At 40.3% G+C, this 72,089-nt stretch overlaps 2 protein-coding genes across 2 annotated transcripts; both read right to left on the reverse strand.

The window, feature by feature from the left end:
• Positions 1–33,073: 33,073 nt before the first annotated feature.
• Positions 33,074–38,201, reverse strand: RDH14 (retinol dehydrogenase 14). Its single transcript, XM_064707758.1, has 2 exons — positions 37,744–38,201; positions 33,074–34,562 (listed from the first exon to the last, which is right to left on the reverse strand). Exons 1-2 carry the CDS (start codon positions 38,089–38,091, stop codon positions 33,945–33,947), a joined length of 966 nt encoding a protein of 321 aa, XP_064563828.1. The 5' UTR covers positions 38,092–38,201; the 3' UTR covers positions 33,074–33,944.
• A 4,512-nt stretch (positions 38,202–42,713) lies between these two features.
• NT5C1B (5'-nucleotidase, cytosolic IB) lies at positions 42,714–49,355 on the reverse strand. The gene is made up of 6 exons (XM_064707760.1): positions 49,021–49,355; positions 48,747–48,914; positions 46,086–46,215; positions 45,485–45,607; positions 44,638–44,822; positions 42,714–43,624 (listed from the first exon to the last, which is right to left on the reverse strand). Exons 1-6 carry the CDS (start codon positions 49,150–49,152, stop codon positions 43,286–43,288), a joined length of 1,077 nt encoding a protein of 358 aa, XP_064563830.1. The 5' UTR covers positions 49,153–49,355; the 3' UTR covers positions 42,714–43,285.
• Positions 49,356–72,089: the final 22,734 nt, after the last annotated feature.

Here is a 72,089-nt window from a genome sequence, read left to right on the forward strand (position 1 = left end):
GAACATGCAAGGAGAGGGCTGAGGATGACAAAAGAGTAAACTCAAGATGTAATGGTGGGAGTTCAGCAGCTGTGTAAAGGTTTATAGGGCCAATAACTCTGAACTCTGAAGGGTCTGCTGTGCATGTTTTGGGCACAAACCCCTCTGGAATGAAAATCCTCATCAGAGTTCCCAGAGCAATGGGGCTCTGCCCTGGGATGGGTATGAAGCTGTGTGTCTGGAAAGAAAACCACAGCAAAGGAGTCAGTGTACACCACATTTTGTGCTTCATTGAAACACAGAGCAAAACTTGGCAGGCATTTGTCTTGGAGGACCATCATTTACCTCCAAACTGCAGGAGTGAGAGAACAGCAATGCACTGCCAAGGCCAGAAGAAAGAGATGGAGTTTCACTGAGCTGTGAAAAGAGATGGTCAGTCCACAGCAGGAAACCTGTGCTTCCTCACAGTCTGTGTGATTTCACTGTCTCGGTTCCTCGGTTCCCTGGAAGAACATTTGTGTACCTTGATGTAGCCTGATGCTTACATGACACCAGTTTTGGCTGCACTGTGAAACACCGACACAAAATCATGTTTCAGTATCCTCACATTCCTGTAATTTACAGACAGCAAAATTTTAAGAAAGAATAAGTGGAAAATAAACTGGGACTGGTAGTTCTTCCAAAAATAATCATGCAGGACCCAGATGGGACACGGCCAGGACATTCAGGATGAGTGACCACAACTACTAAGCTGATTCCCTGGCCTTTGTAGTCTTACTAGAGGCAGTCCTAGCAGGAGCAGTCTAATCCCCAGTTCCTCTGAAGGATGGGCATGTCAACCAGAAGCCAGAGGTTTTCCATGGGAAACGCTGAAATTGTATCTGTCTTATGCCCCAGGTCTAATGAGATGATCATAATGGCCCCCTTTACCCAGAAGATTATGGCTCAGTGGTACTTTGGAACAGACAAATACAGTAGCCAAGAGATTTAGAAGAGATAATTTTGACCAAAGTGATTTCAGACAAACAGTGAAAAAGGATTCCCCTCTACAAGCAGATACATCAAATTAAAAGACAGAGTTACTTACAGGAAACAGAAAGATTCTTTCAAGACTGAAAGCTTAGGAAAAGCATCAGCTACAGACAGATTTCCTGCAGCTTTTAAAAATACATTTTTGCAACAGCTGTCTCAAGTTCTGTGGAAATATTCCAGAAGGGAATCCTGTCCCATAGCAGAAGGACTGCTTTGATCACACTGATTACAAAAGCAGATACAGAAGGTCACAGTGACAGAAACTTCCTAATTTTTTTTTTTTTTCTGAATGTGGAACCTAACATATTAACTGAGACTTTAGCTACTTGGTTATGTGAAATTGTTCCTATTCTCACCCAAAAGAGTTCAACAACTTTGATGAAATGCAACTTGCAGCCATCAGTACTCAGAACAGGCTTTCCTTTAGTGCATCAAGTTCAGCTAACAGTGAGATCAGCCTGCCTTTACTTTGCTGAGAAGGCAGAAGGTGTTGGTGGAGTATTCTAGGTTGAAAATCTTTTGAGGAAAGTTAAAAAATTTGCCTTGATATTTCTGAATTGTTTTATACTTCCCCACTCTTGATAATAAACACTGATTACTAAGATATTTCTTTCTAAATTATGAGAATCCACATTTTCCCCTTTATGTTACATCCTTTCTTATGTTTTATATGGAACTTTTGCTTATGCCAAAACAACTGACAACAAAATATCTGCTTTTAAAAGAGATTGTCTGCAGGAATATTTTTGAGTCTCAGAAATCTAAAATTTTTCACCTTAATGCTCTATCCCACACCTTAAGCTTCACATACTTCCACTCAGAACAAAACAAACCATGGCAAAAGGAGATATCCAAGGGACTGAAGCAGAAAGTATTTTATTTACTTTCAACTGACTTTACACAGACACAGCAGTTTGTGAATCCTGTCCAAAGCAGTTTCTGAGTTATGACCACGCTGCATATTAAGGCAGAGAAAGAGATGTCTGAAAGATTCTTTTATCATTGCTACAGCATATGGAAAGCCAGAGTGAATATCCATCCTTGGCTCTCCTACTTACATTACAGGTTTATTACTGCTTGCATTCCTGTTTTGTGTGAGAGTTGTGAGACTATGTACAGCATGGACTAATATAGGATGAGGGAGACAAAGAATACCCTGTTATTGCTATTTGTACAAGCTGGCAACAGCAAAAAGGGTCCATTTTTCAAAGCTGTCAGAAATCTGGAGGCAACAACATTTAGGTGCTTCATGTTTATATGCTTGCTTGGTTGCTATGTGAGTTTTCTTAGGAAGCTAAATCCTGCACTGGCAAACAAATAAACACTTTGTTCCTAGCCCTGATAAGAAAACCCAAGGGTCAAAGGAAGAAAAAGGGGAGCACTGTGTCTTGGTTGCAGTTCTGCTTCACAGACTGGGAGCAAGAGGGCAAACTGCTCCTCTTTCAAATCGCTTCTCTTGGGTTTTTGGAAGTAGGTTTCAGTGCAGAGTATGAGGGGTGTGGGTGGGCAGTGAACCAAGTGAAAGGTTTCCCACACTGAAACCAGTTGCCCTTGAGACAGATGGTTTTTCTTGGTTCTTTCTTTTTTTGACCCAAGCAGGATGCAAACAGCCAGGAGTCTCTGTTTCCTTCAGAGTAAAGCAAGTGACCATGTCAATCCTGGCATCTTCTCTCTGCACAGATTCAGGCATCACATCTAAGCCTTCTACAGATATGAGCCTTCAGTGAAAACTGAGCAGAAGCTGGAAACCATGAGAGGGAGCAATTCCCAAGACTGTCTGCTCCAACAGAGCCCAGATGAGGTCAGAGGCAGCTGATCCCTCCCTCCCATGCCACCTCCTGCTCATTTTCCGTGACCATTCAGAAGGCAGCCATTCTCCTAGAGCCAGAGGCCTCTTGGCACTCAGAACTGGCAAGTGATGTGGTAGAACACGGTCACATTGGGGATAGCCTTGGCTATGGTCAGCATTGCCATATGCTTTTCCCTTTGTGAATCTGCTGCTATGCCCCTTTTGCTAAGGGGACTCGGATTCATAAGTCATTGAGGAGCTTTAACGTGTTTCTCCCAAAGTAACTGGCCCAAGGTCGCAGAGGAAATCTGTAGCAGAACTGGGAAATAAATCAAGATCTGAGTCCCAGTCCGGAACCTCAGACACAAAACTACCATTTTTCATAGGAGGCTTAAATATGTGATGAGTTCTTTTATAATCATATAGTTTCCTTTCCAATGCCTAAGTTCTCTTGCTACAATCATTAAACTACTAGCTGTCCACTTTTAACAGTTCTTCAGGAATTCTTTCATGTCAGTAGTGTTTGATAATAGGCCACATATGAGATTCCAAACTTACTTTTTCCATTATTAACCTTTCCTTTACTGATATTTCCCTCAGTATGTTTTGTTCTTATACCCTTCTGCACCATATGTTTATAATCATCTGAAACTTCTGAGTAATCCCATTATTTTTCTATTCTCTCACACATCATAAATGTGGGCTGAGTTCCAGAATAATTTATGCAGGATTAAAACATGGAATTGGCTTCAATGCTTCATCAATGATGTCTTTTGAGTTTATCTCCCAGATTCGTGTCCTTTTCAGGGCTAAAAATCTGGGAGATGGAGATCACAAACACACAGTCACACACACTCACACACATCTTGAATACCAAAGTAAGTGAAAGAAGATGAAAAACCAGGATTTTTCAAGGAAAAATACCTCATTCAAAACATATTGAAATTCATAAGAGGACTTCCTTCCACTTCACTGTGCATCACACTAGGTCTCTATGTCTAGCAGGGAAGCCTGAAATAATTATTGTACTGATGAAGTGTAGGATTGTAGAAAAGTTTTTCTAAAGGCCAGACACAAGCAGTGGGTGTACGACAAGAATCAGTTGAGTATGTGACAGAAGAAATAGTAACTGAGAAAAATCTGGAAGCCTAAAGAGAACAAGATTCAGTCTATAAACCCAATGTGTGAGGCAGCAGCTAACACCTCTCTGAGCCCATTGGTTTTAATTAGCCTGTTTTCCTTTGCCCCAAAGGAGAAAAAACATCAAAAGTCCTTCCTTCAGAGAGGCCAGCGCCTGCAACTCCTAGTGAATGAGCTGGTTTGACTGCTTCATTCTTCAAATTCAGGGGCAGGCCAAAGGAGTCCCAAAGGCTGTGTGATCAAAGTCTCTGAAGGCTTAGAGGTGATGGGAACACTACAAGTGCAGGTGGGGCCACAGGGTGCAACAGGGACCCCAAAGCAAAGCACAGACAAGTGGCAACAGAGGGAGGAGCAAGCTCTGAAGATAATGAGGGATGACAGGAATCACGAGGAGCAGCACTTGCTAGAGGCAGCTTCTGGCAGCTGTCTCAGGAGTTACAGTCAATTTTAGCAACCAACCTACCAAACCTACTGAACCATCTCCAGCTATAGAGCTGTGGCTTCAGCTGATGGGCCAAACATCCATCATGAAGACAGATGTGTTCCCCTCAGCATGCAGCCTTTGTTCCAGTAGATGAGGTAGGCTTTTGGTAAGACAGAGGACATAAATGCAGCATGAAAACCCTGGGTTCCTTCAGACAAGTGCATGCTCCTGCTTATAAAGAGAAAACCAGATGTTGCCTAGAAACTACCTCTATTCTGACTTATTTATTATTTTTCTTAACTCCCACAACTAGCATTGTAAGTTTTGATAGTAGGTGTTAGCTTGAAACAAAAATAATTTTAGGAGATATTGGGTGAACAGAAAATTTATTTGTTTGAATTATAAAAACCCATTTATTAACCTATTCCAAAAAGCTGATTTGTTCACTGAACCCCAGTGACTTTCCTACGCTTTTGTATACAGGAGAAGAACTGACAACTGTGTCAAGGATAGGTGAAGGAGCATGTTTGAAGGGTAAAGGAAGACCAGGATCTCTCTTTGGTGCAAATAGACTTACATTTATGTTAAATTGTGGCAATGACTTTCTGGGATAGGACTGAGAAACTGAAATGAAGGAAAAAACCCAAAGATTGTCACATAGAAAAAAGTGAAACAAGCGGAAAAAACAAGAGTGGGAAGAATAGTAAAAACTAGTTCTACTGGAGAGAAAGGACAGAAGCAGCTTTGGCCACACGGTCAAAATCTTCTCCACAGGCCAGGCCGCATCTTTACAGTGGGACATGCTGTGTCTTGTATTTTGAGAGGATTCCAGCAAGAGAGAAAGTGAGTTTGGAAAGGAAAGCCCTTCAGGAAAATATTTCAGTAATTTGGAGCAGGCTAAAAGGTGTGATGCAAACAGAAAAAGAAGGTGCATACAGCTTGAGATAACTGGAATCAGTTTAGCATTTGTCCTAAACTCATCCCAGATGAGAGAGGTATCTTATGAGAAAGAAGGGGTTTATTTTGCAACTAAAGAATACATAGTAGTGACTTCATATGACAGCTGTAAATGTCACTTTGCTTCATTTTGTAACTTCTGAGTCCAGGACATCAAAACCAAAAACCTTTTAACCCAGTCTTCATCTGTATATTTTTTGTATCTGATGGGAAATAGTCTGCCCATACATTTATTACACACTACTTACAGGCCTTTCCAGGCTGGACTGAAAACTTTCACAGCACACTCCTGAAGACACTTCACCCCTTGTGGTGCCCTTCTGGGCAGTGGATCTGAGTGTTACCTGATGGGAAGGGGTTGTGCTGCAGCATAAACACAAATCTAGTGTCTTAGCTTAGCTTAGTGACAGGGTGCCGGCAGAAAGTCTGGATAACAAGGATTAATCAGGCGGTTCCAGAAGGATTCATAATGATCTGGTGCACAGTGCTAGGGCTGCAGCAGCTCATTCCTCTATTTTTAAAGAAAATGAGGTCTCCAGTCCTCTGCAGGGTGAGGAACAACATCTCTATGAGGAAATTAAATGAGCCAAGGACTGTGATTTGTCCCTGAGGCCATCTGGCATGGCATGGCTCACAGTCACACCCTTCCAAAACAAAGAGAGGGCTGGTCCTCAGCCTGTGTCACCTGAATTGTACCCAGGAATTATCCTGGATGGTGTTTGATGCCAAAACAGTACCAGAGAGCCAATTTAGGCAATCTTGACTCTATGGATAATAGCGTGACAGTAGTGAGTCATCCAGGCCTTGGTTAGTCTGCTGAAAAAGTCACTGCCAATTAATCTTATCTTCTCTTTGATTACTGCTTGATACTAAACCTTCCTTGGCAAAATATTTACTGAATAAGAACCAGAAAAACAACCATAACAATAAAGAACTAGTACCTAAATATTTATTTGAAGAAGGTCAAGAGGGTACTGGAGCACACACTTAGACAAAGCAGATAGGATGACACTGTCTGGATGGTGTCAGTACTCTGATTTGGAGAACTGGCACAGTTTTGAACAATTTACCACCCATAAGCTCATTTTAAATGAGTGATTTTCTTGAGGTTGAGTTAGATGGCATTTAAAGGGTAAACAGTACCCTTGTTTCCCAGAGTGCATCAAAAACTTGCTAATTCTGGAAAATACAGTTTTTAAAATTATATTTTTAATAGCCTCAAACAATCATTATTATATGCAAACTAAAATTACAGCAATGAATCAAAGTAGTAATTTTTTTTGGAAAGCCAAAAGTGCAAAGTTGCAAAAATGGAATACACACTGTGAGCACTCTAAATTAAAAGAAAGAAAAGGGGGCAAATACTATGATTCAAACTTATCAGTGACAGAGCAATGCAGACAGCTCCCACAGCTCTGAGCATTACAGACTGCAGCTGTTGGTGGCTGTGGGTTTTCTGCCTGATGACCTTTGAGGGATCTGAAGAGCTGGAAGCAATTTGTTGCAGCAATAAAATCATATTTGGGTTAAGGGGTCTGAAGTGGGCACTGCTGTGGTCAGTGCCTTGTGAGAAGCTGTGATTTGGGTTCTTGAGGACTTTGCATTTCCAGTCTGATAGTTCTTTGGAGGTCTGGGGATCCAGACACAGAGCCACTTGAGACTGCAGGATTAGAGGGAGTGGGAGGGAAGCTTCAGTACAGCATGTTTTCCATAAGACCTCCTTGTCTGTTCAGAATCTCATTAATCTCCCCGTCCTTTCCCACTGATTCCTGGGTCATTGCAAGGTTTCTTTGTTGACTTCTCACTCATGGAAAGACAGTTCTCTGCCAGTTCCTGGGCTGCATTTTCACATGTTTATCTGCAGTTCTGAAAACCTGTGATTTCTCCAACCATTTCATCACCCTCAGATTTTGCAAGACATTTTGATAAGAGAAATATACCCGAGACCTGCTCTGTTAAATCCATCTCATAGTTCAAAAAATAACTGAGAGTTTGTTTATCCTCCAGTTTCTATCACAGATAGACAATTCCCATATTAAAATGTCATCCTGATAATCTCTCATCAGCCTCAAGGGGACTGAAGGCAATAAGTCCTTTCCAAACTATGTTTGTATGCCTGAAAGTCCTGTTGCAATGAACGATATTTTTTCATTCCAAAGGTCTTTGCAGCCAACTGCTTCAAGTTGCAGGCTTGATATTTTTCATGTAGGTTTCTGTCACAGAAACATTGGGTTTACAAGCTAAGACACTAGATTTGTGTTTATGTGTAAGAAATGTTGAGATAGGATGAGGGCAGGACTATTTCACAAAGTAGGGAATCAGGCACTAGATATTCTGGGCATGTAAGTGTGGCACTGACATCTCTGCAGCTATAATTCAGTTATAATACTGGAGAATTTTTCACTGATCCAGGGACTCAGGGAGCAGGGAAAATGATTGCTTAGGAGGTCTAAGGGGAGCACAGCAAGATATTTTCTGCTGTTAGTCACCTGTTGTTTTGAGACAGTGGGAAAATTCAGCCATTTATCCTAGAATAAGTGAAAAAATATATAATACACTGTTAACTGACCTTATATGTTCATTTTCTACGCTTTTCAGGCACAAGGTTTGCGATTAAATACAAGAAGTTTGGAAATTGCTCCTAGATCCATTGCCAATTAATATGACTTGAATCCACTGTGAGCCGGTCCCTGTGGTACAAGGAAAACACATTCCATGGCCTTGCACTAGTGGGTAGCACAGGATGGACTTTTAAAGTTCCTCCAAGGTAGCTTAAAAGTGGTTCAGGATATGACCAATGGAATGATTTAAAATGTTCTCCATAAACTCTTTTATTCCTAGTTTCCATCTCACTTAATGAAGAACACCAGCAAAGTGACCTGTGTTGGCTCTGGAGCTTTGGTGGGAAACAGGGGATTGAAAGCAGAAGATCCTGCAGCAGGAGGACCATGAGGGGTCAAATTTTGGGTGTGTAGCAGGAGAGTTGTGAAAGCCACTGGGTATTGCAGGCTACTTAGAACACTCCCCAAACAGATTACACAAAAGAAGAGAGAGATGGGGATGGTTGTAAGTAGGGTGAGAGGGAAGGGATGGAAATAGTAGGGCTGAAATACTTGAGTCTATGGGATAAAAAAATGACAAAATTTCTGATATTGTAGTCAAGAAGTTGTAAGATTTCCCTGAGTATACACAGAGAGCATGGTGGGTGTGACTGGTCCCAGCCACAGTCCTGCCATTCATGAGTCTGTAACTGGTTTTCTGGGAAGTCGTGGTGTTAATTCTGGCTTTCTGGACTAATTCCAGCAAGAAACATCTGTGTTTCAACCTATCTACAGCTAATATTTAACAGTGAATTTTACAGGAATTTGAATTTATAATCAAATATTTACAAGTCACAGACATTACGTAATAGTTATCGCACAGTAGTAATTAATGAAGACAGCAGGAACAGGCTCGGACAACCTGGGCTGGCTATTTGAAAGCTGTAGTGACACAGTCTGTGAAATCAGACTTGTTCTTAACCTCATACCATGGAAACAACTATAGAGATGCTGCTGGCATTTCTGTGCTGTCACCAGGGTGCCTTCTTGCCAAAATGCCCCCTGTTGCCTGTTGGAGCAGCCCGTGCCCTGAGATTCTAGGACAAAATCAGGCAATGCCATTCTTCACCGGGATTTTGGACCATGCTAGAATGTGACTCAGAACTGCACTGTTTGAGCTTCAGCTGACAGAAGAAAACAACAGAGCACAGAAACTATGTATGGAAGAAGCACACCTCACAGTTTCGACATTACACAGTTACATTGCAAAAAACCCTGCTCGTAATAAGGTTTTGTTTAGAAAAACCAGGACGTGTTTTCTCTTCAGTACCATGACTATATAAAAACTATCTGGATGCAACATTCTTCCCAATCTTGTTTTGAATAATATGTGATGAATGTTGTGTATCTTTCCCCTGTTCTCTAACTGTTTGCCTTATCTGACAGGCTTTCCATACAATGGCAAGATACATTTCATTGAAATAAAAGGTTTTTTTCCATTTTGGGTCGTAGACTAACCTCAGTATAGTGACAGAGAATATATATGAACATGTATTCAGACCCTATACACTGAAGTCTTTTAAAGCCAGAGATTACCTCTTCCTGTCTAGCAGACAGATGCTTTGTGAAAATAGAAAACAGAGGAAAATAATTTTCATCTTTCTTTGCACTGTGTAATACCCAGAATCATGTTCTGCTTTCTGGGACTGCGGCACTCTCCCCAGTCTGACATTTCCCCATCTCTCTTCTGAAGCAACTTGTCTCTTCAGCTTACCCTCCATCACTGCCTTCTCCAACCCTTCCAGCCATGGGAGCATGTCTTTGTGATTGCAGAGCTAGTATTTCAGACCTAGTAAACGACCATCGATGGTTTTCAGTGAGAGAAGAGGATCATATTTATTCAATCACCATTTTGCAGCGTTTTGGCTTCTGAGCTTCCTCTGGTAGCACATGATAAGAAAGGTTTGATGAATTTTAAAAGAGATTCCTGTGGAAAACTGGGATCAGAGATTACTATCTTACTATGGACAAAGGTGTTGTGCTTGAAACCTAGAAAAGGGGTTGTGGAAAAAATTTTCTCCTAAATATTTTAGGATTGCTTCAGTTCCTTACTGGGGCTTCTTCAATGGATCAGAATGACATGAGGCCATTTTTTCCTGGTGTATTTCTTAGGATGACTATGGTTATGTCTGCACCAGCAGGGGAACCTGAACATCTGCTCAATTTTAATTTTTAGTGTAGGCCCTCATCTTACCAAAGAAACCTCAGCCACTGTTCAAAGTCTAGCAAGGACTAAAAGCTGTTCTTGGTAGACAGTTTGGATGTACCTGCCATGCTTTAGAGGCTATGGGAATTCAGTACAACAGACACGGCCAGGCAGGGACTCAGAAACAGAGGATGTGCGGTAGCCCTGCTTAGTCCAAAGACATCTGACCTCTAGTAGTGAATCTTAACAGGATTAACTACTAAAAGTGAATGGTAACGTGCACAGCACTGCAAACCTGAGCTGTTCTTCTTCATCCAGTGGTCAGGAAAGATGTGGCCCACAGGATCATGTAGAAAAAATTGCAGGAGTGTAAAACCAGAACAATCCCAGTGATGCCCTGGACAGCAGATGCTCCTCAGAGCTGGGTGGTTTGAGCTTTCTTTTCCTGTTTTCTGTTCTTCACCTCTGACCACAGTCTCACTTGGTTGTCTGGACTCTTACCAGGTACTGAAAGTTAATTTGGTCCTGGATTAAAAAAGGAATTTAAATTATGGAATACCACTACACCTGTTACATCACCAAAGTATTATGATACTGATCAAAGATAATGACCTGTACATTTTATGACCTATGACTAGAGTTTCTTAGAGGCCAGTTTATAAACAAAACCATTTAAAAATAATTTTGGAATTTGGTCTATGTAAATGTTAATATAATTTTGGAACTAGATCATAAATTTTGTCCTTGCATAAATGAGTTTTTGGTGCAGGGTGTTACTAGGACTCTTCTGTGCAATCATAATGAAAACAATAGCAGTCCAGGGTATTCCTGCAGACAACAGGAAATTTTTTTAACAAAGGAAGACAGTCAAGGAAAAGGTGGACATGTGCTCTATTATGAAATAGAAAAGTTTCTTACCTCAAAAGCCTCGTGGCAGCAATTTAAAAAAAAAATAGCCCTAAAAGGAGCACCCCACCAAAATCAGCCCAAAACCTCAAGCCAAACTGGGAAGCCTGGGGAGCATTGAGAACTAAAATATGCAGTAGGCTGAGGAATAAAATACCATTATCCAAAGCATCCATTTGTAGCACTGCAGCACCTCTGAGGTGTGGGGGAAGGAAACGAAAGTAAACCAGTCGTGTTTTTCAATGAGATTTTTAGTATTGTATTTTAGTTCAGAATTTCAGGAAAAAAAATTAATTTGTGGAATTCTTTTGATTGCTATGTCATTTGCACATACTTTATTTAGTATTAGAAAGGAGCAAGACATCAGTAGCAATTATAATAAATATATTAATCCAGTCAATGCCTAGATGAAAGTTATCAGAGGAAATAATATAGTAATGTTTTTCATCATAATAACAAGAGGACTACAGAGAGATATAAATTTTTCCCTGGAGTAATGATACTCCTGCGTGGAGATGTGTGAGCAGGTGGGTGGGACCTCACAGGCAAACCAGAGTGCTGCTGGCTGGTGTGCAGCAGGGGCAGGGCAGAAGGATGAGGATGAGTCAGAGCGAAGGACAGCAGTGTACACATCCATCCACAGCTGCTTTTCTTTTCTTCACTGCTGGCCAGAGCACATTTCCATATCTGGGGAGATATGGCCTTGAAATTATTATGTATTTCATAATCTATCTACAGTACAAGGCTGAGGACTAATGGTGGGGGAAACCATGTACCCATGGAAAAGTCTCTTTTGGAAAGCTTTCAGGATTCTCTGCTTACTCTGTTCTAGACAACAATCTCTTGGAAACTGTGGACTGGCAGTTTGCATCACTTGGATGTGAGAACATTGGGCATTCTTGGCAATGAAGATGACAGAGCTGCTTTATGAGGTGTTGTCACAATAAGATTAGTAAGAGAGATGATAATAAAATTATTGTGACTCTATAAAACAATCCTTTCTTTATATCATGCACACAGGAAGGCTCTGTGGGTGCGTAACTTTTATCATCTCAGGGTTAAAATGGAAGACAGGTCAAGCCACAGGTATCCTAGTTTATCCAATATCACAAATGGAGAGAAAATTCCTAAAATAAAAACTTAAACCAGCTAGATTAATCCTGAATTTCATCTCAGCACTTTTAAATGCTTCCCCTTTGTGTTAATACAAGTCTGTATTAATGCACTCATTCATTTGGTGCTCAGCTCCCAGCTGCCTCAGTTTTGGCAGCACCCAGACACCCAGTGGTTCAGTCACCCTTGTGCCCTGAAAGAAGGCACAAATTAAACACTCTTCCTCTCAGCCCCCTCACAGCCTACACCCTACAGAATGGACTCCAGGCAGAGCATTACAATTCCCTGTCTTTTATCCCTCACCACTGCCTGTCCTGCTTGCAGAGCACCTGAGAGGGGCCTCCCATCCTTAGCTCACCCGTGGGTTTGCGCAGGACCTGCGTGGGAGGGTGGATGGAGGGGCTGGAAGGACGGCTCCCTCTACTCAGACAACACACAGGCAAAACCAGCCACACCAGCTGAAAAGTGAGCACAAAGGGGTTGCTCTGGCAGGGCTATTTTTACCTTCATCTGGATCATATTAAGTATTCAGTGGTGTCCAGGATGACCTTTCTCCCATTCAGCGATGCTACAGGGCCAGATTTGATCCTTCCAAAGGACCTATGAAGAAGAAAGAGCAGTGACAGCCTTGATCCAAAACAATTGCTGTAACTAATGTGTTGTCAGTAGTGACAAATGAGGAGGAAATATTATTTTTTCAGCTGTGAAAAAAAGGAAGGGTGCAGATTCATTACTGAGCTGAGCCCTGGCTCCTGAGCTCCACAGCAGCATTGAGAAATGTGAATCCTAAGAAGGAGGGATGCTTTGGTCCCAGAGGAGCAGGATTTTAGCCACATGCTTCCTTGTTCACCCATTGTCTATCATCTGCATTGGTCAGTTTTCTACTAATAACTTGGATTTGACAAATCTTCAGAATTGGAACAGAACTGCCTTTTCCAGTAGTGCAGGTCACTGTTTTCTGCTAATCCATTTTCTTTCACTGAGCAGGAATCTTTCATGTCTCTCTCTAAATACCTTTTGCCACCATACTAGATTATATTCATTAAGAATTTTGTATGATCCTGGTTGGAGCTTGGGAGGATGAACATGGATTTAGCAGACAGAATGACTACTGAGTATATCAGAGAGAAAACAACTTTTTCTAGTATTGTCAGACATTTCTTGTTTCCCCATGACAGGGTAAAATGTTACTACCACTAATGCAGGAGAAAAAAAGGAGCATAAAGAAAGCACTGAACAGAAGAAATTGTTTAATAAAGTTCCAAACTAAACCCAAAACCTCTTGCTCGTTGGGCACTGGCAGGTCACACATTGCTGCTCTGATATCTGATAAAGTGCAAATGGATTGAAGCACAGGAAGGTGTTCCATACTATAAATATTTTCTGAAGCAGGAACTCTAGATGCTGCTAACAGATTGAGACTTGTATAACTCTCCTGCAAGTTTCTAGAAACTTGGATACTCTATAACTTTTTTGTAATGCACCATCTTTCCATAATGCAAAGTGCTCAAAAATAGCAATTAATGCTGTGATTTGTATTTACATAGCAGAAAGTATTAGGAATATGAGTGAGGTCGACAAAGATTGGTAGATGAAATGCTTTTCCAGTATCTATAAAGCTGGGGTATTTGGCACTTGGAAGGAATGAATATTCCATATTGAGGATTTAGAACTTTCCGTAATTCTCCCATATATAATTTGCAATTTTGACACCTGCCCTGTAAAGTGCAAGTGTGAGGAATGGACTCACAGGCATAATCATCTTCCATATACTTTTTTAAACATTCATATGACTTTTCCAAATAATTACTCTTTGAATTTTATACATTGTTACACCAGGTGGCAAACTGCAGTGGAATAAACTGCACAGTACCTTGTTATGTAATGGGAAATCACGCAATACCAGGCGACATATCCAATAAAATCTGCACCTATCACCACCTCCAGATGAGTGGCTTGTTTACTACACTTCGTGGGTTGGATCTGTGTTTTCTGTCTGCAGGTTCATGGGCTCTGTCTTCATTGTGCAAACCAATTTGCAGCATTCCTTCATGCCAAGACACTTGTATATGGTTTTATCAGAGGTGACAGTGATTTATTCAAAGAAAAATTTCTGTCACATTTCATGGTGAGTTTGGCAATCATTTTATTTCCAAACTTGCCATATCCTTCAAGAAAGAGGAATTAGGTTTAAGAGACTCTGCAGCTGTTTGGCATCTGATATTCAGAGCTTATTATTATTAGTGATTTGTAATCTCTAACCAGTCAGATCATTGCTTTCTCTAAACATTTTTTACTTTATTTTTTTCACAGGGAATGTAAAACTTTCCTTCTTTAAAGTCCAATGAAGGGAGGTGAAGACATTTACTTTTCAAATGTAATAAAATGAATTTTATATTATTATTTCAATGACTGATTAAAAATATTATTTATACCATTCCAGTGCTTCCACGCATATTATAGGGTGTTTCATTTGTGATCCAGCTGAGATAGAACAGTTCCCTTTCACTTAAGAGTCCTAGAGAATGACCCTAAATTATTCACAACCTTGTGCAATGTAAACAGAAGTACCTCTGAATAACTTATATGTTTATGGTTATATACATTCATTCTGTGGAAAAAAGAGATCTGTGTTTGCAAAGATTTTGAGAAGTCCTGTGGCTTAAGTGGGAGGTCAAATAACTGAGCACAGTGATCTCGTTTGTGTTACACCCTATGAATCTATAATGAGCTACACTAGGCACAGCAATCCCAGACTTCATTCCAATGGCTTTGAATGGCTTCCAGTGGCTTCCAATGGCAGCAAACCCACTGGAAGTGGTGGGGGGGATTTAGCTCAACATCCCCTCTTTCTATCCTTTCACCATATCTTGCTAATTGAATTGTCCTGGGCAGGTTCAGAACAAGACTCCCCATGGTTTTTGTGAAAGCAAATCCATGAGTTTGTCCTGGTTCTGCAGAACAATCCCTGTGTTCTGAGCTGAGCCAGGCTCAGCACTGGCTGTGAACCACGATGGGAAACGTGGTCAGGGCTAAAGGCCAACCAAAGTCAGCAAGCTCTGCTTTCTAAGGAAACCTTTGCACACCTCTCTAGCACCAGTGGTCAGTGCCATTAACTGTGTTGCCTGAAATTACATCTCATTCAAAAATTATTTTTTCCTTAGCATGGATCTGAAGTAATGTTTCCTTTGCCATGTGTTTCCTTGAAACTTGCTTACACTGGAGCCTTGAGTTGGTACTAGGGCCAACAGTTTGCCACAATCTGCATATAAGTGATAATAATTGCTGCAGAAAATAGCTTATTCTGCCCTTTAATGCACCCATCATCTGGAAATCCTTCAAGAACTATAGCATTGTTACTGAAGTATGAAAACATTCCTGAAGGAGCATTAATTCAATTATTCTGCAGGAGAATGAATGTGACAGACTCTAGGGTTATGAAGCAGTCTCAACTCCTAGTTGCCTGCCATAGCTACTAGAAAATATTATGTAAAAGACACTATGTTAAACTTTAAAAATCTTATTTAAAAGTATTTTAGTTGCATTTACAGCATTCTCCTGAGTACAGTAAGCTTTTACTGGAGACTTTTGTTTTGTTGTTTCAGGATGTCCAAAACAAATTGTGTGATTGTTGTGTTAAAAATCCTCATGGAAATCCGTGCTAAAAATGTGATTTTTCTACCTCATTCTTTGGCTTTTTCCCTTCTTTTCCAGGACTCTGTTCTGTAAAATGCAGAGGTGCTTCCAAGATGACTCTTGCGCTCAGAGATACTCACGGTACTCCCGGGTTGCCGCCAGTGGGCCTTTGGCCAGCTATCCCAGCCCACAGAACTGGCAGAGTACACTCAGAACTCTTGGCCAGGAACCAGGAGCCATTCCCAAAGCAGAAAACTGGTCCTTAAAAATACTGGTCTGGCCACTACAGCCGAGGAACAGTTTCAGTGCTATACTTGTAAGATGCAATTCTCATCTCCATCAAAAAGTTTTCTGGCTAAAACTTATTAGATTACAGCAGGAATAGGGTTTATATCAAGTGTTCAAAGACAGCCTAGAGTGACTATTAGATATGGTGTGGGAATCCAGCAAACTGATTTCTCCTACTGGCATGTGAGTGTTCATAAAAAATAATCTGGGTTTTCTGTTCTTCAGTTCCTGTGTTTGTCCAAAGTGAATGATTACATGGATGACATTTATAAAGCACCTTGAGACCTGCAGAGTACTAGTCTAACAGCTGGGTGTTATTATTACTCTGTTCAGTTGATGTTTTATACTATAACCATAGCAATGCTATATCTGAATGACTTCCAAAGGTAAAAATAAACAATGTGGTTATTTAACATAATTTCTCCCCTAAAGGGAGATATGTATTTCTTTTTAGCTCAGGCCTAAAAAATATCAGCAAAATCCAGATTGGAAGGATAAGCAGAAAGGAAAGTACAAGCAAAAAGTTGGAATTGGACTGAAAAGTGAGATTTGCATACCTCCCATTGGAATTAATTTTAGCGTTCTAACTTATAAATATTAACTTATGTAAATGAGTTTCACTGATTGAAAGGTTTCCAGAGAGAGGAGCTCCTAACAGTGGTTAATATCTTGATGGGGGGAGAGTCCTTTACATACAGTAATCTCTGTAGGCAAAAAGAAACACCAGGGTTTATCCTTTATGCATCATGGGTAAATGTTTAACACTGTGGGGAAGATTTCAAAGGCTAAAAGGAGCTGTTGATAGGAAGGCGTAACATTTGACCAAGGACAGCTGCAAATTTTTTTCCTCCTGTATGCTGAAAAAGAGTTAGAAAGATCTACTTGAGACTACAAACCAGTGCTTTTGCAGGTTTTTGACATAATTTCAGAGAAAGTTATAGTTCTATGTTTATTCTATGGTCTTGTATTTCCTTGGTGTCAGTTTTAAAGATTCTTAGAATTATGGTATAGAGTCATCCCCACTTGTAGATCCATCAGGCTTAAAAAAAAGTAATGATGTCCCCAGTGATTTGTCTCACTCTTGTACCTTCATAGCTCCCTTGCCCACTGTATCCTTTGAGAATTCATGATATTACAAGCACAGCTCTGCAAAAAGAAGAATGAGGAGCTAAGCCAGAAGCTACTGGCTACTTCAATTACTCTTCTATATGCTAAAAATATTTTCCCTGGGGAGTGATTTGAGCTTAGGGGTGCAGCATGGTCACACCCAGGCTGTCCAGAGCACACTAACCATACACATACAGACAGCACATCCCTGTAGCTCTCCTTTGTCCCTGTGGGCCATGAGACTTGATTATTTTATTACTTTTATCAGTTTATGGTGTTAAAAATAATTTCAGTGCTGTGCTGCAGCCCACTAGAATAGCATTTTTGTGGCACGAGACAGACATTATTGTCTGCGTAACTTGGCACATCACAGTGTCAGGGAATCTCCAAGCACCCTGCCTGGAGAGGGTCACAGGGCTGCACAGAGATCCAAGCCAGGTACATTTATCTGTTCTGCCTACTGGGAGCAGTCTGGAAGTGAAATTTCCCCAATAAACACACCTGATATTTTCTAATGGACCTAACTAACCCATTCCTGAAAGAAGCCTGGAAGGGAACTGCACTGCATCTGTGCAGGGTAGATTGCCATGGGACCACGATGGTTGAAGAAGTGGGGACAGTCATTTGAGAGTACAGATACATCCAGATGAAAAAAGATATGTACTCATGAGCTGAGTGAAGTCACAAATGCATTTAATAGTCTGAGTTCTGCAGAGAAGTCCATAGAGGCAGAACAAAGACAGTGCCCTAAAGCAGCCAGTGAGACTGTCCCAAAGAGTCTGTGGAAACACAGAAACTTCAGCTAAAAGAGAGAATGATGCCAAGCACCCATTCCTTTGTTTCTTTTATACACATGTGACTGTTTTTTGCTTATTATCACTGGTGTCTTAAGCATCAAACACCAAGAACTGGGTCTCCACAAACAGCTGTTTTAGAAGATGAAATATATGTGGTCAGTTCTGTCTATGAAGTTCTTTTGATGTGCAGCTACAGCAGTGAGCAGGAATCTGCAGCTGCAAGCAGAGGAGCAGAAAAGGAAAATCCAGATTGCATAGATTTATTTATTTAAAGCAAATCCCTTGATTAAGCATTGCCATCAACTCTGTCAGATGTGCAAGTCACACTATGTGAGTGAAGACTGAAGTGCTGATTCTTGCTTAGAGTTATTCTAAAGCCAATTTTCCCTTCCATCACTTTAGTACACTAGCTTCTCTCAGCTGTCCTACATGGGCAGTGAGGTAAATCCAACAAGATTCATCCAGCCCAGGGCAAAATGAATGGGTCAGTGGGCTGAGGCCAAGTGCATGTGGTTTAACAAGTTGAGTCCCGATCTTGGGTCACAAAAACCCCTGCAGCGCTACAGGCTTGGGAAGAGTGGCTGGAAAGCAGCCCAGAGGAGAAGGACCTGGGGGTGCTGGTCAGCAGCAGCTGAACATGAGCCAGCAGTGCCCAGGTGGCCAAGAAGGCCAATGGCACCCGCCCTGTATCAGCAATAGTGTGATACAGCAGCAGGAGCAGTGACAATGTCCTGCCTGTAAATCTCATCTTCACAGTAGATAGAGCCTCCATCTGAGTGGACTATTTGTTTGGGCATCATAAGGGGTTGTCTTTTACAGGTTTTGATGGCCAAGGCTGTCCTGGTTAAGACACCTAATTCCAAAAAATATTTAATAGTCATTAAAACAGCACACATGATGGACTGGGTTCTCGAGGGTCAGCAGAAATTCAGCTCAGCCTCTTCAGCATTTCCTCCTGAAAGAGCTAGTGTTTTACCACTCTGGGAGCTCACTCTTCCATGCCCAGGTTTTATGATTGATTGTGTGGAGAACAGATAATTATTGTCTTCTGATTCTTGTAGCTTGGGATGTATCTGAATGTAAAGATTTGCAACATTGGAGTTTGTCCATGCAGCTGAGAATAGCAGCCTGATATGCACTCCAGTCAGTCCAGGGGGCATCTAGTGTGAAGTTGTGGTGGGCTGGCTTGGCTGGCCACCAGCTGTCCAGCAACTCACTCAATAAATCAAAGACAATTTAAGGAAGAACCAACTTCTGGCTCTAGCAATATTTTTAGTCTTAGCAGACAGCATCAGACTGAATGTGGCAAGACAGAAATGAAAGTGCAAGTGAGCTGGTGCTGGGATATGTACACCTTGCCTGGTTATTCTACAGGACTGATGCCCAAATATCTCTTGAGATGTAGCCCTGATGACTGTTTTGTTGTGTTGTATTAATTTTTTTCACTATATCAAACATGCAGCCTGTATGATGTATGTGACTATCAGGACAAATCAGTCACCCAGAGACATTGCCTTGCTCACCTTTTTTTTTTTGACATTAAGAAATCTGGAACAGGCATTTGACTATAAATGTATTTTATATTCCTAGTGTTACAACATACACGCAGCTAAACTTTCTTTACTCTAATGAATAAGAAAAACAATATTTCCCAATGTGGCCTACTTAGCAGGAAGGTCTGCTCAGCCAGTGCAGTGGAATTGTACTTGATGAGTAACATTGTAAAGCAGCAATCTGAGCAGCAGCTTCTTCCAAATAGTAATGCCACAATTAACAGAAGTATTTCTCCATTCCCCTACAACATAGCTGCTTCTGAAGCCCACTTATAATAATGACATCTGATGACTTGCAGGCCAAACACAAACCAGTTATTCCATACTTTTACATGAAGTAGAAGATAATTATTTTTTGGAAATTTTATTAAAGACACCCAGAAGCTGCAGTAGTTTATGCTTCTACTGACGCAGATATATCTGAGGTATCAAAACTGGTGGATAAAGGACCAGTTCAGTTTACATTTTCTTTCCACTCTGCTACTGCACAGAGCTGGAGAGAGCTGAGTCCCACTGTTCCTACAAAGTGATATTATCCTTACAGCTACTTGTGTCAGCCAAGCCATATGGACCATGAATTTGAAGAATGACCTTGGTTTGGGTTATATTTTCACAAAATTTTAAAAACAACAGGATCATTTCCTTTTGTTTATCTATTCCCTTGTTCAAATAAAAGAAGTTGAAATAATATGAAACATTATGAAACATCGAGTTTTGTTATCAGTTGGACTAACTTACATAGGCATAGAACTATTCTAAGTATTTAGAGCCTTTAATTAGTATGTTTTCAGGAACGGACATTCGTAATCTCCTTGGACTTTCAAGCAGATGTTTCTGAATTAAAATCATTCTATTTCAAAAGACATCATTGAGCTTATTATAATATTTAAATAATACAATCCTTTTGATCATGGTATTGTGACATACCTCAGACATCTTCATTGTTTGTGCTATTTCTTCAGAGCCCCAATGAAATATGATATTTTGTTGGCACTGAATCAAGTGGTTGTGCTAGGCACTGCTCTGTGTTATGCAGTGTTTATTAAAATCTACCCTATAAACAATTTAAATCTATTATTATTACATGGAAGGCCTTTAAATTAATTTGTGCTGACAGAAAAATTACAAACTCTGACCTGCTTCAGCAGTTTGCCCATGAAAACAAGAGCAATTTTTCCAATATTATATATAAAAGATAAAAATCTGCACTTTATACCACCTATTCCAGAAATTACATTTGACTGGGGAAAATATTCAACCAGAATAGCATGTGTGACCAGAAAAAGGCTACCAGATACATGGCAAAGGGACTGGCCACTTCACCTTGGTTTTACTTCAGCTCACATCTAACCTATACATGCAATATTACAAACTATTACAGATCTGAGATTCCCCCTCACTGCTGCCATCAATCTTTAAAAGAACTATTGCCACAACTCTGCTAAAAAGGAAGTGCCCATCTTGAGCTGCCATTTGGGCGTCTCTATTTTCCAGAAGAAGCAAATCCATTTTCTGAATAAGAGGAGAAGCAAAACTTTTAAAAAGAAAAATGTTTATGGTTATTAGCTGCTACCTTTTGATATGAATCAAAATTCTTATGTGATAACAAATACATGAGAGGATAAGTTTCATCTGAAATAGGCTTAATTCTGTCCCAAGTAGTCTGAGTCCTAATTCAATAAATACTTATGTTTTGGGTAGCCGCAGAGGAATTTAGACATATGTGTCAGTACCCTGCTGGTATAAGTTGCTATCCCAAATCACTAGGATACTTTTTATTCTGTCATATTTAGCAGCATTACCAAAGATGTACAATTCAGATCTCGAGGCTAGAATGGGCAGAATGTACACATATTAAATTTAGTCAAAGGAGGAATTTCACTGCAATAGTCTAGACACCAGCTTGAAAATAGAAAAATGTCTCCTAGGATATGAAGGCATCAGTAATATCTGTCCTCTATCACATGTATTTGTTTGCCAACGTATTTTATACCAAATGCATAATTAGCCCTTCAAAGCACATGGAACATTACATTTATAATTTCTCCCTGCCTTCTTAAGATGCAAAAAAATAAAAAAAAAGGAACATATTCTTTCTGCTACTTCTTTAAAATTTAGAAATACAAGGGGCAATTTTACTGGAAAATGAATTAGGTATATCTGTCTACCAAGAAGTTAAACAGAAAACTTTCTTTACTCAAAATGCTCATTGGTTAAGTCTTTAATAACAACATATTTTCAGAAGTCTGATAAACATCCTTTACTTTGAAAATCTCCCAGCCACCAGTTATTCTTCCAGACAATTCATTTATCAATTTTTCTAGGCAACAGAAGATCCACATTTCTTGTCAGTGAAAAGGGTAAAAACATATCCTGAGCCACATTTACAAAAATTCCAAAACCACAGACAATTTTACAGGCTGGGGTTTTTAGCTGGTTACCATCAGAGGCTGATTATCATTATCAATAAACTTGGCAAAATGATCTGAAATTATTTAATTTCTTCCTTGAAATCTCACTGGGTCCTTTGCTAACATGAAACTCAGGGTGAATTCGTAGGGAGTAATGAAAAGGAATTTTTAAATTTATGAACAGAGAGCAGATGCATCCTTGAAACATATGTACAAACACATGGCCATGCCCCAGTGCGAATTTCAAGCAAACAGTATGTTTCATAAGAAACAGCCAGTTTGCTCATTTCTAGAGAACTGGCAGCCACTTTGACTTGCTGAAAGATCCAAAAAACATAATTTAAGTACTGTATTTAAAGTTAATCCAGCTAACAAAAAACAGGGACAAACTTTCCTAGACTAAAATTGTAAATTAGATGCAAATTGACAATAGGAGTGGAACTTTAATGAAGTACGGTATTCCTCACTGCTGAGGAAGTCAAGTTGATGGTTAATGACATTCATTTACACATGGGTTCATTTGTTGACTTCCTCCAGTGCAATGGCACTAGCTACCCTGTTGGCAGTTAGCAATCAGGAAGGAGTTTTTTAAAAAAAACTCATCTAAGACAATTAGGAACAAACAAAAGGGGGGAAAAGAAGGAAAATCAATGAGACTGATGTTTCTGAATCTGCCCCAGTGAGCAGTGGAAAGTTTTAAGCAGAAGGACTGACACTTGAATAAGTATTTCCCTGATTCTCTAAAGGATGGTTTCTCGGATGCTCTAAGGGTACCCAGCAGCCTGCTTGGTGGGATGCCAGTGGGCACATGGGGTCTGATGGTGAAGCACCCTCAACCCTTTGGAGAAGGCTCAGCAGCTTGTAGGAGTGGAGGAACACAGAGAGGAATCCAGCTTTTAGAGTCAAAAATTCCCAGGCTTTTCCAAGTTAGCCGAGTCATGTCCTGCTCACTACAATTTTCTTCCAGCCATTCTATATAAGCCCTAAATGAAATCAACAAAGCTGTGACCAAGCCCTTAGTCTCTCTTGGCAGAGACCAAATCAATAGCACACCAAATAAAATAATGAATCAACAATGCAAATGGATTTCTCACTGTATTATTGGCTTCACTATTGACTGTGCCCTACTTTGTTCTGTTTCAATCATCTTCAGCAGTGGAGCTCCAATTTGCTCAGCTGCTTGGCATCCCTACCAGAAAAGAAACATAGAATTTATTAATATCTCTGTGAATTACACTGGATTTCGGACTATTTTCCATGCCATATTATTTATTGTACATAGGGTGAACAGGAACCTACTGGAACAGCGTTCACAGCTGAGGAGAATTTAGTTTTTTACAGATGGTAACATCCATGTTTTGTAATTTTTTTATTTGAAGAAAACAAAGGGGAGATTGAGAGAGAAAAAAACCCCTGAAAATGAGAAAGAGTAATACTTTTATTAGAGTATTATGAAAACATTTGCCATGCATATTTTGTTTCAAAATATATTAACTGTCTACCAAGATCAGATAAACTACAGCATAAAAAGAGACCATTTGTTTTCTCTGTACTCAGCAGGATTATTCACATTTGTTGTTTCATCAGATATTATTAATATAATAAATTGCACATGTTACATGTTTGCCAACTTTCCTAAATTAGTCTTCAAAGAAACATCTACATGATCTTCCACTATAAAGGGAAGAAAATCCTGAATGTACAGTGCATTAAAAATAACAAAGTGGCATCATAAATATCTGCATGCACATTCATTTTTGCTAACCCAATCTGCCCAGAGGTTTCACTGCCAGGGATCTCTAAATCCAAATTAGACCAATGGTGATATATTTGTTCAGGAAGCCCTTGTTTTAAGTAATCTCATCTCTTTGATCAGCTGTAAAAGTGGAAATCTAAAATCAACGGTGGTAGAACAAACTTCAGCAAACAAAGACTTGCCAGATGGGCAGGTGTTGAGAAATATTAGACTGCAGTTGTAGTGTTTAACTCCCTTACAGGGTGATGAAAGAAACACTGCATGTGTCACTGAAGGTGATGATAATAAATGGAATGAAAGTAATAATGAATCCCCACTCTATGTCTGCAACAGGCTTTGCACTGTTTCATGCCATATCAGCTATTCAAATTACTCTTGAACACAGGTGTTTCTGAGGTAAGAAGAGCAATTTGTACTTTTTCAGTACGCACACAAACGAATATTAAAGATGGTTTATAAGTGAGAAGAAAGTCTAGACTGCTATTCATGTTTGTCAACAGATCTGCCTCAAGTGGCTGGGACTTATCATATCTGCCATCCCTTTCCCTCTCCACAAAGAGTAATTGTCCTCTATCAAGTATGACTGAACAGGGCAGTATTTTGGTCCCAAGCTACCACAATCCACAGCACACTCTACAGCCCAAACTGGTGACAGCCTCTAAATATGAGAGTCTCATATTCACAATTTGAATATGCTGTGCTCAGCACTCCACGCTTCAGTGAAACCAGTTGCAAGGACCTTCCATGGCTGTCACCCAACCAGGCGCATGCACAAACACACTACTCTTTGAATTTTGAAAACTCAGGAGAGAAGGCTCTATTTAATGTACAATTCTTACTGTAAGAGTCAGAGAAAATTAATTGAAAGTCTGTCTATTGCATCCGTGCAAATATATTATATTCATGGGTAATTTGAGCAAAAAACCCTTTCCATGATTTACACGCATAGCTATCACCATAGGAGTCATCTCCATAGGATTAGGAGTTGTGCACAAAAGTGAAGCTGAGCAGGAGTTCTTTCATCTAAGTGTTGTCATGAGAAGTTGAACTTGGGCTTTTAATTGTTCAGGTACCCTTACTGTCAGCTGTGAAAGGGAGAGGCAAATCCTACCAAACAAAGAAACTGTTCAAAAACAGGCATCTGAGGAAAATGGGGTGAATGAAAATCAGGACATCTCTAACTTGACAATATCTCCATCTAGCTGAGATGACCAGTTGAGTCTATACATCTGTCTTCTAGATTCTTAAAGCAAAAATGAAAAATGTGTCTTTTTTAAATACTTTCACTGAAGCTAAAAATATCTGATGCCTTGAGGGTAACTTGACCATTTTAGGATACCATATTGAACAAAAAAATCCCAGGAAATATTCCTAGAGGTGAGCCCTTGAGCATACATACCATGAGATGTTTTTTTTCATCCCTGGCATGGTTTTGGCCTCTGCCAGCATTTTCCCAGATTTAAACGCCAACTCAGTGCTAGAAATTGACAGGAAGCAATACCAAAAAGTAGTCTGGATGTCGACATCCTGTTGTGAAAGATTAAAAGCATTCAAGAGTAGTGATGCAAACTATGATATTCCAGCTGGCCTCAGTGCCAGGGGGCTGCCCAAGGCATTATTATTATTATATCTAAAGCTATCAAATTAGTGATAACTTTAGAGTAACTGAGGGAAAGCACTGAGAAGCACTAGGATTGCCTACAAATGGACACACACTGGAGTATTACATCCAGTTCTTGCTTCCTTGTGTCACAAAAGAGGTGAAACTTTGGCTGGGATGTGGAGGAGATCCATAGATATTATTGGAAATCTTGGAAAAGGGCCTTGCAATAAGAAAATAAAGGGGTTCAGTCTGTTGAATTTAATAAAAACATCCAGTGGTGATTTCAGTGATTGCAGTGTGCAAGTATCAGCACGGGGAGAAAATACTGAGCAGTAACAACAGCACCCTCATCTCACACAGAACAGCATAATGAGAGGTGATGGCTGGAAGTGAAAGCCAGACAAATTCAGGCAAAACTCAAACCACACATTTTTAAGAGGGTGGGCAGCAGTCCCAAAGGAAGTGATGGATTCTCCCAACTACTGATGGCTTTAGATCCTGAATGCACATTGTCCTAGAAGATAAGCCTTAGCCAAACCCAGATTGCTGGACTAACTGGGTTAAATTAAATGTCTTGTATCATTCAGGAAGTCAGACTAAATAATCTAAGGGCCTTTTCTGGCTTTAAAAAATCTATGGATCTATAAAATGTAACAGCATAACTCTGAATTCTAGTCCAAGAATAACACATTTGATAAAATAGCTTTCCATAGTCCAGTGCTGTGATAGCACATACAATTCCAAGAGATCAGACTATCGTTATAAAATTGGAAATGAATAAAGCATGATGACATGGTGATGTTAATAATACCAATTTCCCATCTGTTTACAGGGTCAGTCCATAGAAATTGCAGCAAAGTCAGTGGAATTTTCACACTATGAAGTTATGAAGAGAAAATACGGTTCAGCTTTTTAGACCAGTCTCTGAATGTCATGGATATAGACTGGAAAATTACTTTTATCTATTGACATTTGAAGGAAGAAGGGCATTTTTTGGCTATGCTTATTGCACTCCACTAAGGAGTTACAGGGCACCTGCCCAAGCACTGAAATTCAATCATCAGTGCTGTTCAAGAGTTCTGGCAGTTCCTGGCACAATTCTGGCTCTGGCCAACTAATACTTTTCTAAATAGCTCCTTGCATCATTCAGGAGTCAGAATGGGCCAAGGACACTCCCAGAAAACAGCCTGGATGCACCTACACATTTTTGGGGAGAGAACAGGATATGGTAACATGAACATTGCCCAACTACCCCTGTCAACCTGTGATTAAGGACACAATTTATTCTGGCAATAAATGCCCAGTAATACAGATACAGCCAGTGAGTTCAAAGTGTCAACTACTTTGCAAGAAAAGAGCTGAGCTCTCAATTCTTTCCCTATCTTCTACAAAAATATTTACACTATATGTATTTTAATTTCACATATGAGTTATAGTGATCGATCTCTAAGGAAAATCAGCAATTAACAAATTGTTCAACTGCAAATGGAACCACAGAATGAACTATTTGAAGTGGCCTATCAAGGCCATATCCAATTAAAAGCCAGAAGTGACTAAAATTAAGGTACACTGAATACTTATATTTTAGAACTTTAGAACAGAGAGTGGAATTTGAATACAAAATAAGAAATTTATGCACATAGAGTTAAGCACTGTGGAAAACTCAGTCAGAATACATTGAAAAGGGAGACATTACATTACATTAAATTATCTTGAGTATAGAAGAGAATCAGATACCCACCTCTCCTTAGAATTTAAACAAAAGATATTTATTTACTTCTATTTACTCACAGCCTGGGATTTGCTTCTCAAGGCATAATCCTCTGGTTATTTTACTTCCAGATATAGCCATTTGAGGCTCTTTAGTTTGCATTACAGCAAGAGGAAGAGGACTAATATTAATATAATAATGGAGTAGTTGGATCTGTTGCCTGATAAATAGAAATATCCTGATCTAGAGACAATTTTGGCTCTGATTAAGAACTGGGAGAACTCCTTAACGACAAAAGTACTGGTTACATCATACAGCTATCCTGCTAAAAGAAAAAAAAGCTTTATTTCCCAGCAGAAATAAAAGTTTCATGAAGGACCTTACAGGAGAAAATACAATTACCATCAGGGCAAGGATACCATCCCAGGGCTGGGTGCTCACCACTCTGGTCCCATCTGAGCTACATGTAAGTGCTGAAATAAATGGGCTATAGCCCAAGTAGATCTGGAGTGAATAAAACCATGAAGAGAATGAAAAGGAAACATCAAACTCAAGGCAAATGCTTAATATAGGTAAAGGCACAATGAATTTGGCACATCCTTTTCCATAATACTGTTCTAATTTTAAACAACCTATTGTACTGTGCTGTTGATAGCCTTGTGTGAGCCATGGAGGGTTCAGCCAAGTCAGCTGCATGATCAGTAAAGAGACAATGCTACCACACACGGGGTTATTTGGATTAGTGAATACCATATGCAAGTAAATCATCTGCCAGATGGCATTGGAAGAAAGCTGCAACTCTCTCACTTTCATTTCCACAGCAGCAAACAATGTTCCGTGTTTAAAATAAACTCTTCCAGATGAGTAAAAGATAAACTTTGTGGTGCTTTTTTCTTGGTCTTCTCTTTGACTTCAGCTTTTTTCCTAAAAAAAAAATTAACAAAAAACCAGGAAAAAAAAATCCCATCTACTCTGATTGAGTTACATTAATGAAAAATCCCAGTTTAGACCACCGTAGTACAAAGCCGTCCCTCTAGGCAGCATCAAAATTCCATGCTATTTACTGAACAAAAGGCAAAAATGAAATACAATATTTTCATCCATCAACTTCTGTCAACAGAACCCCTAAAAATGAACACCTACCACATTAAGCCATTTCCTGTCATTTAACGGGTTTTCCACAGTGAAGAACTGTGCCTCTTTGTTGAAACATGGACGTTTTAATATTTTATACAGTTTTAACCCTTTTTAAAGAAGTCGCAAGTATCTAGAATCAAACAAACAGAACCCCTTAAAAACCCAAATTCAGAAACAACATAACTGTAATCAAAGTTTTTCAATTATTCCTTTTGAATTTTCAAGTTGCCTCTTTTGTGACTACAGATGAGCTTGTTATCTTTTAGTCTGTTCTACTGGCCCAAGACCCCAGTCTTAGCTATGCTAATACAATTATTTCATAATACATCTTACTATATAAAATAAGAATTTTTTAAAATTTTCCACTAACAGCAAAATTTTATGGACAAAAAGTCTTCATAAAACAATCTTATTTTTATTTTCCTATCTGTGGTGATTCTTCTGAGACACATCTAGGACTCTGAATATTTTGAGGAGTGCAGACTGAAGGAAAATAAAGCTCTAGTCTCTTCCCAAGTATTTTCAAAGCCAGGTGAGGTGCCAACTAGAACTCTCAATAATTTTTACTGGACCTGTAGGATCTCAGCCCTTTAGAGCAGCAAATGGGTTGGTTGTACTGAAGCAATTTTCAATTTACTATCTTTTACTCATGGGATACATCTACAGAGATGCATATAGAGGCCTCCAGGGAAGCCTGAAGCCTAAAATATCTATCCATGTACACTGAGGAAAGCATTTCTGTCTGTAAATAAGTGTATAAAATACCAAAAGTACTTGATGCAGTGCATGTTGGTTCTGAGCCTCAAGGTTTGTCACCTGCTGTTTTGCAGATGCTGTTCATGACCCCTTTCTTGAAGCATCTAGAAAGACTTTGCTTGTCTCCAGGGCAGGTGGCATTTGGAGAAGTGACCCAGGACACCAACCTCCTGGTGGGGAAGGTTGCAACAGGACTTAGATAAACTTAAGATAGTTTATCTTAAGATCAGTCACCATCAGACTGCAGTCCAGGTGACAGACATCCCAACAACTGCAACAATGAGCTGATGTTTCTTTGGGGAGAAAAACCCACACCATTCTGTAGAATGCTGCAGGATATTTAATATATGCATAGCACTGCTACTGCCACCACCATCCCAGCCTCCTAATTTCCTTTAAAAATGCCATACATCCACAGGAGTGCAGCAAGACTCATTCATCAAGCTTAAAACAATCTTCATCCATCTGGCTGTAAGGGTCCTACTGCCCAAACCTAAAGCCAGGAGATCAAGATCAGCAAAAATATTTAGATGTCTGACTCCCAGTGCTTTTAGTGGGATCATGATTCCAGATTGCTTGTTTTGCCCAAGAAGCAGACATAAGAAAAGCTATCACTTTCTCAGCACCGTGATAAAGTGATTCAAGCATGTGATGACCTTCTGAGTCTTTCATGGCAAATAAACTGTCAATATTTTCCTTATGCAGATTAACCAAGTTTCTTCCACATTACCTGAAGTGATCATTCTTAAATGTGGAAAGACAGGGCTCTAAACCTTGTTTGGTGGTCATTGTGCCAGGCTTCCCTCACAAAAGGCGATTAGGGAGGCATTCCTTTCCCCATGTTACACAGGACATTTGGAATTAATTAACTTTTCTAATTAATTTCTCTGATCTGAATCCAGTTACAACAGGTGTGAGGCTGCTAGTGGTAGCTAAAGCTGTAAGTAAAAAGTCTAAAGGGAGCCTGTCATTTTCTGTTATGAGAAATAGCAGCACCAGTCTGGGACAGATCAAAAATAATAATTCAACTGTGGAGGCCTCCTGGATTGTTTTGCAAGTCAATTACTCTCTAAATGATTAGTTTGGAAAAAGTTATGTGAAAAAGGGAACAGGCCTTCCATTTTAAAGTTATTTGTATGACTCTTGTAAGTTGTTTATTTTGTTTATAGCCTTAGGTGAAAAGAAATTAAGTCTGTTTGAAGTGGGAATTATCCACATTTTTCAGCAAAAGCATAATCATGCCACACATTCACAGGGCTCAGGCTTTGGAGCCTGTGAAGCATTCACTAAGTAGCAAGCTTAGGCAAACCAGGCAACTGCTGAAAAGAGGAGAGTTTAAATACGCCTAGTTTTATTGCATCATGGAAAAACTGAACATTTATCTCATTAAGATGGAGAATTTTTACTGGAGAACCCCCACTGGGTTTATAAGCTTGCCTACTGTGTTGACTGGAGTAACTGAAAGAGCAGAGTTGTCCCTTTGCCTGGGGATAGACGTTGGCCTTTGTGGCAAGGTAAGAAAGGTAAACTGGTGACAGATTCAGAGTGCTTTTTAAAAAGTAAGTCAGTCTCCCTTGGCTTAAACAGATGGGGCATATAAAATGAATACATGCAACTTCAATTTAGCTTGCTTGCAGAAATCCCAGCTATAATACATAGATGTGTGCAGGGAGAGCTGGCTGATAGCTAGGGCTTCCAATTTAGAATCAAAATAAAGAAGTTTTAAAAAAAAAAGGAATTGTTTCAATTTTTCCTTCTTAAATTCTTGGTCCGTCCATAAGGCAAGTTCGTTATTACAGGTAATTTCAAAAGCACCACAGCCAAAGGTGAATAGATTGTAGTGAAACAGTTAGAAAGTGCTCCCCTTAAGATACTTGAAGTCTTGAAGTTTCTCTTGACCATTATACAGAGATGTTTCCCACTCTCAGCTCAACTGCTTGAGCTCAACACAAGCCTGACTGCTCCATCCCCAGCCCAATTCCTCAACATGTGCTGGCCCACACATGGTATGGAGTGGGCCCAACACTGCTCGTGGACTCAAAAATCAAAACTCAAATTCTAACCATTTACCTAAGAAAGCTGAAGATACATTTTGTGTTTGAAAAAAGTCTTTTAACATTTATGTTTATCAGAAACTTCAGCAAGATCTGAAACCCAGCTGTGGCTTTCTTTACTGTATCCACTTATTTGCAGGTGATTAGGTATTTGTACTTTCATATCTGTAATGTACTTGCCAGCTATGTTGTCAGTGTCCATACCTGTCAATGAAAGCTGCGTTTCCACAGGCTTTGCCTGATATCCCTGATCATTGCCTTCCTCTTTCACCCTTATTTTAAAAACTTTAATTTAAAAGTAAGTAAGTTTAATTTGAGATAGGAGTGGTGATGGTGAAAGAAGGCAACTAGAATGCAACATTTTTGGCCGCATGCTCTCGATACAAATTGGTTATACAACTGTAATAGAGAGAGCTTGCCACATCATTCTGGAGGCACTGCTACACTGAGGCAAGTGTGAAGGCGCTGATCCTCCACCAGCTCCAAGAGGAGACATTCAGCCCACAGTCCTCAAATCACACACATACACCTGAGTTTATGAGAGGAGGGGAGAGGGAGAGGAGGCTACCTTAGCCAAAATGTTTGGTTCTTACCTAGACTGAGTCAGCATTACTTTTTGTTGAAATAAGGACTCTTTGGTTTCGCACTTAGCTTTTGTAGATCTGTTGTCCTGTGAGGTCTCTAGTTCCTGGATGCTACTAGAATTCAAAGGCATCACATAAAGAAATATTCACGGCAGTCTCAAGGGAGTAATCAAAGCTTTTGAATCTACAGCAGTTAAATGACACTCAATCTTGAAGGTGATAAATTTTACTTATTTCAGATGTTGAAAAAAGCCCACTTTTCCATAAGTACCTCAACAATCCATCCTTTCAAATTGTTTTCAGGTAATATTCATCCTCCACTAAGGGTCCATTAAGGATTAGTCTACTCTAGAATGAGGCTGTAATTTAGTTATGATTACAGGAGTATAATCCCTTTCTGACAATGGCTCTCATTTCAAAACTGTTTCAAAAGAACAAAAATAAGTACACTGTGGATGTATGAAGTATGGCCTGCTGCATACAACTAGGACTTCCTATTCTGCATCTCATATTTCAGTCTGAAAATTACATATATCTCCGCTCTTCAGGCGGTTTCCATGCAGCTCTTTACTGCAGTTATTTTGAGGATAATCATCCTCTGCACTGTCCACCTTTGCATCCAAGGCTCTCCTTGCAAAAGATGCCCACACATTCAGCAGAGGAAGAATGCAGTAGTGTTTCTTTAGAATTGCTACAGTAGTATTGAAACACAAGTTTGGCTCAGCTCCTCTGTAACACTTTACAGAGAAGTTAATGAAGCCTTCATTCTTCAGCTGCCTGCTAAAGGTGCTGCTTGCAGCTATTTACAAGTGTTTAAAGTTAAAATGTGAAATGCATCACTGAAGATCAAAGCAGGACTTCTTTAAGTGTGTAGCACAACTCCCTCTGCATCACTTAGAGAACTCTGTTCAACACTCACATGTGCTTTGACAACACCTTGCCTTACAGTGAGTAGTGCAAAGTTCAACCTGTTACATGATTTTACAAACCTGCTCTGCTTTTCAGCTTGCCTTCTGATTTTCTGGAATGCTTGTTTTCTGCACCACCCATGTCACCCAGTATAGACTCTTGCTGGGAAATAAGAAGGCAAGATCAAGTCCACTCCACTGTGCAAAAGCTAAAGTATGCTGAGAGTCCAAGTAAACAGAGAAACAATTTTTAAAAATTAGTAGGGCACCACCTGAAGTGCAGAACTGATGTATTTATAACTAAGGAACTACTGAATATATAATTTATTATTGATTCTCCTTCCTTTGAGTAACAGTAATATAGATCACTCTAAACCATTCTTCCATATTCATACTATATATCCTAACCACTAGAACTTTTTAATAATGTAGACCAAACCAAAAAGGTATAAATGTCAATATGAAATCATAAGTTACATGAACAAAACAAAACAAAAAAAGAAATCAGTACAGACTCACTCAACACACGTGTATTTCATTGGGGCCCATTTTATTTCTACCAGCCCCACAGCACAGGTTCCCTAAACCAACACATGGGTTCATGTTCTGCTTTGAAACAAGGCTACTCTACCAAGGCTGCTGGTTTCTGACACATCCCCCACAATAAAATAATGAATGCTGTCTTCTTTTTAAAAGATTTTATTAAAGAATACTCAGTCAGCTGTATGAGACATTTATGGAACCTCATTACTGAGTTAAAGTGCCATCAGTCAAGCCAAACACACTGAGCAGCTTATTCTCTTCAGTCTAATTTGCATGAGGTCTTACACAGTTCATGCCATGCAAAGCCCTATCAAGACCATTATACATTTTGCAACTACCCTTTTAATGAAACCCAAGGTTTCAAGAAACAGCAAGTTCAACACACGTGAAAATAAAAATACAACTTGCACAACCAAGTGTACTTATACACTGAACAGCAGCAACATCACAAAATAGCTGACTTTGTGCTTCATAGCAAAACTCAGCATGGCTCAATGATTTTGTTCACTGAACCATGGGGCTGAAAGCCTTTGAAAGGCACTCACAGGCCTCAGCAATTACAGTGCAAGATATCAGGAAAACTCTTAATTCCATTTGGCATTGTGATGGCTCAAAAAAAGATGACTATTATTAAGACTTATTTTCAAATAATTTTTTACAGAAGTGTTTCACCATCAGTACCCTGCATTGTCCAACAAGACATGTATTGACAAATATGTTTATATATTGCAAAACAAACTTCTGCTTAATTTTTATTTGTAAAACATGAGTTTCTAAGCAGATTTAACCAGAAATTATATTCACACTCACAATTTTTTAAAAAATTTCTCTGAATGCTTGTGCCTCTTGAAGATTGTCTTTCATTTCAAAACAGAGTTCCAAAATAAATCACTCTTATTTCATACTTACTGGGTAAAATTCTGTATTCCCACAGCATTTAAAGTGAGAATTTCACTGCTGCCAAAATGCACTGCATAGCTATCTGCATTCTTTTTTGCAGACACTCCCTGGCACTTACTTCAGTAAGCCAACCATCACTTCACTGATATCCCACAATTTTCTTGCAACCAAGTCATCCATGGCTTTGGGCAGAAGTTCTTCCTCTTTGCAGTCTCCAAAATACTTTCCTGACACGCCCTCGACGTCAGGAGAAGAGGCCAAATAAATAGATGTCTGGGCTCCTTCCAGAGGCGTTTTGAAGAAAGCCCACGACACCAAGTTGAACAGAGGTTTGGCCAGCAAAGGAATATTCACATGTCTGCCCAGATTTGTTCTGACAATCCCAGGATGAAGGGAGTTGACAGTGACTCCTGTCCCTTCCAGCCGACGGGCCAGCTCCCTGGCAAATAAGATGTTGGCCAGTTTACTTCGGCTGTAACAAAAGCTTTTGTTGTAGCTTATTTCACTGTTCAAGTCTTCAAAGTTGATCTCTCCATATTTGTAAAGCTTTGAGGACACTACAACAATTCTGCTTGGGGCAGAATTTTTGAGAAGGCCCAGAAGAAGGTTGGTGAGCAAGAAGTGGCCCAAGTGGTTTACACCAAATTGCATCTCAAACCCATCCTCTGTCTTCATGTATGGACACTGGAATATCCCTGCATTATTTATCAGAACATCCAGCCTTGACTCTTCCTTTAAAAAAAAGAAAGAAAAAAAATCATTCAGGTTTAGAACTCCCATGTATAACATTATTATGCTTCAAGTTCTCATTGGGGACTGTTAAAATAGAAATAACTTAATTTCTAGTTTTCTGAATTGTAACTTTCTGACATTCTCTTAAAGCATTGCTGGGAAAAAAACACCATTAAGTTGAACTACCACTAACTGTGCACTGGACCCCGGTAGGATGCAAGTACCTGAGAGGAAATCTGTATCAACTTCTAATGCAGGCAAAGAACAACTACTGCCTTCTCTAAGAGCAGCTTTTTCTACAGCAATTCAGTGATAAATTACCTTTGTGATGCATTTTTCCTTTTCAAAAAGCAACCTGTCTTTTGAACTGCAAGAGGACACACATTAATTTATGGCAAATCTCTGCTATAGCAGAGGGATCTAGTGTGCAGAAGACACGCAAGCATGGAGCACAAGGAATTACCCTCAGGGCAGAAGAGGGACCATTACACTGCAGACCCATCATCTCACTGGGATGATATGAAAAACTCTGCCAAATAATGTTTTAATGATTTTAAACTTGTCTTACTTTAAAACCAGTACATATCACTTTGCTGCTGGATGAGAACTATGGAGCAGGACTCATAGAGAAGTAACACATTTCACATCACTTGAGTCCAATAGGTCTACTCAGGAACTAAGGAACGGAGGCTCTATGAGGTGTGTGGCACATGAGATTTGATGGACCACTGTTCTGGTTCAGGTTAGTAAAAATCAAACTCAAGGATATATGTCACACTCTCCAGGATCAGAAAATATAAGTAATTAACAGGGAGATGGCATTGATAACTTAGATATGTGCATCATGCACTTCATGCTCCAGAATCCACTCAAAAATTAAGAGCTCTCCAATTTACCCAAAACTGTAATTAAAAAAAAAAACCAACAAAACCAAATTAAAGTAAGCTGCATTGAGAGCTCTGAATTCAACACTCTTACCCACCTCTGACAAAACACTGTGAAAGAACAATTTATGCTTGCATGAATCAGAGGCAAAGGTATTCGTTTTCTCTAAGAGCACTGGGAGTTTTCTTTGCCTTTAATTCTTTAAACCCAACACAGGGACTGGAAGACAAGCTGAGACAATCTTGAACCATTTTGATGATAAAAATAGAGAACCTCATAAAAGACTTCTGCATCATTTCCCTTTTATTTCATTGCCATTAGCAGCAAAGATACAAAAAGCAAACCCCAAATTTGCACTTGGCATTCAGTTAAAGGTGCTGGCATCTGATCACTCAAAACTTCAAGTACTTCAACCTCAGAGTGATTTCCATGGAACTTGTGGCTGCTCAGTGTTTCATATAACTGGATCCCAAAGACATGATCCAAAGAGCATCAAACTCACTTCTCCTCTTCACCCAAAGGGACACAATGGTCAGTCACTTTCACTAAATCAGGACAGGAGTGAAGATGCACTCACGGCAGAACTGCTCACTGAAGTCATTCTCCTTTCTTCTTTAGAGAAAAACATCTGACTGGAGGATTTATTTTGCAAGATAACACTTCAAGAAGCAAGACCTCCACACTTGCAATTCTGTGAAATTCCTACATGTAATAACCTAGACGTATGTGATCAATGCCAAGAAGGCAGCTACTAACCAAGGGAAGCAGAGTGCACAAAACATTGCTTTGATATTTCCTGCCTCTAAGCTCACTTTCACTTTCTCCACTTTCCCATGGAACCCTCCAACATCTCAGTCGTTTATTTTTTTTTCAGTGAGACTAAGGAGTGAGATATAATCACTTTCAGTCATGCAATAAGTAGTGGGAGTGCACTGTCTCTCCATCCTGACGACGTTTATATCTTCTTTATGTCAAACAAAAAACCACAAGAACCCTCAAACAAATCCCAAAATAACAGCTCCAAAAAGGACTCAAAGATAGGGAAGGTAAATAACATAAACTTGGGTGGAAAAGTTCTTGAAAGTATCTCTTGAGTGTGCATCCCTTGTCATTCAAGTGCATTCAAGTTATAATGCAGGCATCAGCAATACTCTGAAGATAGCACACTCTCTTTTCCTTTATCTATTTCTCCATCTATTTAAGAGCCACTCTGATACTCTGTACTATAAAAGATAAAATGCCTAAAAGTTAAACAGCATGTATTTTCTTTTTGCTGTGTGAATATTACACGAATTTTATATCCTTCCATTTAAGTGGATTTTCCCACAGCATTGAAACAAGATTAGACCTTACCACTGGATTCATATATATATAGACTACAAAGTGTCCTACTAGAGAACTTGACACTTAACTTTTATAAGAGCAATTTTAAAACTAATACTATATAATCCATGTTTTCTTCACCTCTCACAATAGGGTCTGAGCATCTTTTAAGTACTTAACAAATCCCTGAGCAGCAGCAGAACTTATTAAGCTTGGCTCCCCATGACTTCATGTCTCCTGACTTGAGTAGCTAGATATGGTGAGATCAAAGCCCCAAAAGATGCTTTTGGTGGGAATGAAATAATGCCTCCTGCAGTGTTTCCCTCTGCTCTACAAATCTAGCGGCATTTCTGTCAGGCAAAGCAACTGGATGTCCCCATTCCCCTTGAACTCAGGTTTTTATGGAATCTGCAAAAATTTTATATATTCAAAAATGTCTATTGACTAGCTTCTGCTGGTGGTGGGTGAGAGACTTAAATCCTTGTGGGGGTACAACTTAAGGAGGCGGCAGAAGGATGTCTGGAGCATATCAGCAGTGCACTTGGCAACTTTTCTTTTTCTGGTGGCAAGGCTGAGCTGTAACACTAATTTAAACCAACAAAGGTTAAACTAGTTAATTCAGAGAGAAAGGAAGAAAAATCATTTATCTCATACAGAAACAAGCATTGCCTTCCCAGAACAGAAATTATCTAGAATATTTTAAACCAAAACAGACCAAAGTATAACGAAGTTCATGCTTCCAGGAGCCAATCTACGGCCTGTTTTCTTACACCCTCTTCACCCTGCGGTGACCTCAGCGATTTCCCAGCCCCCGAGCGCGCTGCTGGCCGCAGGGACTGCCTCGTCCAACCCACACGGAAACCGGGGCGCCACCAGGGAGCCCAGAGACCGCCACCAGCACCGCCCAGCCCGTGCCGGCCGTGCCCTCCCCGGGCCGGGGCAGCGGGGCGGGGAGCCGCGGGCCCGGCCGTACCTGCAGGACGCGGTGGCAGAAGGCGCGCACGGAGCGCAGCGAGGCCAGGTCCAGCTCCCGCACCACCAGCTCACCCCCGCCGTCCGCCCGCTCGCCCACCTCGGCCCGGATCTCGCGGGCCGCCCGCTCGGCCCGCGCCCGGTCGCGGCAGCCCATGATGACGCGGGCCCGCATCCGCAGCAGCTCGGCCGCCGCCGCCCGGCCCAGCCCGCTGTTGGCGCCGGTGATGATGACGGTCTTGCCCCGCATGGAGCCCCCGCGCCCGGGCCGCGCCGCGCCCCGCAGCCAGCGCCAGGCGGCCACCAGCAGCCCCGCGCCAAGCACCAGCGCCGGCAGCGCCGCGGCCATGCCGGGCCTGGCCGGTCCGCGCGGGGCCTGCTGGGGCTTGTGGTCCCGGAGCGGCTCGGGAGCCTGCGCGCTGCCCGGGGCCGGGCCCGGTGCCCCCAGAGCGGCCCTGACGGGGCGGGGCCGGGCGGGGCTGCGAGCCCTGAGGGCTCCGCTGCCCTTCCGCAGGACCGCCCCGGGCTGCGGAGCTGGGCGGAGACAAACCTAGTGGGGCTCGACCGGCAGAAGGGTAGGGTGCGAGTACCAGCACACGTTGGGGGCTGATTGAACCTCTTTAGTTGTTGGTGCTGAAGCTCTTGGGCGGCCCCGCAGCTCTGCCAACTTTGTTGTGAATCCTTAACCCAAAATCCGTTTTCAGCCACCGACTTCATGTCATGTTTCTAGGCACTGTTACTAATCCCAACCACCCTGATGATCCCAACCAGGGCATCATGAACCCACTCAGGGAGGCAGGAGTGGCCACTGAGGTTCACCCACTCAAAGTCCTTTTCACCCTAGCCATGGGAGAGTCAGTAGTAGAAATATACAAAGAGAGAATTAAAAGGTAACTGAATTTTGATCAAGAGCAAGGTAGGTTAAAACAAAACAAACAAACAAAAAAAAACCCAACAACAACAGCAACAAAAACAACTGACTAAACAAACAAAAAACTCCCCAAAAACAACCCTAAAAACACACTACTGGATTTGATTGCAGATTTAGGAATAAGATAAGAGTCAAAGAGGACAGAACAACACAGATTAAGAGAAGTTTGTGATGAGGACAGCAAGCAGAAGAATACAGAGAGACAAGAAACAAGTTTGACTTGGCTGATAAGGAGCATGTCTGTCCTGAATCAAGACCTGGCATGTTTGGGGAAATGACTAAGAAACCAAGAGGAAACCCATGAGCCTTTAATCAGGTCCCTTGTGGCTTGTCTGGACATGACAACTGTTTGCAATAACAAGCTCCCCTGAACTGTCGCACGTTGGTGCTACCTGCAGGCTGTCACATAGCTGCAGTCAGTTCTGAGGCTGACCTCAGCTCATGTTACAGCAGCAGAAACAGCAGATTCCTCTGGAAGTACCCTTATCATGTCTTTTCTGACTGCCTCTCACACTTCTCAGGCAGTTTAAAGGCTGTATAGGCAGCAAACCTTCTAAACACTCCAGATTTGTTGACAAACCTCTTCTGTCTTTGTCTTCACTACAGAAAACACTTTCTTCATTCTCGGCCCTTCACTCCATTGTGAGCCTCATGGTTACACCAAAGGGTATTTTAGCCAGGCCACACCATTGCATCTGTGTATGAAATGTGAAATTTTACATCCTTAACGTGGTGTAAGAGCCATGTTGGGGTGTTCTTCCATATGTTTTTCTCACAGTAAACATGTACTGGGGGGCGTTGCAGCCACACCCAAGTCAAGGACCATGAGGAAGGAAGAGTAGTTGCCAAAGAGATGTCAAAATAGGAGAACCAGGAAATGCCCTGTTGGAGGAACAGATTCATTCTGTAAGAAATCGTCTTGGTGGAAGCTCGAGAATCTGCTGTTCATCACCTGGCTGTGAGGACTCTCCAGTCCTCTCTGATTCTCCTACTTAGAAGGCTGCAGATGTGTTGGAGAGGGCACTGACCCGAGGGCACTGCCTGTGTTTGTTGATGTCAGTCCAGGCTTCAGTGTAAGGAGCATTGTACTCAGGAGCTCATGGTGATCAGAAGCTGCTCGTGCAGGCAGGAATGATGTGTCCATCCAGATGTTGGGCCCAGATACCGAGCATGATAACTGGAAATTATTTCTTCTGGCATTGACCTGCTCCACAGATGTCTGTACCCCTCTATTGCACTCACGGTTGTGTTTAGTGGCCAGTGCAGGTTACAGGATCTAGCAGAGAAGCCTGAGGGGGTACCTGAGGATCCTCCTCAGAATGTAGAAGCCCTCTGAATCCCACACCCTCAGACCACAGTCCAGAATGCATGTTGGAAGATATGTGATGATGACTATCTCAAATTTTTTGATCTGAAATACTTTATATTTTGGCTCCTTCAGATGACATGTTAGCCTGGAAATTAAAAGGGTGTCTTAAAGATGGGAAGGAACTGGGGTAGTAGTGGGAAATATCAAACACACTCTGAGAATATGTTCTGTAAAACAAAAATCTGAAGCCACCTTCAGAATCCTATTTATAACATTTTTCTCCACAGGAATTGGTAGCAGTTGGAGACATTCTCATTTGACTTACTGTCTTTCCTGGACTCTTATGTGGTGCAGGAACCTGGAAACTAAGGGAACAAGAACTGGAGTTCTGTTTGTACACAATCCATCTGTGTTATTACTAGTCCTCCCCAGATTCTGTCTAGGATGACAATTTCCTTTTCATGAATCTGTCTTTCAGTGTTGAAAACAGGCTGATAAAGGACAGTTCTCTCTATTTCCCTACTGAAAAATATTTCTGCTGTTTTAATTGTGACTAGCTTAGGGTTATGAGGGCATAAACTCATGGAAGCCTGATAAGCGTGAGAAGCAAGAAATTTTTTGTTGAGTTTTGTGGCTGTTGTTGTTTGCTTGTTTGTTTTGTTTTGTGGATTGGAATGCTATTAAGAGACAATTCTCTTCTATGTCTACAAAAATAGAAAACACTTTCCCTCAGCTCCCACCCCACTTCACAGAATTTTCTTGAAAAAGATTATTTCGGTCCACTAGCTAAGCTGTGCCTTGGAGCAGAAGAAAATAATTTTAACAGGCAGAGGCTGCTTGGCAAGCTGATTCTCCCGAACATCCAGATTAGTCTGGAAGGTACTTGCATGAACTAGTAGGCTCCACTCCCCCGCCATGCTGCCAGCTGGATATGCAGAGAAGCAGCCATTGAGCCTGGGGACAGTTGCCTCAATCAAAAGACAGTGTATGATCTGAAACATCTAAGGGCATTTTGCTCAACTAATTTAGGAAAAGTGTGGGCCTTAACATCAGTTTCTGATCTTTAATGTCAATTTGAATTCTGTGACTAAGAATGTAATTTCTACTGGAATAGTAGATTTGTGAACTCTTTTTACACATGCCTTAGTGCTGTCAGGAGACAGTGCAAGAGGGAGTCCCCTAGTACTGTGTGTGCACAGATCAGAAAAAGACTTGGAAGCTCTGGTGTCCTGGCCAGTAGGTTTCATTCTTGTTGTACATGGATGGTTTGTTGGAAATAAAGGTAAACATAATAGAACACATGACTCAGCTTCCAATTGATTCGCTGATTTGCATGCTTGCCCTGTCAGGTATGAGATTCACCTCTGCACTCCTACAGGGATTAAGGATTCCATTAACCTTCTCATTATGAAGATGTGATTGTTCAGTGGGAGTCAAATGCCCATTTTATTTCCTGCACCTAACGTCTGCAGCTCTAACAGTGCATGGATGAAAACCAGATAATACATGTTCTGCCTCAAAAAGGCAGGACTGCTCTTTCTGAAATTTGCAGCCATGCTTTTGTGGTACACACACAATTTATATTCCACAGCTAAGGAATATTTTTGAATTCCTTGTGGAGTCTGATCTCTCACATAAAAACATCTGCTAATAACATTTTTCATAATCTCCATTTGGTAACTCTATCCCATCCTGGCATGCAATGACCAGGCCTCAGTTAATTCTTGTCTTCCTCACCTCCTGGCTGGGCTGGGAAATGTGATACATTTTGGGCACCAAGCCTTTAGCACATACGAAGCTCCAAGTACACCAGAAATCTGCAGTGCATCCCATCGACATCACATACTGGTGTGAACACTTGAAAACCTTTCCAACTCTATTTGTGTTTCATGCAGGATCAAGGCTTTTGCCTTTGCTTCCAAAGAACTTTGTGGCTTGGACCCAGAACATTTAAATGATTGCCTGTGTTCCTGGGAGGGAAACCATAATTGATGCAGTGGAGCTTTCTATAATACCAGGACAGTTCATCTGGACAGAGGAGACCAAACTTTCAGGGGCCAACGTAAGATCCTGAGCTGAATTCCCCCAGGAACCACAGATCATGACAAGCTCGATTCACCATTTCTACTCCCACTGCAAAGCACATTCTTTTGGTTTTGTCTCTTCTGGCATGAATATAGGCCAACAATAAATAATAAAACAGGACAGTTGTTCCAGTAGGGAGAGAAAGAGAGCAAACACCACCTGACAGATGTTAGTGGTGTCTTTTGGAGATCGCTTAGTTACATGGATAACAATGAGATACAGGAATTTAGTGTAAAAGAGAAAGAATAGACCTATGGTGTAAATATGAAGTCATGCAGCAACAGGCACCTGTACCCTGGAAACTCATCAGAAGTTGCCAAATTGAGTTCATGCAGATCACAGAACAGTTGTAAATCCTCAGGGAATCTAGTTAAGAAGAAAGTAGTTCCATCAACAGTATTATTTCCAGGGAGATTATCTGCTGTTATGGAGGTGTGCTCTAAAGCTTCAGCCTTTGTCCCAGCCAAGATACAGCACCTCAGACTTCTACCCAGTTTTGTGAAGTATGTTGGGTCAAGGTGAGACCTGTAGCTCTCAGATTAGACTGAAAGTGGTCACTTCTGGTTCCAAACATCAGGAACATTCTGATTACACAAACTCTGCCTAGGAAATTATGCTAAAAGCTCTACATAGAAAAATGACAATGTTCTGTAAAGCCAGCTTTATTAAGATAAGAAAACAGTATAGAAAAATACGTGCAAACACAACCAAATGCACTAATGTTTTACTAGAAGCCAAAACCATGTGGTGACAGACCTACTGAACACATATTTAACCAGCAAACCACCAACAGGTAAACAGTTACATGTAAACTGTGCATTTGAGAACTTCAGAAATAACAAGAACCAGCATTGCAGCATGAATTTTCTTATAAATAACCTGTCAACAATTTTTTAGATAAAATATAACTGCTATAACTGTTCTGTCTTTCAGAATATATCTCAAGCTATAAAAACAGTACCAATCTCTTAATATCAAAACCACAGTGTTAAGATACAGTCAGGTAAAAAAAATCTAAACTCTTTAAGATCTATATTAAAATAACTCTATTAAAAACTTACCAATATTAAAAAACTTCCTTTAAAGGCTGTTCTAGCCAGAAGTTAAATCTTTAGACACAGTGCTCACAATACACAAATGTAGAGGTTTTCAGATGTAACTATTGGTAGATTAGAGGCTGGCTGAGTTAAGAACCTTATCCTTAATGGCACCCTCCAGTCATGAAGATTTTTGGTACTTCTGAGAAATGCCATAGGGGACATGTGCAGCTATGGCGCCTAATTTCTGTGCTCCTTCGATGTGGAACATCTGGTCATCAAAGAAAATGTGAGGGCGGATTTTCACCAGGATTGGTCCTTTCGGTGCTCCTGCCAGGAAAAGGGCCTCATCAATCTCCAGACCCCAGCTGCGGAGAGTCTTCAGCACTCTGGCTCCAGAGCTCGCTGCACTTCTGGCTGTGACCAGGTAGGTCCTTATAGGACAATTTAGTCGTTCATTTTTTGCATAGAACTTCTTCTGGAGCTTCCCCAGGTCTTCCAGAAAACCCTTCAAAGGACCCTGAGTATGAAATACCAGAAGAATATTTAGTATATGTCCACAGTTTCCAAAAGAATTCTTTTGCTTTCTTCCAAATTGTCAGTTAAACAGAATTCCTTTTTCCAGAGCTGTGCTCCTCCACAAATTCTCTATGTAACATCTCCAAATGGGTCTGCACCCTCACTAGGAACTCACAAATTGGCAAAAAGTTAAAACCATAACACTACATGGTAGGATAAGTGGGAAAGTAATTCTCACTAAGGCTTACAAGATCTCTTACAATATTAATTTTTAATTATAGTCTTTAATAAAATGTTATTTGAAAACATGGAACTCTTTTTGCTATGAACCACAAAGTGTAATTTTTTTTCCTGCAAATAATACAGTACAAGACCTAAGTACAAAGCCATCAATGAACTCTCTCCAGACTAATGACTATACTACATTCCAATTAATAGAAACAAATGACAATTTTGTTCAAATTGCAATATATTGCACTGTCCAGTACTTTCATAAATAAAGCTTTTACTCTGAATTCACACTATTTTTAACAACAGCAGAATCGGTCTTTCAGTTTAAGCTAATGTTAAAATATTTGTGTTTTTAGACAAATAGCATAGCTCTGCTTGAGAATAAGCAGATATTATCTTGTTTTAATAACCAGAATATCTCACTGTTTGAAATTAACATTACCTACACTCTGATAAAAAAAAAAAAAAAAGAGGGAAATCAGTACAAATATTTCTTTTTCTAATACTATCAGAAGACAACTGTAAGTCACTGTCTTATATATGCAGTTCTCTCAGAGAAATGAGAGAGGACTGCAGTGATGGCCGGGTAAAAGGACTGCAGTGGTGGCCTCTTTTATGTGAAACATGCATTTTAAAGATTATCTTTGAAGAAGGAAATAAATAAGGGCATCAGCTTTCACAAAGAACACATCCACTCGGGGGAAACAGAGAAATACAGCAGCAATGAAAATCATCAGATCTTTTGGAAACTCCCTTTAAACAAGAAATTAAAGAAATACAAACCTGTGCAAGAGGCTTATTTTCATTTAGCTGTTCATGTTCAAAAAATCTATCTAATCCTTGCTCTTTGAAAATCTGTTCTGATTCATCAGAAAAGAGAACAGCATCCCCATCAAAAGCCACCCTTAGCTGTGTATCCGAGTAAACAACATCTTTGTTAGCAGTGAACATCGTAGCTGATGCAATGCCTGAAAATGGATCAGAGAGCCTCGGTTAGCATGTCCTGCAGAGTCAGTCATGGAACCGCCAGCAGTTTGGTTCCAACAACTCATTGGTGGTGACCCTTGTATATGGTGAGCACATCCAAACACAAAAGCTAATTAGAGATGGCTGTTCTGTAACACAATGCATGGAAGCTGTCCCACTGCCAAAACTTCTTGGACATGCTTCCTTCTGCTTTCATATAAGACTGTATAAAACTGCTTCCCAAGCTGTACTGCAATTAAGAGAAAAGCAGGGACTCCCAAGGAGACCACTCAATCAAAGTATTTGTTACTTTTTAACAAAAATGGGACACAGAAGTTGCTTTTTTAAGCTGTATCAAAAAGATCATGCTATTCAAACAGAAGTTGAATAGAGGTGGGAGCCTTGTTTCTTTTTGAAGGGGAGAAGACAAAGGTGTACAGTGGTAAAGTTGTCACTATCAGTAGGCTGAAGAGTCAAAGAAGAACGGTATCAACCGATTTTATTTGGTTGAGTAAAAGTAAGCTTGCACCACACAAAGTGGTGACTTTCTCCATTTGATAAAGCAGAGCTACTTTCTGTGAGACACACAATGTATATAATTTTTGAACAAGCTCAACAGATAACAAAAGATATCAACAGAGAGCAAAAGAAAGTCAGTTCAAACCTGCTTCTATAGCTTCCTGCACTTTGTCGGAATCCGCTGAGAGGTACAGGTTCGTGAGGTACGCGGTCAGGTAACCAATGGGGCTCTGTCCTCCCGTCATACAGAAACGTTCAATTGTTAAGCCTAAAGTAAGAACAGCACAAGGTGTGGCTCTGCTTGACACTACAAACCTGTAAAAGGAACCTATGAAAAGGTGCACTAGCCTGGCTTACAGTGAACTTGAAAAAATACATTCATTTTCATTTCAACAAGTTACACAACTTCAAAAAATTACAATGTTTGATCAGCTCATCCTTATTGAGAATTTAGGGAAAAAAAATTCCCTCTATGACAGCAGAGTAACTGCTGTGAAGATGTATGTGGAGGGAGCACAGATACTAAATATGAAGAAGTTTAAGGACTTCTCAGAAGTTATGCTTCACACCTGACAAATCTAGAGCACTGGATCAAATTCTGTCTAATACTATTTCACTAATGCTGACACCCAAAAATAAATATCCAAGAAGCTGCTTTTCCCAAAGTCAGAACAGGAAGAATAAAATGAATTCATATTATTATGTAACAGCTGGCAATTCTACACATCAGTAATTATTTTATTTACCATAGTGATTGATGCTGTTTATGAGCCTCACTCCCACTTGAGCATGGACATTAGTCATCAGGACAATATCAAACCGTTCCTCATCATCAGGGTACAGCTCCAGAAGCCGGGTATTGACATGCTCCAGTGCCTGCAGGTTGGAAATGTGGAAATCAATAGTGCAGCATGCCTCCTTTCTTAGTCACTGTACTTTTAGTGATAGGATTGTCTTGAAGGAGGGTGTAAAATACCTGATAGTTTAACTTGCTGAACTTCTTTAACTCCTTTCTGCTTTGCTGCCTCCAGCAACCATTTGATTTGGGTTCATTTGAAAGGAAGCAAGTAAATTTTTTCTTTTTTTTTTTGAGCTATGGAATTTACTTTTACTGATTTACTGACACAGTTCAGGTCATCAGGTGTCAAAGACAATCCTTAAGTAATGAGTACAAAATCACATGTCAACATGATTAGCTTGAGAGTTTGTGATTGCAGCAATGAATGAAACATTTTGATTTGAGATCTCTTCTAAGATAATTGGCCAACATGTTATACCCACAGTCTGGCATTCTTATTTTCTTGACCTTTCATCTGCTCATCTCTCTCTGTATCCATCTGTTCTCCTATCTAGAACTTCATCTTGACCTTGAATGGAATTCTTTGGGACTGCAGCAACAAAATCAATAATGAATCATCAAATGAATGCAAGATAGAGTGATTTTTATTAAGGTGCTTTAAAAAGTCAGGCCAGTTGTTCAGAATTAAAACACAGATTTCATAATTAAATTCTGGAAGTCTCACCTTTAAAAGCTATGTTATTATGGGACTGTGCTTAGGAAAATTCTAAGTTAGAGCCTGGTGTAAGGCCTAGAAAAAAAATCTTAGTATGTGATCATAACTCACTTCTGTTGTTAATACTCTACTACACAGTCAATTTCTTAAATTTTTAGAGAATAAGGGTGAGTGGAGGAGAGGATTTCATTTTTTTTGTCCAGTGTCTTTATACTTTCCAGTCTAAGAACACTCTGTCCTGTACTACAAGCATGAGATATAACACTTTTAAGTTAGAATCTAAATGTTGCAATAAGGGAATGCAAAGAAAAATACATTATTTCTTTTTTGCTTTCTTTGTCTCCAAGTAGAAAGGATGACTCAACAAAGCCACAGTTCTTTAGCCTAATGATTCCTGTGACTAAGCAATATAAAGAATTCAAACAAAAATACATATCAGAGGTCAAGGTGCATTGGGCTGGGCATAGCTAACAGCTCTGATTTCCAAAGTATGAGCAGTTAAAGAGTCAAATCATGCTTATACCCTAAATTTGACACTGAACTCTAATCTTAAAAATTGACTGTGCTGGCAGGGCTGCTACACATAGGAAAAGATGCAGCTAATTCCCAAGTCAGTCTGCCCTCACTGGTGTACACTGTGCATTCTTTCATGGTCACGCTTTTATGTTAGAAACATCTTTACAGTGCTTGTGTCATTGATGCTACTAATAGCTATGTTATATTTACAGCAGCATGGGTATTGACATAAATGTGTATGTTCATAAAGTTAGTAATGAAGAAAATGTTTTAAATTCCTGAGGCCAAAACTGAAGTAATGAAAATCATTTTAAAACCTGAAATGTTTTGCCACAACTCTGATTTGGAGGTATGATTTGGAGGTATGATTTGGATTTCTAGTTATGATTTCATTAATTTTCTAAAATTGTTGTGGTAAAGCTCAACAAGTGGACATTAACTAACTCTGTAGAGTGTTTTTCAAGACAGTCCTACTAAATCCTGTGCTCTTCAAAAACATACATCTTTTCACTTTTTTCACTTTTCTGTAATTTCACTTGCTTTCCATTCTGCAGGGTGTTTTCCTCGGCCATTTCTCTTTTCTTGTGCAATGAAAGCAAAATATTCCATTTCAACTCTTCTTAAACCCTGACTAAGAAGTAGGGAGTTCATTTCTTTTGCTGGTCCTCAAGAACAATTTCCAGGGTGACAACAAAAGCAAGGAAAAATTAAAGCTGACCAAAATAAATTAAAATCAATACTGTTTGTGTTTGGTTGTGTTTTGGGTGGTTTTTTGTTTTGGTTTTCTTTTTTGAGGTGAGGAGGGTAACTGAGTTGGTTTATTTGTTTTGTTTTGGGTGGTTTTGGGGAGGAGGTTGTGACAAACTTCAACAAAAAAAATTGGGGCTCATCTTGACAGAAATGGTCTTAAAAGGAGAGGCGCTTCATATGCCCCATGTTCAGCAGAAAAAGCAGGCTACTCCTTACCCACACCCAGGCTGTGAGCCGGGATACAAACCGGGATGCTGAGGGTACCACTCCGGTCCCGGTGACGCGAGCAGTACGTGCTCTGCCGCAGGCGTTCGGCATTAGAGCCGGCGGGAGGGGAGGGCAGGAGAGGAGGAGAGGGAATGGGAGAGGGGAGAGAAGCGGTGGCCGCGGGACCAGGGAACTCAGAGAGATGCGGGGAATGCTCCCGGGCTGCCCCGCCGCGACGAGCTCGGCGCTGGGAGAACAGCTCCCAAAGCATCTCCCCGAGGCAGGATTATCTCTGCTGAAGGAGGCTTCGGGCTCCTCCTCTTCCCGAAATTTGGCCTCGCAGCATCCTCCGTGTCCCGCCGCACCCCACACCCTCTCCCGCCCCGCCGGGCCACCCCCTCCGGGCCGCCTCCTGGCTACCTTGACGAAGTAGAACGCCGGTCCGGGCTTGAGGATGATGTTTTCGTTTTTCTGCTGGTACTCCACGTACTTCTCCACGCCCTGCTCTTCGTAGATCCGCTGCTCCTCGACCAGGTTGAAGAGGGCTCGGGAGGACACGGCCACCGTGATGGCGTTCTGGGGCTTGGGCTGCGGAGCGAGCGCAGGGTAGCGCCGGCCCGCGGCCCTCAGCGCCCGGGCCCCCAGCCTCCCCCCGGACGCCCGAGCTCCGGACCCCCGGCCCGCCCGCACTCACCGGCCGGGGCCTCTGGGTAACCAGATTGTCGTAGAAAGCCTTGGCCGCCTCCCAGTCCTGCTCGGCCTCCTGCTGCCGGTCCTCCTCCGACACCTGGCTGGGGTGCGGCTCCTCCGGGCCGGAGCCGCTCATGGTTCCTGGCGCGGCCGGGGCCGTAGCGGGCGACCGGGAAGCGGCGGCAGCTGCCGCCTCCCTGCCCCGCCCCGGCCAGGCGGGGAAGGCACCGGCGCTGCCTCTCCCTGGCGCTGTGCACGCCTGGGGACGCGGCCCGGAGCGGTCCTGGCCCTCCCCCGGAGAGTAGCAGTCCCGCTCCTGGCCCCGGCCAACCCCCAGCCCCTCAGAGCCCACCCGCAGCTCTCCCCTCACGGCGGGGTCGTGAGGTGCGCGGGCTCCGGAGCCGAGGCCCATCCCCGCCGCCCTCACGGCACACGCTGAGCCCGCCGCTGTCCTCCGCGGTGCTCGGGGGAGCCGTGCCCCTGGCTGCTGGGTGTCAGGCAGCAGCCGGCAGCCCTCAGTGTACCTGCAGCATTGGACGTGTATTATTTAACTGCAGTGGCTTAATTGATTTATTGTTAACTGCAACAAATTCCCAGGAGATCTTATATTTTGGTAATCAAAATGGGGTCGATGTCTGTGGCTTTGGGTCCTTTATGCCACATAGAAAATATCTTCAGGAAACAACAATTTGGGCAGTGTTGCTGAGAGTGTGTTCACACCCACAAAAAATGTTATTCTGGCATAAGTTTGGGGTGGTCCTAAAATCTAGAGTCCCACACAGAGCTATGGGCAGCATCTAATACCCATACAGCTGTCTGAAATGGTCCTGTCTGCCTCTGCAGATCACCATCTGAGCCACAGCAAAGGTTTCAGCACTGATAAGCTCAGGAGAGAGTGGAAAGTGAAGAAGGAATGGGATTTTCTCCTAAGCCAGTACAGGATATGGCACAGCAGACCCATAGTGATATCTATGTCATAGCACATGTGATCACCATCCAAAACCCCTTTAACATTTTGAATGAAGACTCTAAATATTGATTCCAACCCTGATGACTGAATAATCTGTATCTGATTGTCAGATCTTTCTGCCTCCACCCAGTCTCCAAAAAGAAACAGGATGGTTTTGTTATTATTGCCTTTTTTTTTTTTTTTTAATGTGGCTTCCCAGTGAAAGGAGGTTTATGTGATTATACCATCTGTCCATCTTTCCCCAGTGATGTTCAACTGCAAACAAATTTGACAGACGGATAAAGATCTCAAAGAGATTAAAATTGTTAAAATGTTTAATGACAATCAACAGTAACATGCTGCTTGTTCCCCTGCTGTGTAGTAGCAAGTGAATACTGCCTGGCTGATCTGCCACCTTGAAATCTGCCACACTGCCTGATGCCCAGCTAATCAGGGAGGGATCTGGGAGCAGGAAGTGATGGAAATGAGGAGGTTAGAGGAAATGGGAAATGGGAGTTGACCATACTGGGGAGGGGAGCTGGGAACAGGAGGTAAAAGGAGATGCACTATGAGCAGTGCATTGAGAAAACAAATGCAAAAAGACAAGTTAGGATCATTGTAGTGGGTATTGTCATGGGAACCTGCAAAAGGCACAACTTCCACCTGAACAAACCTGATTTTAGTAGCTCTGTTACTCATAAATGTGCTTTTTCCCCTTGAATTTCATCCTGAATATTTCACTCTGAGTATGTTTCCATGTCTGAGTTCAGATTTGTAGCATATGCCACACTTGCTCCCCTCCACACAGTGAGATCAGGCTGAACAGCCAAGCTGACCTGGAAAAAGGGTTCAAGTCACAGAACAGCAGCTCTTGGTCCCAGCCAGCACTGCTGTCCTGCTCAGAGGCTTCAGCACTAGTCTAAGATTATCTCCAAGAAGAGACTATTCCTAGTTAAACTGTTGGGTACATTGCTCATGGAGAAGTGGGGAAAAGAGCAGGAGGAATCAGGAAGCAATTCTTTGGTGGTTACAAAACTGAATTGTCCTCTGTGTGAACATGGGACAATACTTTTACAGAGCTGTGCACGGATTAACTTCTTGTTCTGTGTCCTCCACCACCCTGCATCTATTCAAGAGCAAAGTCAGAGCTCCTCAGTAAGATTCTTGGGTTTTATTTTTGTTACCCCCTTTCCTGTCCACCCAAGAAAAGAGTCATCACAGAGTGAAGACTCCTTTTAACCTATGCAAGACATCTGAAAATGTATAAAATGTTAATCTGGTGCTGGGCCCAAGCAGTGCTGTTGATGTGCTGCTGCTGAAAGCAGTGCTATGCTAACAGAAATACTTTGCTTGCCAGATGCACGTGGTATCTCCACACAGCACTCAGCTGTGTGAACATATGCACTGAGCTGCCATGTCTCTGTTCTGTGCTTGGCTGCCTGCTGCTGACATACCCTCCATTTCCTCTTTTGCTGGAGATTGTGAGCTGAGGGCCTGACATGAAAGCCTTCCAGCTTCAGCACCTTATAAATGAAATCTTGACTTCCCAAATGCAGAGTGTAGCAGCCTTATCTACATCTAAAACATGTAGTAATGCCCATGGGGTTCCAGGAAAGAGCTATGTCTTGCTTTCACTAAACCTCCTGGGGAGTCTGAGAAATAGGAATGGATCCAAAACTGAATGACTTTGTGGTTTCTGAGCTAAGCTAGAAAGGAAAGGGAAGGAAAGGAATTTTCTGTTATCGTGTATTAATTTGTAGGGCATTTACATGAAAAAAAATTGTGTTTCTATCTTTGTATGTACATTTTTATAGTTAGTCATGCATATTCTCTGAGGTCTGTTACAAGTATTCAAATAAAAAGAAAGTGCCCCTGCTTGACCTGCTGATATTTTTCCTGTGTTAAGAACAACCACTCAGAATGATTTATATGTTCTTTTTCAAGAAGGAGCTCAAATTGCATTACTGAAAATAATAAAAACATTGTAGGTTTTTTTTTTCTTCTCTTCTATTCTCTAATACCTACTTCTATTTGGAAAGACATGAAATATTTCCAAATATTTAAAATGATGAGAGCAAAATAATGAGAAATTTTTTATTGGAAGGATGTTATCTCTCTTTAAATGACTCCCGGAGTCATGCCAGGGTCACTTCAGAGTGCAGTTGCGCTTTTTCATCATATATGCATTTTGATTTTTGGACTCTGAGAGCCCAAGACACATGGCATAACTGTGGTGTTCCCAGAAAGAAGGAACCTGAGAATGGCTTTGATCTAGGTCAGCCTGACATGGCAATATGTGTGATAGCACTGCCACGTTACATCTGACCAGCCAGATAAATAATTTGTAAAATCCTCCTGTTTGTAGATAGTATAAGCACCTCTAATACATCCTAATATTCAGGAACTGATTCTATAAAACAGTTAACAGCTGATTTTTATATGGTTTCTACATTTCTACATGATTTCTACAAATCCTCAATGTGGATCTCAAGCAGTCTATATTCCTTTGTTTGCCTGCCTGCTGTTATCAAATTTAGCAGAAATAAAAGAGCAGTTCTGTTGTGCCAAATACATGCATTTTAAGCTGCATCATGCCTAGAAGGCACATTTATTCATGGTGAAGAAACCTTCAGAATTGCAACATAGTATTCACTTTCCTTTTTCAACTCATGACACTTTTCTGCAGCTGTGTTTTTCATTTTCTCTCTCTTCTCCTACTTCCCACCCTTTGTGTTGTGCGGGGAAACAAGTATGCAAAAAACCTGTGGCAACACATTACAATCTACAGCAACTGCCTTTCATCTTCCCCTGGCATTGCTTTGCTGTGGTCTTTAACAATATGTTCACTTGCAACAGCCACATAAATTCCCTAGTGACAGAGATATTTTGTTCATAGATGATCTATCCCACCTCCATCATTCTAAGCATGACTCATTCCAATATTCATGACACAGGTGACAAGGAAAGCTGAATCCAGCACAAATGCAGAGGAATGCTCAGTAATATTTGTTGAGCCATGATCTCTCTTCCCAAAGAAATCCAGTTTAGTCATTGCAATACAAGTTCCACATGCCTTATTACTAAAGTTAATTCTATTCTTTAATCTTCTCAGAAGGAAATCAAGAAGCAGCCAATTTTTATCTTTAGCTTTTGGGGGATTTCTTCTCTTTAAAGGACTTAATATAACTTTTTCCTACGAAAATATGACTGTAACTAAACTTTTAGAACTGAGCTCTCTTCCAGCTATTCTGAACAACAATATTTTACCTATCTTTACTCCAATAAAGACTCATTACACAACTGACATGTAAAAACAAATCAAGAAGAATTTTGAAATTCAGATAAAATGCTATTTTTACCTAGATGCTAACTAAAAAAGTAGAAAAATAGTGTCTTATCTCCAATGCTGAATATGTCTGCCCCATCTAGTAGTTTGCCACTGGGAGAATTGAGAAGCACTCAGCGAGCAAGCAATCCTGGCCATCTTTTCAAGAATGTGGACTGTGACAAATAGGACAAAAATGGAGCCTTGTTGAAAATCTGTGGTCAGAAAAAGGCACTACAAAAGGTACATATGCTATCAAAATAATCATAGTGGGTTTTTTTTTAGTTAGAAACAAATTTCTAATAAAGTCATTACTTTTGTATCAATTAAAACAAAGACAAATGACAATAACCATATCAGTAATAACAGGTTCAGCTGTTCAGGATTTGACTTTGTGGCACTGGAATCACTCTGTAGGCACTTAGAGAGCACAAATGGGGAAAAAATGAGCCAGAGAAAGGTTTGTCCCTGTTCCAAGCTTAAACAGAAGAATATTTGCTTTGCATAACAACCACACGTAAGGTGGAATGTAGATAAATTGTACATACAAAAGCCTCTGGGGTTCCAAGATCCTACTGAATAAAAAGTTCAATATAATGAAAAATTTTAGATTCAGTTCTCTATAATAGAGACAGTTGTTTGAGCATTTTTCATTATGCACTAATTATCTCTTTATTAATGTAAATTAATGGAGGGTCTAGTCACGCAAACAGCTCCACACAGGGACATGTCTGTGCAAGAATGAAACCTAAATGTTGAAACCCTATTGATTCATTTTACCATAACAAAAGACTTAAACTATTCTAAGATTCACTCTGGTAATTACATGTTCTATTCTGTATTAAATATCCATACTTTAGTTGTGCTATTGTCCATGGGGGTTCATGCTAAGTATTCAATTAAGTTAAAATCTTTAATGAGAACATCGTATTGAAAAAGATTCTTAGATTTTGCTTGTGTGGTTGTGCAAAACTACCATAAAGATATCACTTAATCTCTATTGCACTGTGCTAGTTATAGTTTTAAAAGATGAAGAGAACAAGCAAGTCTATTAGATGTGTCTCTCCTTGCCCTGCTCCAGGGTGTACAGAGCAACCCATTCAAGTAAACTGGTTTCCCACCCATTTCCTGAATGGAGGAAGGTGTCAAACAATGTGTGCACCAGAGTGACACTGATGGAGCTGCTGGGCACCTCTGATGGGACAGCAGAGCAGTCCCACGGGCTTTGGACAGCGAGAGCAATGGCAGAGCAGAGCTGTCAGAGCTGTCAGAGCAAAATCATCCACTGGCTGCTACAGCACTGATGCTATTCACACATTGGAAAAACATCCACTGCATTCCAAAACCAGAACTTCTGGCTTTCCTCTACTCATGTACATTTGCCTTAACCCACAGTGTAACTCACCTACAGAGCAGACTGGGCAACAGGAATTTTTTTTACATAGCCAGCCATTCTGCTGCTGTCTTTGAGAACAAAGCTTTTTTTGTTTGTCTCTTTATGAATATGAGAAAAAATACACTTTCTACAATCTCCTAGGCAATGAAGAATAGGAATATAGTCATAAAATGTACCAATTGCTCCAAGCAAGGGGTGTGGGATGATGTGATTATACCTACTAAAAAAGGAGACAAAGTTTAATTGCAGCAAGAGTGCTTTTGGCTGCACAGTTATTACCACCCAGGTCCAAAAATAGGATTGTAAGTGATTAGTGTAGCACTCCTGATGGGGAAAGAGGAGCCAGAAGTGTAAATAAAAAAGGAGATTTAGGGTTTCTCTAAGCTATGGCTTCAAACTTGTCAGCAACCTGCGCACAACATCTCTGTTACTTGAGTTATGATGTGATTCTCTTTTACAGGGAATGTGTATCCCATTTCTGGTTCAGGTCCCTTCCCTCCTTTTGGCAAGTAAAGCTTTTGGGAGAAAACAGGTAAGGACTAAAAGCAATGATAATGTGTTATTGTTTGTGTTGTGCTAGTTTCCAAGGGCCTCAGAAAGCATTGGGGAGCTCTTGTGTTTGCTGCTGTAGGAACACACAGGAAGGTGCTCCCCATATGACACCCCTCCTCCCTTCTCAAATCCTCTCAGTAGAAGGAAGATTATTTTTGCAGACCTTTCCAAGCTCAAGCATTAAGTGTGAGGCTCCCACAGTTGCCCTTCTCCACATGCTTTCCCACAGCTGTGCTGCTGTGTCGTGCATTTGTAGAGCAGTGTTTCAGTGCCTCTCCTGCACTTGGCCCCCGCAGAGCTGAGAAAACTGGGCTGACCTGGTTGGTGTGATTGCTAGTGGGAATTTCCTGGTGCAGAGGGTCATGAGCTGAGGTTATGGGACTCAGCTGCGACTGAAGGTGAGACCCACACTCAAAACCTCCTCTTGCTATGGCTTGTCCTTTTATTTTAGTGACTTTAATGTTCCTCAGACACGTTCATCAATTCTTACTGTGCTTGCATCAGCACAGAGAACACTTCAGCAGCCTGTTTTTAGTTCCCTTGAAAGTTACTTTCAAGTTGTATTATTTATATTAAAGCATCATTTACATTTCTCTGTTTTTAATATTTTTCTTGAGAGTGTGGAAAGATAACAACAATGACAGGAGCAACACCAGTAATAACATAAAAGTTATGTTTCCAAATGAGGCTTCTACAATTTAGTAGTAAGTACCTACATCACAAAATCATTTTAAAAGGTGCTATACCTCATTTTAAGTGGTTTTGTAAAATCACAGAAGAAAAAGACACTCAATGAGATTTCAGTAGGTCATGGATCATATAAATGGGTTATCAACTTCAGCTCCTGACTTTGAAGAAAGCACATTAACTGGTCAGCTTTCATCCTATTTTCCCTCCTGTACAGAAATTTCCAGGTTAGATGTATTCAATATGTTTTTTCTCTGTAAAGAAAAAAAAAAAAGTATGTGTAGAAGTCAGTTCATTACACTGAAGGCTTAACTTGCACCCTCTTCTCTTTCACACAGAGAGCCTCAGGTGACCGTACTGCTTTGGCAAATGTGTGTATGTGCGTAATGCTGGCACAGTGTGGGGGAATGAATCCAGACCTCTGAATCTGAGACTTTTCAACAAGATTAATGTGAGGTCTCTCCAAAGGTACTGCAGGACTTTGCCTGGCAAACCCTCTGGAGGGCTCCGAAGCTAGAAGCTACAGACTTAAAAAAGATGGAGAGCTTGTGAGAACTACAGTCAAAGATTACCCAAGGATCTTCACCCAAGGGTCTTCAAAGTAGTTGTGTTGGGTATTGGTGTGTCAGTGTGGCAGAAGTAAAGAGCACAGGGCAACTAGCAAGTGTTTGTACAGCCTAGGCTGGCCCAGTGCTGCTGTGCCTGCTCCTGGCAGTATCAGTTTGAGTTTACTCATGGGCTGCAGCAGCCAACATTGGCAGCCTGTTGCTGTGTAAGCACCTCTCAGCAAGTAGCTTCTGTCCATCTGAAATGCATATTCTGTTATTTTGCTGGGCTTGTATGTGTACTACTGTGTGAAATTCGGTGGTCTGTGGCATGAGGGAGGTTGTACAAGTTGATGGGAAGGGTTGTTCGTGTAGTTAAACTCAGTGAATCACTGGGGGATTGGATTGAGTGTAGTATTTGGAGAGACCCTGACAGGTCCCAGTGGCCTGTCAAATTTGTCACTTCTCTGGTGACAGCTCTAGTCACTGCCAGCTTTTGCTTTAAAGTGCACTTTTTAAAGTGCACTGAATGTTTTTGTGACCTGCAGCCATGTCCTTTTATTTTTGCCCTGTCTGCTCACAGAGACTTAGAGGATTATTGTAAATCATTATTTGCATGATGCCAGGATGCAACTGTTGAGTCAGAAGGCTGAGCTGGTCCTGAATTCACCCTCTAGCCACATTATTGCAATATCCACTGCTAGTAAATTAATGCAATCTTTCTTTCTTTCTTTCTTTCTTTCTTTCTTTCTTTCTTTCTTTCTTTCTTTCTTTCTTTCTTTCTTTCTTTCTTTCTTTCTTTCTTTCTTTCTTTCTTTCTTTCTTTCTTTCTTTCTTTCTTTCTTTCTTTTCTTTCTTTCTTCTTCTTTCTCTCTTCTCTCTTCTTTTTCTCTCTTTCTTTCCTCTTCTTCTCTTTCTCTCTTTCTCTCTTTCTCTCTCTCTTTCTCTCTCTCTCTCTCTCTCTCTCTTTCTCTCTCTCTTTCTTTCTTTGTTTTTCTTTCTATTTTTGACTCAAAGCTTTGAATACTACTTTGTATTTTCAATTTATTTTCAACTGACTTGATTGCTAGTTTTTTGATAAAAGAAACTACCCATATCTCTCTCTGTAGATACTGCTTCTCTAATATCCTTCCTATTTATGCTAATCAAGTAAAAATAACATGTCTTCTTATCCTGGCAGGAGGTGTGTGATGAAATATGTTGTTTAGAAAGTCCAGAAGTAAGTAGTGCTTATCACTACTGGTACCATTTGTTCTCCAGTCTGGATCCATTCATTCCTAGTGAAGAGACACAGTTCTTGTTGATACTTGTATCTAAATAATATCACAGATATTTGTACATGGTATTTCTCACTGTCTTCTTTAATTGGTTTTATAATATTTGTCCTTATGCATGACCTTCCTCCACATCTTTTAAATAAGTTATATGGTCAAAATCCTGTCTTTCCTGCCAGTAGGGAAGTATTTTCATCAGGAGAAATCTCAAATGAGCCACAGCAGACCTCCAGTGACAAGGGTTGAATACAGCCCACACAGAAGTGAAATCTTTAACACTTAATAGACCATTGAAGAAATAGAAAATGGCACAGGGGTAGCTGGGTTTGTTTTGTTGGCTACAACTCTTTTCAAAGGGAAAAGTTGCACTATGTTATAGCAATAGGTTTTGGTGTTTTTTTTTTTTTCTGGTCCTGTAAGAATTGTTTAAGTTAGAAACCCTTTGTAAAGTCCCTTAGATCTCCTGTTCCTCTGAATTTCATAAAATTATTAATTATTGTCAGTCAATAAATACCACTGAGAGCAGTGAAAAAATTAAATCCTGCAGTTCTAGTTTACCTTGCTATATCAGCATCTGAATAGTTCAGAAACATTGGCCAAAAGACTCTGGATACATTACAATAGATTTTATCTTTTGCTTTTGTTGATTTTTGTGGCTGCTTTTTTTGTTGGTTTTGGTCTTGTTTGGGCATTTTTTTTTGTTTGTTTGTTGGTTGATTTTTTTTTTTTTTTTTTTTTTTTTTTTTTTTTTTTTTTTCCAATGAATTGCAGCATGTTGCAGGAGGTTTCTGGGCATCTAGATGAGAAAAGAATATTCTCAAATGCAGGTTAATTTTTGCTAACCCAAGTACATCTTTCCTGAGCATGTGTAAACAGATTTTCTAAAGCCTCAATCTTGGCAAATTTAACTTTCAGAAATATGACAAAAGTTGCCTTGAAGTATTAATGCAACACAAATTATATATTTTTCCCTAGCTACATTCTAAGAAGAGAAGAGCAAATTTTGCTTAAATAACTTTTTTCAGTGCAGGTTGAAATAGAGCTATAGCATATAAACTATATGTATTCTACCAACAGTGTATTCACTCAAAAACGGGAGAAGTCTTTGCAGCTGAATAAGCTGTAAAATAATTGGCAATCTAATTCTTGTGGTTTTTTTATTGCCATGAAAAACTTCTAAATGGCAGACCACACACTGTACATGATTCTGATGAAATGAAGAAGGTAAATAGTCAAATAAGTTATAAAAAGCATAGCATAAATGGATTTTTTTAGAGGATTTGAACACCAGTTTTATAATATGTTGGAAAGAGATGGGCAATAGTGTGAAATATGTGAAAACACCCATAACATTTTTCATACTAACCCTCCTTATGTCATGCAAAAAGATAATAATCTATAATCATCACAAGTTTTCCTGTAAGACACTCTTGAGACAATTTTTTGTGAGTTAGTCTTATGTCATCTTGCATCAGTAGAGAGTTCAAATCCTGTTACCATTTCAAATACTTCCTGTTTCCATTTGTATAATTGCACTAAGAATCAACATTCTTCACAGATTAAGCTATTAAAGAAAACCAGGAGAAAAAAGAGAGAATAGACAGTTCTTATAGCTAACAGATTTTTTCCAGTTTGTTCTAAAAGTTCTTAAAAAAAAAAATTCCAGCAAACCAAACAAACACAACCCACCACACTACTACAATTTGACTCTTGATGCAGGGCTTCAGGCCAGCATCAAGTGGCATTCTCTCCAGTAAATAAGCTATCCCATTAAGCTGTAGCATATGACATGCAGCACAAGCTGTGCTACTCCTGATCACATGGACTGAGTGGTAAAGCCCATGCTGCACAGGTGCTCCATTTTGTGATGCTTCCATATTTTGTTGCTAATGAACACAGGAATACTCATTTGCTCCTATTTGCTAAAAACTGACTTGGAATCGTCTACTCAAGCTTGAGGAAAGAATACTTTGGTGTTCGGGTGTCTGGACACACCTTTGCCTATGCAGCATCAGTAGTTAATGATATCAGGGTTGATATGAATCAGGAGAAATATGATGGAGTATTAATTTCTTTCTATTAATATCTCCATCATTTAGGAAAAATAAGAGTCTTTGGTATGTCTCGTCTTTCCCAACATGTCCACTAACATCTACTCAGTATTGACTCTTGGAAAAAAAATAAGAAGGTAACAAGGTGGCTCTATGTGACTTTTTGCTGTATTTCTTCCTAATCTTCTGACACTAAAATACATACTGTGAGTTTTCCACTTCAAGAGAAACATTTTTTCTAACAGGGCTTTTTACTCCTCCATAACAAAGATGATCAGAGCCCTGGCAGGGATGTGGTGCCAGCAGAGAAGCTCCAGCCTGATAGCAGATTCAAAGCTTCTGGTCTTATGGGTGATGGAGGTGCCAGCTGTTGTGTCTCCTCAGAGATAGGAATGTCCATCTCACACCACAGCAGGACCTCTTCCCTTTGCAGCAGTCAGCAGCTGCTGCCAGGAGCATTGATGGCATTGATTCCAGCTGCTGCTGCCCAGCTGAATGCCAAGACACATAAACTGTGGGATGTGTTAGCAACTCCTCCGTGAGGCAGTAAGATAACAAGAGAAACATTAAGAGATATTAAAGAACAGATGATAAACCATTTTCAGGAGACAGCATTTCTCCAGAAAAAGAGGCTGAAGTTTATCAAAGGGAAAATGTCTCCTAGAGGACTTGCCAAAGAAAATCTCTTTGATGCAAATGGCTTAAGCAAAGACTTTCACCTTAATCTACTGTGTGGTGACCTGGTCTTCTGATACAGAGAATAATCATGGGTATTTTCAGAATTGCTGTGGTATGCAAGCCCTCCAAACCTAAAATAAGTACTTACAGTATTCCCATTTCGCCACTCTGATCTTAGTCACCTACATTTCTCTTAAATTTAATAATACCTAATGCCTTAAAACTTTGCTACTTGAAAGGGATTCAGTGCCTTGTAAAAGACAGATTTAAAAAATACAATTCTTCATAAACAAGTTTCTTTCAGCTTTACAGTTTTATTATTTTGCCTGTGCTAAAAGGGATAACATCTTCTATAATGGATGACCCACAAAGAACTTGCCCAAAGGGTAGTACAAAATGGAGAGGAAAAGATGAGTGTGTAGCTGTTGAAATTAGTATTTTCTTGCAGATTGATCTCTCTGCCGGTTTGTCACCCTGGACATTTTCAGTTTAGTTTATTTGTGTTACAGTAGAAGTGACAATGTAGTTAAATATAGCCTCTGAAAACAAGATCTATGCCTGTTTCATTTGAATTCTACTGTTCTTTCATTAAACATTTCTTCATCTTTGCAGAGCCAAATTCTTAAAAAAATAAATCAGAGACACCTGAAGTTCTTGCCAAGTCAAATATCTACAGTTTCTGGCAATTATGTAATTTCCAGATTTGCTACAATGGCTCTTGCTGATAAGTCAATTGTCATAAAAAGAAATGTTCCAGACCAATCTTTATTAGGGTGTCCTTCACTGATCTGTGTAAAATAATCCCCCTCCCGCCCCACTCTCTTTTAGAAAAGAGAAACATAATTACAGCCCTTTCCCTTGCTTTGAATGACTCTTCATCATAACAATTTATATCTGGAAAATGTCACAAGAAAATGTGCAAAAGGTAAGTTTAAACCAAAGAAATCAGGCACTGCTGTTATTAATAGAGCAGCTCAAGAATGTTTCCCATGATGTGTTATAAGGGCTCTGTCTTATAATAAAATTTAACAGTGATGTATTTCCCTTGTTCTCAAGTTGATTTTGTATTAGAAGTCCAGACAAAAGTAATTTGTAGAAAAGGTTTCTGATCCAATGTCTGTATATGGAAAAGACTCAAAGGACTTCCATGCCCATTTAAAAGCCCTTTAAAATGATTAATGGCTAAATGCATTACAAATTATCAAGTATTTCACACTGACAAAACAGAGGACTTGTCATGAGTTTTGGCCAAATTTTCCTCCCTTAGTATTTAGAGTAAAATATCTCATAAATAGTAATTTTGAGCCCCCATTCAGAGTGGTGATAAAGTAAGGGCAGATGAAATAAAGACCTGCACCTTTTGCCCTTATTTTGTTCCTTTTTAAATGTAGCTGGTTTATATTTAAATGGATATTTGAAATCCTCATTGCCACCTCCAGTGCCAAGCATTCCCTGAGTCCTTCATCATTTTGATGGCAAATGAGGAAGAACAAAATTAAATCCCAGGACTTAGATGCAAGTTCCCGATTTCTTGTCATACCTGGAAGTGATTCTGGCACAACTGTGAAAAATTGATTATTCCTTTCTGCACTTAAAATCTAATGATTCATTTTCCAACTCTCAATAGTTTTTCTTCTTCAGTGAAAAGGCAAAACTAGGTTATATAGAAATGAGACCTTAGAAATGAGACCTATCCTAACTAAAGAAGTTGGTCAGTCTCATTTCCCATGCTGTATTTGAAATAAAGTCCTAAAATACATATTGTTGGTTTTGTACAAGCAGAATTGTGGAGTATTAACACAAAACCGGACAATGACAAGGCCCATGTCTTTCATGTTGTCAAAAAAGAAAACTGTTATTAAATTTTACTTTACTTGTAACTGCCACGTTTTTCTCTGGTGGTGTTTTGGACTCCTCAGGGCTGTGATGGCCGCACAGGAAAGCAGAGATCTCCTCTCCTGGAGGAAGGGCAGACAGGGCAGTTTGTTTGCTCCCGTGGCAATGCTGGCATCCCCCAAAGGGGCACTGCTCGCCTCACCTCTGCACAGCTCCCTTTTCATTGGCAGCCAGCACTTCCAGAGCTGGCATTGCCTGCCAGGGGGCTGCTGGCTGCCACCTCTGCCTGAGCTGCCATGCAGGAACACCCAGAGCCCACTCCAAAGCCTGCTGACAGCTAAGAATATAATATAACAGTCAAGGATATAATATACCAGTCAAGTTATAACAGCTATTACACATTAAATGACGGTATATTTACACAACTTTATTAGGTCATTTGCTTACTTTATGCTGAGAGCTGCTACCTGTCAACAAATGTGATAAAACTACTGATCCTATGTTTGAGATCTTTGATACCTTTTTTTGCAGTTGCAAGAGGTTTGAAGCACACACAGGGAGAGCAAGAGCAGAATTGTCTACCATCTCAGAAGCGTTGTGGGGATTGCAACATGGAGGAGACTAATTAATCAAGCACAAGACATGATCAGCCTGTGTAATATCACAGAGCAAAAATGTGGACCCCTGTATGTCTGTTTACCCATTATCATATTATTTTCCAGTTTCTGTTTCTTTCTACAAAACATTGATTTTTCATCCATGCATGTCGTGCCTCAATACTGTGCATATAATTCAATAACTCTTCTGAAGTTTGGCAGGTTTCCAACTGCCCTTGTGTCATCTTTATGAAATTTGAAAACATTAGGGCTGTACATATTATCTTTTGAAGTGATGATGTGATTCATTATCCTGCAGCTCTCATTACCCACAAGGGGCTAAGAAATTTATATCATATGCAAACTCAACTGTTTAGTGGTTTGTCCAGGGGCAATGCTAGGGTCAAAATTAAAAATGTTGAACCTCTCTCTTCCATCTTTTATGCTCCCTGCCCTCTCTTTATTAGCAAGATGTCTGTAAGATATAAACAAACAAACCACCGAAAAAATTGCTTTTAGGTCTTTAGACTTAAAGGAATATCTCACCCAATAGAAAAAAGTCAGTATTCATTCAAAAGAGCTGAAATTCATCACAATGCTATTCTAAGAACTGTATGAAATAATTCTTTTCAAGCTTTTCATTGTACCAATGCTAAAAAACATATTTCTTCACCACCAATATCACTCCACCCTTTGCTAAGTGTTGTAGATGAGGGCTCAGTGAGCTTTCAAGGTGAGGTTCTCTGACTGATCCCCCACCCTCTGGAGGGTCAGGGGTTGGTCTCTGGGCTTAACCTCCAGGTGGCACTTGCTATATTCTTGTCAGTAACTCTTTGTCTGCTGGCTGGGGGTCCTGGAAACCTTTGCCAGCAAAGTTTTCTTTCTTCCCAATCTTGTTGGGATGCTGGGCTGGACAGGCAGGTCTGTGCTAGTAAATAATGCCAGGCTGGGGAAGGACTCAGGCCTGAGCTCACGACTGCCTGTAGTGCTCTGCTGTCAGGGGGCTCCTGGGCACGATGGAGCTGTGCCACGCAGGGCTCTTCCAACAACACTCAGACCTGCTGCAGAGATTTGATGGGACAGGTATTGCTTCCAGCAAACTCTTTTCCATATAGAGACTCAGCTTTCAGAGGCAAGAAATGTTAGCCTTGTGAGCATGAGTTGTGCCCTGCCAGCCATCCTCAGAATACAGGAATAGCCTCCAAACTGGTCTTTATTGTAGATATGCCGTAGAATTTCCCTGAAGGCTGCACCCTCTGCTGTAGTGCTGTGACTGGAAAACAGAGAAGCACATCCAGCCGAGGGAAAGGAATACAGTCCATTCCCTCTTCAGCTCTTCTCACATCCAAGTGCTGGAGCACAGAAGGAACTCAAAGTCTTACCTGAGCTCTGAAGCAGCAAGAAAGAGGTTAAAAAGAGGAGCAGGACACAAAATTAGCAGCAAGAAAGAGGTTAAAAAGAGGAGCAGGACACAAAATTAGCAGAGTGAATACAGTAAATCTATTAACGTCTAATAATTCTGCCTTTTTTTTTTTTTGAACAGGGGTATTAGGGGTATTTCCATGATATTAGTGCATCTCCTATCACTATATTCAAGTATTAAAGTATGGATTACAGAAACGTTAAAATTTCCCATATGGGACCCAAGAGACACTTTGCTGAATTACAGGAATTCAGTGAAGTAGATTAATTGATGTGAATAGGGGAAAATCTACTCAAGTTTATAGCTAACACATCTGATGGATGTGTGTGTGTGTAAGACTATACAGTTATCCTAGCAAGTAAAAAATCGGGTTTGCACCACAGTTATCTTTTGGGTCTGTGGAACTGATATAAACTGATATTAAAAAAAATATTTCAGCAAAAGCAGCCTTACAGTTGCAGCAGAGCCAATATCTTACAGCTGTGACTGTGCTAGGAGAACTGCCATCAGTGTGGTAGTAAAAAAGAAACAGACAGGAAATAGGTTTCACATTCTGGCCAAATGTAACAGTATGGAAAAATGTTTATGTCCTGAATCAGGACAAAGCAGTCAAAAATCTAAAAACATCATGAGCTATAAATCCAGAAGATATGGTCTTGGTTCAAATCGGCTGTAACATTTTGTTTTGGCAATTTGGAAATACTTTGGTTGTTTTCAGGATATACTTTGTAATTTAAGTTGCTTATATTTCTTCATGAAATGTAATTTTGAGACATAGAATGGTCATTTTTAGAGACAAGGTCTTGGTTGCTTCAAAAAACATTTGTAAATGCTTTTCAATCCATTTCCCAAAAACAACATTTCCCCTTGAAAAAATATTGTATGAAGTAATCAATATGTTCTAATTTGAGAAGTAGAACAAAAATGTTCCTGACCAATTCACTGATGTATCCATAATGACAGCAATTTTCTTTGGTAAATGAGGCTTGGAACAATTCATATAAATTATACTCATGTATGTGGGTGTTGCAGGACGGGCAATGATAGTTTTATATGTTTTGATAGTTTTATAAACTCTGTCTTCATTTGGTGCTGTTGATCCTTATTTATTATTTTTTGAAAATATTGGAGATTCCTTCACCACACTCACAGATGTCAATGAGCAGAGCTATTCTCACCACTTAATAATGATTTTGGATTGGTTTTAGGTTTGAGCTGGACAATTACAGCACCCTAAATACTGTGAGAAGGTAGGTCAGATTGGAAATAAAAACTGGAATGGGAACTGTAAACATTTTTGCAAAGTTGTATCACCTTTTTGTGGCCTGTAATATTTAAGAAAAATACATCTGAGGAGGCATTTTGACAGAACTTTCTGATATATGTTCACTTTGCTCCAGAGGATGACATATTCTCTCATTAATGCATGTGCAGAACGCCCACAACTCTGCACGCAAGACACTCACCGCTGTTTGCAGCAGAACTAATATTAGCTAACATGATGCCATGCATTTAACAGAGGATAAATGATTAACAAATGTGATAACAAAGGCCGGCCCTAGACAAAGAGTTTGGTTTCAAGGTTGGTAAGGAGTGGCAGGTTCTCCTAGGGGAGGATCCAAAGCAGAAATTTCCCACTGGGGCTCTTTGGCTGAGCCAACACAACAGGACTGACAGGTCCTTGCAGGATCCCTGCAGAATCCTTGCAGGATCCTTCCAGGCTCAGCCTATGCAGCACCATGGCCTCATTCCAGCACTGTGAGAGGGGTAGGTGGGGGTTGTGTTTCTTTCACTTGTACATCAGTATTTCATTCCAAAGGAAGTGCCAGTCCACAGGTACAGAGGATATCACACACCATTTCAGTTTACACCTTGATGGAAAAAATTGTGGGGCAAGCTGCTGAGCTTATATTTCCTGCTGCAGGGCTGCACATGTTGGGATCAGAGTTGCAAGGGGCAATGAGATACCCTCATGGTATTGCAGCCTCTTGCTCTCCAGGACATCTAAGTCACATACAGATGCTGTATAGCACGAATATACTGAAGTATAGCATGAATTACTACTTACTTCTGAAGTTATGCTCTGGATTTTTTGTCCCTCCAAACTCTGAAAAGCATCAGCTGTGAATCCAGATATTGTTTCTTTATCATCTGGAATAAAATCCAAGCACCATTGAGCAATGTCTTGCCTCTTAATTTTGATAATGCATATCCTTTAAAATATGTTATCTCCTGAAAATAAATTATGGAATTGTTTTTTATAGACCAGCTCTTTACTGCTGACTATGTTAAAATAAAATTTCTCTGGAGACTGAAGATATTTATGACCGTGACCAAATCAGTGCTGATCAAACTGCTCTGGTTGATATCGATGTTTCAGACCTTCCCTTTTGTAACTATCTGGGAAATGCTCATTTTCATACAGATATTAATAGGGTTTGTAAAGTAATACTTGAATAGTGTTCTTGTTCAGCCTAGTTTACCCCGGCATCATTTTCTCTGTATGGTCTTTTGCTGCTGAGCTATGATAATCAGAAGAAAATGACTTTGCAAAAATGGAGAGAGGATCTTGAGGCCATTATGCTTTCTGATTCCAACTGTTATTTTATATACCTGTAGAAATTATATGTTAGCTAAACCATCTGCTAAAGTCATGCACAAGCTGTTGTTTAACAGGGTCTGCAAATGATCAGATGGAGCCTCACAACCAGGTCACTCAGTCATTACAAATGCGATTCAAATAGGATAATTTGACCAGCTGAAAGATATATAGAAGTATTTTCTGAGGAGAAAAACACTAAAAACTCTCTGCCTGTTACTAGGCTTTAACCTTGAAGATATTTCTAGAAGGAGACTGGTGTCCAAACCACAAAATACAGAGCTGGATTTTAAAATTCTTCAATTTGGGGGATCTGGTATGTAGTTTTAGTTCTACTCTGTGTTGAGGGGGAACTAATTTGTGAAATTTAGAGCTGCATCTGGGTTTGAGTTGAAAATTAATCCAGGAATGGGGTTATTTACTTCCAAGAATTTTGGTTCAGACCCCATTTCTAATTATTGTCACAACTGAGAAAGCACTGATCACTAATGCACGTCATTCAGGAACTCTGCACAAGTATACTTGCACAAAAGTTTCACTTTACTCAATTGGAAGCAAATGTAGTTTTTGCAGCCAGACCTGATTTGGCCATGAGTGAAACTGCTTACAGCTCTGCAGAATGCAAAATTGGGTATTTAAGGTTAGCAGGTTAACTCCAGGAACAGTCAAAAGAACATCACTTACCTTGGACTTTGATTAAGACAAGATGAGTTTATGTGACCACATTTGCATCTCTGAAAGCTTTTGATATTTTTGGTTAATTTCTGGAAGAACGACTGACCATACCAGGCTTCTACAGTTTTTATGTAGGATCTGTGTGAGAGTCCTCTTTGAGGAGAAGGCTGGAATGTGACTGTCAAAGGAGTTGCCTTTATGAATAAAAACAAGGTGATTGAAAGAGACTATCAGTCATTGTTAACCCTTTCTGAGGAAATGGAGAATCTATCCCTGAAATCCCAAGCCATAGGAAAACAGATTGAATTAGCTTTGTTTCTTTGAGGACCATTGTTTTGTTTTGATTTTGGGTTTGGGGGGTTTTTTAATATTTATGCAACTATTATGCTGTGGTTTGATGTTTACTCTTTGCACCTCTCATGTTTCATATGATATTTTGACCAGAGAAAACATTCCTAAATCTGTTCATTGAAGTCCACTTTTTAGGACAGTTCATGACAGACCTGGAAGATAAATATTTATTAACATCTTCCTAAGGCTCTGAACTTGTACTTGAGGATGATGCTGCCAGTTGAATTATTTATAGATATATGAATATATAACAAATAAGCATTTTCAATAAAAGATGCTTTAATTCATTCTGATCTTTGAAGAAGAAGAATTCACTCATGTAAATGGCGAAGGAGATTCAACTTGTGTGAGCAAATCTCTGATTTTTGTGAAGCAAGTTGTTCCATCTTACCTACTGGAAATACCTTAGATATTTACCAGATAAAAATGAAGGGGGTATGTTTCAAGTAATTTTGAAAGTAGTTTACCTCTTTCTTCTCAGAGGGAAACTTCCTTCTCAATTTGAAATCTTAGCATACTCTGGGAATAAGGCTCTAGGAATTCCCACAGTAGATCAAATCTATTGTTAAAATAATCCAGTAGTCAGTACCCAACAGCAACTAGTGACCAGAAGGAGATGCGTCAAGGGAAATATGGTTCATCTCCTCTTTCCTCAAGGTCTCACAGGATAGATCTGTTTTAACATAGTATTGAGAGGGGTTTGTGACCAGATTAGTGAGGTTTAATAAGTCATATTTATTCCAACTCTGTGTAAAGGAAGAGGATGTGGTGTGTTTTAAAAGGGTTAATGCTGACCTGATCCAGCCTGAGTCAATAGGGTTTATTTTACTGTTCAGCAATTGTGGAACCACAACAAGATTGGGTTTTCTTGAAGGCTTAACCCCCAACAGTCCAACACTCAACAAGCCTACTCATTGCTCACTACCGAGATTTCATTAATGTTCCAGGATTTAAGGTTGGAAAAAACTGCATAATATACAAGCTCTGATAAGGCAAAATTGCTTTTTTTATTAAAGCTGAAAAATAAAGATGACCCAAATAGAATTTTGAATTCTACCTCTCTGCACTTTATTTTACACATTACTGTGTTTAACATCAAAATAGCAGATGGATCCAATACTGGAAGGGGCCTATTCTTTAGTTCAGACATTCCTGAATTTCATAAAATCAGCCTCTGGATATTGCTGTTAATATGTCTGAGCATTTGTCCAATTTGCCCTCGAAGCTAAATTTCAGCCCTAACCTAGCTCTGGACACTATCAGCCCATTCCTAATAAAAAAGTGGACTTTCTTTATCACAATGAATAGTTTTATCAGTTGTGATCCTTTGAGACCAAATGTTCTTATAAATGATAATTCTGTAGTCTTTTATGGTCTCTCTTTTGCAGTCATCTAAAAGCAGTTTACGAAAATAATTTCATACATATCAGCAAAATACATAGTTGATACCTTATTCTTTATGGACCATTCAGTGTCCAAAGATATTTGGAACCCAAAAAAAGAGCCTGTCTGTTTTACCTAAGAAAATCCCTGAAATCTAACCAATCTGTTTCTGTGATGAGAAAAAAAAAGTTGTTTTACAATAACCAAACTGCTAATATATTTTTTTTTCATTTTTTATGCTCCTGTGATTTTCCTAATAGCCACTTTGCAAATGTAAGGTGATGTGAGTTTAAATCAATGAGCTTCTCAATGCAGAATCCACAGAGTAGAAAATAAAGCAGTGTGAGTGTGACACTAGACTAAAACACAGGACACAGAGATTCACCTCATGTATGATCAAAGCTAACTGGGGTGACCAAAGACGTCACGTTAACTCTTTGCATGTGGAGTCTCTGATAGTTTAGAGGACTAGTGACACTTCTTTATTTCTTCCCTATCTGATCTTAAAATCTTTATGGGCAAAGCAGCCATTCATTAGAAATCATTATATTATCACTGATCATCAGGCTTTGAGCCCATCTTGAGCTTGTTGATAGTACTAGAATGCAAATTTGAAGTAACACTAGGAATATTACACATTTATCTGGTATCGTAAATTAACTAATAGGAGGAATTACATTAAAGTTTTGAGGTATTTCCTGTCATCTCATGGAAGCCAAAATATAGTCACTAAAATGTAAAGTGGGTTCATGTCCTGCACTGTTTCTGCCAGAGCTTTAAGGAACGTTTTTTTTTTTTTTTCCTCTCATAGCTTTAAGGAAAATCCCAGGAAATCCTGCTGGCTCCATGCAGCACTCTGTGTAGCTGAGCACTGAGTGACCACTGGATGGCTGCACTTCCCTTCAGCATCTCCTTGCCCCTGCTCCATCCTGTCATCCCAGTATTCTGTGCTTATTAAGATGAACAATGGAGGGATACACCCAGAAATCTGGAAGTATTCAAAACCCAGGCTTCACTGTTCTCTTATATGTACACTGTGGCCCATCAGCCTGTACACTGAAAAGTTACAGTGCTGCTGGAAAACACCATCAAAAGGCAATAAACGTGCAGGGGAGAAAGGGAGACACAGAGATGAGCTAGCAATAAAGTGAGCATATTCTGCACATTTATCTTGTTAGTCTCCATGTGCTGGCCACTTCCCAACCTGAGCACTTCTGCTGGGTATCCTACTCATTCGCAGCTATTTCAGATTTTGATTCCCTATCCTATGCTGGTACCTCTCAAGAAGTTCCCTGCCATGTTCTTGGATGATCTCCTGGTTACTGATATGGAGCAGGGATTCTGATCTCTACCGCCTGACTTCTCTTCATCTCAGCCCCATTAGGAGGATGATCTGTTATATGAGAGAGGTCACATGTGTGAAGTCATCAGTGTAGCTTCACAGCATTCTCATTTTCAGAGATGAAATGTTCCAAGACAAACTTGTAACTGAAGGTCTATTTAAGTTCTGTCCCAAGAGCGTTTGACACCAGGAGATTTCTGGTGCAATAGCAGGACAAATAATATGAAATGATAAACAGCACCAGTGTGACCAGCAGAGCAGCAGCTCAGCTGCAGCGTATCCTGTGGTCCTGAGAACTGGAGGAGCATCTATTACTTTCTTAATAATAATTGCTGTAGACTGCCATTCACAGCACCATTGGAAATGGTAGCAGAGAAGAATGGGAAGAGGGAAAATATTCTGATTGTTTCTGTGTTTATCCTGAAAAGTGACAGTCATAACTCTTTCTGCCTGATTCTCAGTAGTCTTATGTATCTTGGGAAGACTTTTTTTTCCTATTAACTGAAACATCATAGGGAAAAATGCATGAATTTTGCTTTATGTGAGAAAAAAAATAAATGCAGGTTTAGAGCAAGTCACTGCTGTAAACAGGAGGTGCAGTAACTCAAAACCAGCGGATGCTAAGTTTAAAAAGGAAAGAGAAAAAAAAGCTGTCAGTAAAAGTGAATGTGTCAATAAATATGCAGCATGAATGGATAGATGTGTCAAGAAAATACCCACACACCACAGTCCCATTTCAACTACAGAAAAGGTCTTTTGTTGTGGCTCACTAAAGTCAGGACAGCAGAAGGGAAGGAGAACGCAATTGGTGTGTTAGTGGAGCAAATGAAGTCAAGGAGCTAATTCTGGGTCTTGTATGCAATGCAATTTCCAGTCTCTCAATGCAGCTGGAGTGAAAGAAAACTTCTCAGTCTAAATATAGCATTGGCTGATTGCTGTGTGCTGTGCAGTCATGCTGAAAAGTTTCTGTCCTGATAGCCGTGTGAGTGGGAGGCTCTTTGCAACCAGGCACCAGTGCTGTGCATTGCTGGGCGAGAGGATTTCCTGCTGCACTGAGCAATTTATATCAGGACCTTGCAATATTCAAAGGCTTTGATTCAAACTAACCTCTGCAGTCTTGGCCATGTCTGCTTATGGACTTTAAAGGACAAAGTTTAGGTGACAATTTGATTTAAAGATTTAAAGCTTTTCTGTAGACAAAATGTTCAGCAGTTCTCTGCTTATTCACCCATGGCCCAGTTTGTGAGGCATTATTAGCCCCCAGGGCCAGGCACAGCTGGGTGTGCATGGCATGAGGATGTCCTGGAAGGTCCCATGGCCGCTCCCTCATCACCTAATGTCAAATGTGCTGCCATGGGGAAATGCAATAGAATGAGTGAATGGAAAAAGAGGATCCAGTTTCTTGGACTGC

Source organism: Zonotrichia leucophrys, chromosome 3 (genome assembly GCF_028769735.1).
Source record: "Zonotrichia leucophrys gambelii isolate GWCS_2022_RI chromosome 3, RI_Zleu_2.0, whole genome shotgun sequence".
Lineage (NCBI taxonomy): Eukaryota > Metazoa > Chordata > Aves > Passeriformes > Passerellidae > Zonotrichia > Zonotrichia leucophrys.

Coding starts and splice junctions, on each gene's coding strand:
- RDH14 (XM_064707758.1), bottom strand. CDS start 38,091: ATGGCCGCGGCGCTGCCGGCGCTGGTGCTTGGCGCGGGGCTGCTGGTG. Junction 34,563..37,743: donor TCTGCCACCGCGTCCTGCAG/GTACGGCCGGGC, acceptor TTTTTTTTAAAG/GAAGAGTCAAGGCTGGATGT.
- NT5C1B (XM_064707760.1), bottom strand. CDS start 49,152: ATGAGCGGCTCCGGCCCGGAGGAGCCGCACCCCAGCCAGGTGTCGGAG. Junction 46,216..48,746: donor CGGCGTTCTACTTCGTCAAG/GTAGCCAGGAGG, acceptor TCCAACCTGCAG/GCACTGGAGCATGTCAATAC. Junction 45,608..46,085: donor AAACAGCATCAATCACTATG/GTAAATAAAATA, acceptor TTCTTACTTTAG/GCTTAACAATTGAACGTTTC.